Raw genomic sequence first — 72089 nt, 5'->3', positions numbered from 1 at the left:
AGTGGCCTGTATCCTCCTCCTTTCAGACTCAGCTTTCACACAGGGAGGGGGCGCGCAGTGGGAATAACTTTAAATAAACATTCAAACACAATACTACCTGTCTGTGTCCTTGTGTTTGATTCTTTATTATACAAAGTATCTGTTGGTGAAATAAATATTCATTGAGATTATCACAGCTGTTGAGGCAAACAGGGAACAGACACGGATCAGCCATTATGCCCACCTGCCTAATACGGTGTAGGCCATCCTATCAACAGGCCAGGACTGAAACAAGCCCTGACCTGATGAGAGGAAAATGACTCCACCAGACCTTTGAAGGTGTGCTGTGATATCTGGCACCAGGACTTAAGCAGCAGATCTTTTAAGCTCTGTAAACTGAGGTGAGATCAGACTTGGTTGTGCAGCACATCTAACAGAACTCTGGGGAATATGCAGACCAAGTCATTGCTCCGTGGTCCAGTTCTGGTGCTTAGTGTTCATTGGAGGGGATTTCAGTGGTGAATGGGGGTCAGTAGGTGCAGTCCCATACATAAAACTGTAACTGTGTTCTGACACTGTTAACATAACCAGCATTAACTTTTTCAAAGCTCTTTTGGTTTAACCTTGTGGTCTAGCTTTTGCTCCCAGTGGGCATCACTGAGCCTTGGCTACCCATGACTTCATCACCAGTTCACTGGTTTCCTTCTTGGACCACTTGGTAGCTTCTGACCCCTGCAAACCAGGAAACCTCCACAAGAGCTGCAGTTTTAGAAATGGACTGACCCGGTCTTCTAACCATCGCATTTTGACCTTTGTCAATGTCGTTAACATCCTTTTCCATTACTCTTGCTTCCAACGTCAAGCTTAAAGTAAAAATGTTTATTTGCTTCCTAACGTATTCTACATACTCACAGGTGCCATTGCAACAAGATAAATCAGTGTTCACTCACCTGTCAGTGGTCATAAAGTATTGGTTTACTATGTTTGTAGTGCTGAAGAAACTAAATTGCTTTGTTAATATATAAAAAGTTAATTACAAACTATTTTGATAAATCTTTTAAGTCAGATATGTTCCAAAATGTCTCTGGTTCAATTGTGAGGACATGCAGTTTGTTACTTTTTTAATCTCATCGGGGCCTCGACTAAACAAGCAGTTTGAAGAGTAAAGTGATGAGGGGAATGTTCACAATATTCATTTTTAAAAGTAACAGATTTCTCAAAAAAAAAAAAAACATTATAAATGATGTTATTTAAAGCTGTAACAGATCTAAACAGGTCCACAATATACTGACTATTAATTGATAGCTTACTAACAGACTTTCAGGGATACATGTGCTCAGAGATGTACCACATTCTCTCAACCTTTTTGTTTCCAATATGCATCTACACATAAGTTTAAAAATGTTCACACTTACACACTAATATCAAAAACATCATCTGATACCCCCTAATTTTATGATGATTGTAACATTTGTACACTTAATAGGCACATAACTTAATGAAATTAAAATTTTACCAAATGGTCATTATTAAGTGAAAGGTTAGCTGGGTGGGAGTCACAGTGGGTGCCAGTTTCAAGTGAAGATGAGGTACTTGTGCTCTAATGAAAATGATAAACACTCATTATGCTCTCATTTCAATATTTACGCTCTGACAAAAAAAATCGCACACATGGCTTTGAATTTCCTCCAACACCCAAGCATGACAAAAGATGGGGACAGATAGGCAGAGAGAGGCAGCACAGCACAGCACAGACCACACACCCTTCATCTGTGTTTGGTCAAGTTTAGGCCAATGACCCCTCAGGAAGGCTTGATAGTTAGCTCAAGTGTCCTGAAGTTACTCCTACATGCTAGCTCTCATCTCCCTGCAGACCCAAACACCAAAAGAAAAAACAGAAAGAGTGAAGAGAGAAAGAGGACAGAAAAATGCAGAGCCAGGGCGAGAAGCCTGTTTGGGCTAGAGTTCACCTCTGCTGGATTAGGCTGTTCACTCTGCTCTCCCACTTTTATGAGGGAAGATCAATTCATGTGGAGTATTCACAAGCTTTAAAGAACACATTTTCCCCCTTTGATCTCTTCTCTTCACTTTAATCCAAACAAATATCATACTGGGATGTCGCTGCTGTACTCAAACCTCCTTTTACACACACTTGCGTAGAGAACTGTTCGAGAGGCACTATCATGTCTTAGTCAGTTTTTCTGTATCTCTGTCAGTAGATCTGAAGTTATGGATTTAACAAAATACATTTTTGTGCTCATTATTTAATCTCAAAATCCTATTTTTGCTCATATGAGTTGCAGATGGAATCACAGCCGTGTTTTAGCTTCAAACTGAACTGCTGACTCATTCCCTCTCTGCTACTGGAGATTCAAATTGAAGGGAAAAGTCCTTCAGTGTAAATCTCTCTCTGCTCAGATGACTTTAATGTCTAAAACAGTCTCAGGTACTCACTGTTTAACATGCACACTGTTTCTTTTTGGTCCTAAATATAGCATGCAGGTAAAATCATGGGGTTCTCTCTATCATGCTGGAGATCTGGTCTGTCATTAAGAAGAAAGTAATGCTTAGGTTTCTTCAATACATTCATCAAGTGAGCTGTAGTGTGTAATTTCATATGTTTATGGAAAGCAAGTCAAGTGTACTTTCCTTTTCTGTGAAATACATAAACTGTTCAGTTCTGAAGCTGATTTGTTCAACCATGAGTCCTCCAAAACTTTGGATTCTAACTCATCAAAAGAAAACACTTAGTTCCTGGTTTACCCATGATTGATTGACTATTGATTAATCCCTAATAGAGCTGTGAGGGGTTGATCCACTCTGTTTATTGACCCTTGTGTTGACCCTATGTTTATGCTCTCTTCTACAGATGTTAACTGTGAGAAGAGAACAGCCTCTTTATTCACATGTTAGGAGCCAGTTTGTGAGATAAACATCCCGTTTTTTTAATATTTACAGCCTTTTAGAGAAAAAAAAGTTCCTCTCAACCACACCTACACCATGGATATACTAATAAAGGTCAGTCTCAAGGAATTTTCCCAGAACACATCAGTCATAAAGTTACACAGCGCTGAAGAACAGCAAATAACTGCACAATAGTCCACATCTGTGTCAGAGGTGTTAGCACTGAGTGCAAACAACAGCGTGTTCCTTTAAGGCTGGTCAAGTATTTAACCATATAGTATCTATGAACCTTTGATTTACTAAAGACAGGAAAAACAGTATTTGAAATTCAAGACAGACAAAATCTAAAGTATGCTAATGTTGAGTAGGGTCCTGTTACTTTAAATTCATACAGAGACATTATTAAAAAATAGACTTTCTTCTCTTTTTCATTTTTAAAACATAAACATTCAACATTGTACAGTTGTGGGATTTAACCTCCTGAGAAGAGATACATAATAATTGAGACATAACAGTATTACAGATACCTAAATAAAACTACATTTCAATAAACATAAGGGAAATCAGTGGGGGAATGACAGACCAACCAAAAACTAAAGGAGAACAGAAAATACATTTGTATATCTTTAGATGTGTGGGTGGGAGTTTTGAAGTGCTCATATCCACCAAATTATAAATAATAGAGAATTACTTTGATGAATAGAGGGAAAGATGTACACCAACCTTTTAAAAATCCCCTAATAGCACAAATCAGAAAATAGTTCTTGCTGTATCTAAAATACAATAGCAGTAAAAAAAGGTCTCTATTTATAATGTGGTTTAAATATAAAAATTCCACTGAGGAAGTTTCACTGAATATTTACCAGAAAATCCTCTTTAAACCCCAAACTGCGAGGGTCTCTTTTTTTTGGTGATCTAATATGTTCTTCTGCTTTTTACTTCTACCAAAATATCCCTCAGAAAGATGAAGACCACTCTTGATCAGATGTTTTCTGTGAGAACTGGCAAGCTGAACATAACTTTGAGCCCAAAACAGAAAATACCATCTACTCATTAAAGCTCCTATGAGGAATTTTCTGTTTGTGTTGATTTTTGCGCCCCAGTAAGACAAATAAGTGCATCTTATTTTTGTATTTAATATAGTCCTGGGCTGTTTTCAAAACCGCCTGCTACATACTACATAGGAATGCAGTATCACTTACTCTGTGAAAGTTAACTGTGGTAAAAAAAAAAAAAAAAAAAAGGTTGTTTGTTTAGCCTGCTGTTAAGTTTCTGGTCAACACACTTACCCCCTAACAGTTGTCAAAGGCATTAAAAATCCCTACATCGACACATGATTTCCCCTCACTGATCGTCTACTCTGCTTCTGTGGGTCACAACAAGTCGTCGATGTTAATATCAGTCTGTTTCATCACCAGCTAAAAGCTCCTTACAGTAGCTTTAAAGACTGATCTGATCTGATTGTTCTGTGTACTATAAGTATTTCTAGAGTTGTGACCACATAAAAGTGTTCCTCCTCTTCTCCATGCACTTTGAAATTACTGTAGGTTAAGTGTCAGATGTCCACACGCTGCTCCCATTAAAGTAACATGCCATCTGAATCTCATTTTAACCCTGAATCACATTTTAGTTTTGTCAGCATTATACTTAATCTGAGACCTTCCACATGCCTTCAGTTTGTATTAATAGAAGTAATGCTCAACATCTGGATTTGACACATGCAGTCAGTGAAGGTTTGATCAGACTACACAGGCAGTGATTTATCTAAACACAAAGCACGCAGTCTGCACAAACGGGAGTCCAAATTATGCACTTGTTTTGGCACATCACAGATTTTTCATTTTCTGGGCAAAATGCCTTCACTGAAAACATTTCCGACTTTTTTTAGTAACACGGTCAGTGTGGTCTTAACTTTCAGCTACTGCTGGTGAGCCTCTCAGACCTTTGATGTGGAGACAGCGGACTGTCACCCCATCATTTTCCCATCAGCTCACAGGGCTTATAAATAGTCATTAGAAGACAGTGCCTGAGTCTTCTTTCAAACATGAGGATACCAAGTTTAGACTTTAAAAACAAAATAAGTTTAGAAAAGTGGAAAGTTATGCAAATCAGCCTTGTAAAATATGCTACTACTTTGAGTCTGTACCTTCTCACTGTGTTGTTGTTTGAACTGTGCTATTTGAAAGTACTTTACTAAATTTAAAAACGTATTGACTTCATTGGAGCAGCAGATAAGTACAATAAGACAGAGAACATGGAAATACAATACACTACCATGAAAAGCCACAAAACAAAAACAAGAAATGTAATTTCCTGTCACTAAAGCTAGATGTGACATATTTAATATATGTTCTGTACATTTGGAGTTTTTTTTTATGGTTTATTGTGCACTGCTTACTGCGCTAATAATTATAATAATAATGCATTTTATTTAAAGGCTCAGCACTCAAGGTCACCATACAGGGCAGAGTAAAAAAAAGAACAATATATAAATTAGGCAGATAAAATGGCATGATACAGTGTAGTTAATAAATACAGATACAATTAACAGTATGGTATGTGGTGCAGTGAAGAGGTGTAATCAGAGTGAATATGACAGTTTAAAAAGGTGTATTTTGAGATGTGATTTAAAATAGAAAGAGAGTTGATGTTACGGATGTCTAACTGGATTATGGAACTATGGAAGTCATGTTTTTTTCCCAAAACAGCCATGGTACTTTTTAGTTTCTTAGTTGTTTTGTTGTATTTCCCCCTTCAGGACATAACAAATGCAGCTAAACTTTCTCAGTTAAAATATTTAAAATACTATCAACATGTGATGGGAACACTCTCCCTTCTCAATTGCCTATCCTCAATTTGGCTAACAAGAATTTAGAATAGATTTTAAGATTTTACTGACCACTTTTAAAGCTCCCCTGGGTCTCGCCCCCAGGGTACATTGCAGAAATGCTAATAAATTATGAGCCATCTCACGGCCTTAGAACTTCAGGTGGGGCATTTTTGGTCGTTCCAAAGTCGAGGCTCAAATCCAAAGGGGATCGGGCTTTCTCCGTCAGAGCTCCTCGACTTTGGAACAACCTCCCTGAGGAGATAAAGCCTGCAGAGTCAGTGACATCTTTTAAATCTCTTCTTAAAACCCATTTTTACAGACTTGCTTTTATGTAACTTTATCTTTCTAACCACTTTTACTTCTTTTTTCTTATTATTTTTATTTTTTATCCAACAAATTAACTGTCTTAAATTCTATCTGACTATTTAATTTGATTACTCATTGTTATTTTTTTTAATTATTAATATTACTATTATTATTACTTATTATTTTAATTTTCCTAATCTATCCTTTTCACTTTTTCTAATTTTCCCTATGTGATGTCGTCCTCTTATTCTGAAAACCTATTTTATTGTCCTTTTAATGCTTTTATTTACTTATCCAATTTTATTTATTTATTTATTTTTATTTATTTATCTATTTTATATATTTACCTTTGTAAAACCTCTCAACAATGATTTACTGGTCTATTGTCCCACCACTTCATTCTGTTTAATTTACGTGTACAGTTTTTAACCTTTTGCATTGCATTTTGTTTTGCATTGTTAAAATTCCTCCTCGCTGTCTAAATGCGTACTTTGTTATCTGAAACATCAAAGCACGTTGTAAACATTTGTTTTTAAAGGTGCTATATAAATAAAGTTATTATTATATTAAGTACAGCATTTTACCTGTTTCCCATAACAGCCTAATTCCTCTTTTAATATAGTCTACTAAATTTGGACCTTACTTTAAATATCTTTTCCCCCTTTCCACCCTGGTGATGGGATTTTCCAGCATCCTCAGAGGGAATAACCTTGTTTTTTAGTGCAGTAAAGCTCCCCTCAGTAGTCTTCTCTTCACTTGGACCGCCTGTCAGTCCTCGGACCTCCCTTTGGACACCAAAGCCTCAGGCGATTGCGGGTATATGGTTTCATAGCTTTAAATCCGGGCTGGAGGCAAGCGAGTGTGTGCAGTCTGTAAAACGATAGCTTGAGTGAAGAAGGAGTCTGTGCCTCGTCCCCCCCAAATCTCGCGTGATTTTTCTGCAGCGTGAGCGTAGACCACCACAGTTCTGTCGTGCCCACCCGGTCCCATCACTGGTCTCACGGACAGACAGAGGGGGACACCGAGCAGGCGACAAAGGGCTGATCGCCCGGCACCATGGAGCTCATCCGCCGGGTAAGATACAGCATGATCCTCAGGCCATTTTGTGTCATTTTCTCTCAGACAGATTCATGAGCAGACGGGTGTAATTGTCGCCGTGATGCTCCCGGTGTGAAGGGCATTAAGGGAACGGAACCGGGCTTTCCTCACAGCTTCATGATGAGGAGCTTTGAGGGGAGGAATGAAAGAGAAGACTGGAGGGAGATAAGTTTGAGCGTTTTTGTCTGCTGCTGTGGAGTAAAAATGAAGGTGTCCGTTTGCATTAGAGAGGGACAGTGTGCAGTGAAAGGACACATTGTAACCTGTGAATGTGTGTGCTGTATAAATTAAGGTTTTCCTACCGAAGATTGGGAGGAGGTGATGGTGAGACCCATCCAAAAAGAAAAAAGAAAAAAGAACATTAAATAAAAGAGTGTTTCCCTCCCTTTATAGACATACACCATATTACTCTGAAAACAGGGTTACAACTTCTTATTGTCCCTGTTATTGAGCTTTCAAAGAAACACTCAAACTTATTTTATTTTAATGTATTTTTCCATTTTGGAAGTGTTTGTGTGCACGTGTGTCTGAGCACTGCGCGTGCCAGGACACGAGCGAGTGCGTGGATGTAGATTCCTCAAAAATAGGCCAGCCTTCAGTCAACGTGGAGTTGAGATTTAAAACCTAGTGGAAAGACACACCGCAGTCAAAACAACAATTTTCTCTGTCAAAATGAAAGCCGGGGGGATTTTCTACTACAGGCTCCCTCCCCACTGTCTGTGTTTCCCCCAGGTTTTATTAGATCCCTCATTTTTTTTTCCACTATATCCTCTGACAGCAGATGTTTTATGGGGCAGGACAATACAGGGAGTAAAACCCTCCAACAGGCTCTCTGGACTGAAGCAGCTCCCACCCCCACAGACCCGTTTGTTCACATCTCCGTGACAGCTGAGTGCCCCGGGCGGAGCCTGAGGTTCCCACGGCCCCGGGACAACTCACTCTGGACAAAACCATTTATGGCACATATTTCAGAAATGATTGAGATCATATTTGTACTAAAACTTTAAGAATTATGGCTTATGTCCATACAAGCAGAGCCGGCCCTAACCGACTTGTTGCCCTAGGCAAGATTTTAACTGGTGCCCCTTGTATTATAACCAACTCCAACAATCACATCACATATACACATAAAGACAACTGACATCCAGCTTTATGTTTCACAGGTTTCCTTTGTTTTAAAATTAAAAGGACCTCTAAAAGAAAATTAATAAAATGGTAATAACACAAATAATTATACAATTTCAAAATGCATAATGTAATAGTAGTAGAATGTATGCAGTCATTATATAACACAATCATTTTCACAGTGCAGACACTTTAAATAAAGCAACAGTAATGTATTAAGTGATGACTGAAAAGGCAGAAGCAACATGTTTATATAAGCCTAGCCTACATTTTCTATCTTAATTCCAAAGTGTAAGGAAAACAACAAAAACAAAAAAAACAAGTAAATCATGAACACTTATAAACTTCAAAAACTGATTTGCATACCATTATTTTTAAAAACAAAAGTGAATCACAAGCTTTTAAATGTTTAGTGGCATCATTCTGCAATTTAATCCAAAATTAAATTAGATCAAACAATATTGTTTTTCCTATTATCTTCAATTTTCTTCCTCACTCATTTAGGGGCGCCCCCTATGGATGGGCGGTACCTCTAGCATTTGCCTATACTGCCTATGCTAGGGGCTGGCCCTGCATACAAGTGTAATTTAACGTCCTCTGATTGGCTAAATCCCAGAGAGCACATTGAGATCTGACTTGAAAAATGTACCTTATTTATGGAATTAAGGGCTAAAGTGACTCAAATGAAATATTATTCAGACTCAAAGTCTGTTACTGAACACCAGCTCACACTTGTTGTTGTTGTTGTGTTTCCTCATACTGTATTTATTTATTCACGGTGCTGGCATTTACAAACAACTCCCCTCACCACTTATTTGGCATTTCCATTAGGAATGAAAAGAGCACCTGTCACATCAACTATGGACAGAATGTAGAATGTGTAGAACACCAACACATCAATATCAGCCATATATTGTTTCTATTTATTTATTTATTTATTTATTTATTGTGTTACACACCATTAACTACATTTGATTACATGTCTTAGTGGTAACTTTGCTAAATTAACTGACCATAAATTACATTAAGAGCATCCCTAATGGAGTTAATGTCAGTATTTGTGAATTTAATTTTTTGTTTTTCAATCTTCTTTTCATTTTTTTGAATCATCCCTTTAAATGTAGGATAATCAGTGTCAGATCTCCCTGTTTCACGGTTATATAGGCAGCTCAAATATCACACCGTCGTATCATTCTCTGAGGGAAAACAAAGAACATGGAGGAGGAATAACTGTTGTGAGTACGTTTTTATGAAGAGCTCATACTGTAACTGCTCATGAATAATTTATAGATAAGTTGCATCTTTGTTTCATCAAAGAGGATGAAAATTCTTTGTGCAGGTTTTTACGCTCATTTAGCACGAGGATGGAAAAGCTTATTAATAACTAATGAACATCTGGAGCTGCAGACTTGATGGCTTTTTATAGAGTGAGTCTCCCTTTCTCTACTCTCCAAACAGAATCATTGAAGACGGTTATAACACCGGTCAAAGGGTATAAAGGTTCAAAGGATTTTTCACGCACTTTACATTTTTTGAAGAGCTTATGATAATATAAAATTCTTTAACACAATTGCTAGGACTGTTTAGTTTATTATTAAGTCTTACCTCCAATGGAAACTTGAAATACCATGATCAATCATAACACACGTTTACAAATGTTTACATTCATGTACCAAAAGCAGTCAAAAGCACCAGTCGATACCCACTAGGTAAAATATGTTTATATAATTGTATACAAATGTACACATAACTTAATAATTTTGAGTCTTGAGCAAAAGTTTCTTTGGTAGAAGTCAGAGAGTGGATGCTAGTCAGTTTATTTGGACTTTTCACATTCATTGCTGCAATAGCCTTGAAATCTCCTTTTTGTAATCCCGATAAGTGCCTCATTAGAAAGTCTTACATCCAGTGAGCACATTTAATACCCTGATCAATCAAAATCATACTCTGCCTTTACAGAACAGTCTGGGTGTGAATAAATTGAACTGCTTTTGTCAGGATTTATTGACTTTAAATAAATATATTTAACCCTATAAGATCTCTGATCTACACATTAAAAAATGCCACATTACAAGTCCTTTATTCAATGGTTTACATAAATGAGATTTCAAAAACATTAGCCATAAACTAAAAACCTCTTCAATATGTACGTGTTAGGAGACAGAAATGGTCAATTTTAGTGTCACAAAGTCATATCTAGTGCAGGAATGTCATAAACTGCAACATTCACACTTAGAGCTCCTGTGAGGAAACTTAAGGTCTGTTAATTTCTTCTTGCCCTGCAGGCAAAGCTGTACTATGTGTGTCTTTGCTGGGTTTGTCCTCTACTTGTATGAGCAGTGAAAAAAAAGCATAACAGCCAAAAGAATCAATTACGATGAATATTTGGTGGAAGATGTAAGAAAAGCTGTTTTGGCAGTGTGCACTTATTCACTTGGTCTGACACTTTCCTGGCAATAGTGGTTTCAGACGTTAAAAATAACAGGATGGAAATAATCAATCTTTTGATAACATTCTTGTTTGCTTTTTAATAACCAGATAAAAACTCTTCACAGGAGCTTTAATGTGTGCTGACATGAGCTCACATTAGGGGTTAGGGTTAGGCAGCATGGTACAGTACTCCTTCGAGAATCTGATCATCAGAGATACCATAAGGTCCTTTTTTCTAAGAGTAGATCTAACATCATATTGCCTGTGTTCTACATTTTATGACACATATCCAGATCCTGTCTTTCCATTTTTAGATTTGCCTGATCATCATACTTCCATACTTCATGTACCCCTTAAAAGAGGAACAGGGGTCTTATTCACATTTCCTGTTTCAGCTGCAGCTGGCTAACAGGAAGCGACTCCTTCCGCCATAAAGAGTCACCATGGAGCTAAGATAACCTCTTCCTCTCGTCTTCTCCAATCACGACTGGATCTAGTGTAACCATGGGAACATGGCGTGGTCTACGCGTGGCTTTCATCCTGGGGTCTTTGTTTATGATCCTGCTGATCATCGTGTACTGGGATGACGTCGGGGGCTTCAACCTCTACCCGCTTCAGGACCCCAAACATGAGTCACTGCACTCTGATTCTTACCCTCAGGCAGCTACGGGCCCACCACACTCTGTGTCCACCAGCAGAGCACGCACCAGTTCTGCCTTCACGGTCCACACTACTGCTCTCAGTACAGCGCTGGTCCCTGAGGAGGAAGGTGGAGCGGCTCAGGAACATACGGAGGTAGAGGGGAAGGAAACTCAAGACCAAAAGAATGAGGACACAAGGGAGGGTGAGGAGAAGAAAATGAGTGGTGCTGCAGTGGAGGAAAGGGAACAGGAGGTGAGGAAGCAGAGGATCATGGATGTATGCTCAGGAAAGGATGTGGTAGATTTCCCAGGAAGGACTCGGGCATTTGAGCAGATCCCCAACAGAGAGCTAGATCACCTGATTGTGGACGACACTCATCAGATTATCTACTGCTATGTTCCCAAGGTACAGCTGCCATTTATATGTGTTTGTATTTGTGTGACATAGGGTGAAGCCAATGCAGTACCTCAGACCTGCATTCTTTCTAATGGCCAGCAGGGTGTGACTCAACTGTTTACATAAAGAAGCCAATTTATATACAAGTCAATGAGAACATGTGCCTACCTCTGGTTGATTTATTTCCTAGTTAAACATTTTCCTTAAGAGTTTAAGGTCTCAGTCTGTAGTGTCAAGTCTTCTGCGGTGTAAAAGATGAACCCATTTGAAGTAAAACCTTGATAAAAGCAGATTATGCTTTGGGGCTTAGCTACCAGACTGTATATAACAGGGACGTAGTGTCATTTAAATCAGCCATTAGTTTCTGAAGAGGCGTTATGATGTCCAAAGGTAGTGGTCTCTAGTTCCTAAATATAATCTAACTTTTGGCCAATCTAGGAGCCGAAAAAGAGGTGTAGTTAAGGCTTCGTCAAACAGTTACACCAGACTTACCTGCCTACTTGCCCATATATGTTTAATGGTGCATAAATTTTAGTCGGAATATAACCTAAAAAATATTACATAAAATATGTACCCACTGTAGAACAGATTAAAAAAATGAGAGGTAGAAGCAAAAATGTTTTTTGTTCCAGACTGTAAACAAGTTTAATTCTGCTGCCAAAGTGGGCATTTTAACAAGGGACCTAATAAGGATACTTTGGCTTTTGGAACCAGCCTCTAGTGGTCACTTGAGGAACTGCAGTTTTTTGCACGTTCACACTAGCTTAAATTTCTAACACCAAAGGGTTATTGCCTGATGGCTACCTGTGATTATTAAGTCTATCTACCAGGAGTGAGACGTTAAATTGTATACCAGCTTGCTGTCCATATAAAGTCACTTCTGGTACCAAAATAAAAATTACAATGACCAAAATTAGAGATGGAGGATTCACAAACCAAAGGGTGACACCATGGTAGCTACACCCCCTTCTTGAATGAAGTCCACAGTGGTTAGTTGGATTATGTGTGGGTGTAATAGTGAGAAATACAGAATGAAAGTGGGAAGTCATCCTAAAAGCTCTTCTTTTTCTTCTATCATCTTTTAACAGATCAAAACTTTGATCCACACACATTTGTTTAAAGTCTCTCTTGTCGTCTTACTTTGTCTTTTTTTCCCCCTCTCTGTCTATTCTTGTTCTCCAATCAGGTAGCATGCACCAACTGGAAGAGAGTGATGGTGGTTCTCTCTCAGTCTCTGATCTCACCCTCCTCAGGAAAACCTTACACTGACCCAGAGGCGGTCCCTCCTGACCTCGTTCACAACTCGTCTCTACACCTCACTTTTGCCAAGTAGGACTCAAACACACACCAACACACAACGACTCAAATACTTTACGTATGTATAAATACATATTCAGAGGCAAATGATCATTTCTTTATATTATCCTTTACATCCTTTTTTAATATTAGTTTATTTGCACAGGTTAAAGATTCGTGAAAGTTGCATAGTTACTTATTTAGAGGGGTTAAGATTTTTTTTTGCTTACAGAAGTAAAATTCAAAGGAATGATCAGTTCTAAAAACAGGCTGAAATAAGAGGTAAAGGTTTCTCGATAATGCCAAGACAAGTGCATTCCACATATTCCAAACAAAAACATTTAACTGACTATGTGGTGAAACATATCTTTTAAACAAAATAAAGTTTAAAATATGTGTTTCTGTAGTGTTTCTTATGGATGTCAATGGAAAAGATGAATTTGCTGTGAGCTTGTATGAAATCTCCAAGTGCAGTCCATATTCAGTAAACCATACTGCTTTTATGACCAATAAGACAACTTCTTTTTTTGATTACTCTGTACTGCGGAGTAATTCTAAAAAGACACACTAGAAATATACATCCACATCAAGTTCATCCACAGTGTTGGAGAACAAACAATCAGGATTTTTTTTAAGAAAGCAGCCTGACTTACAAATCACAAACCAATTCCCCACACAGAGGAACTATAAAACTTTTAACAACTCACTAAAATGATCTCCCCTACATCTCAACATGGAAACCAAAGCAGCTGAAGAATGCATCTCAGCAAGGCAAAAAAAGAAAACCAACCTCATTACCTCAATCACAACAAAGATAATCAACCAATCAGGATGTCCAGGGAAAATAAGAAGACAACTGTGTGATTGTAATGAAAGCAAGAGCTCAGTCTGCTTCTAAATATTCAACAAAAGCTCCTACCTTAAACATGTGGTTGTAAGAATTATACTAACAGACCTATAATGATCTCATTTAAACTATGGCTAATGCCTGTATGACTTCTTAGCACCAATCTAGTGACTTTTTTCTCAGGCGTTTTTATTTTATTTATTTTTTAATATATATAGCACTCTAATATTCATTAGAAACTGTGCTGAAACTCTCCCTGTGCTGTGGTTAAGGAGTTATTTACTGTGTTGACTCTTGGAAAAGGAGAGTGGAAACGGCAGGCGGGGCTCGGTGCTGCAGCACAGACAGACCTTTCTCTGCCCCTCGGGAGCCGTCTGTGTTTGCATGTATGTTTTTCTATCTGCACCAACAAATCTTTTTCCCTTAGGACTGAACTGGCTTCATTTCATGTGTTTAGTATCCCATGACACAAGACAACCACAGAAGTCGGATCTTAGCAAACTCTTGACAAAACAAACATCAGCTTTCATGGTGTCCTCTGTGTGTATTTTACAGGTTTTGGCGCCATTACGGTTCTCTGTCCCGCCACCTGATGGCACTCAAGCTTCAGCACTACACCCAAGTTTCTTTCGACGAGACCCTTTTGTTCGTCTCATCTCAGCCTTCAGGAACAAGTTTGGAAGGTGTGTGTGTATCAGTGTGTGTGTGTGTGTGTGTTTGTGCATGATCCTTGAACCAAGAGCTAAGGAATGCACTTCCACTTTAGATATACAGCAGTCTTTCCATTCTGGATAATTAAAGTATGTGTTATGTGTGTGTTTTAAAGGCCCAACGAGGACTTATACAGGCAGTTTGGCTCGGTCATGCTGCGTCGGTATGGTAATGTGTCTGGTAGTTTGCCAGAGACAGCAGCTGAGGCATTTGCAGCAGGAATCAAACCAACGTTTCAGCAGTTTGTCTCATACCTGCTGGATCCTGAGACGGAGAAGGAGAGTATCTTTAACGAACACTGGCGGCAGGTATTGACACGTTAAGGATACACCTCAAACATTTTTATCTTATTTTGACCTGAGACTGTTCCTATCATTTACACTCTGCATGTGTCGCAATTTTATACATGGGCTGCAGTTATATACGAATGAGAAAATACAAGGATGGCTGCTCTTTTGAATCTTATTGAAGCCCATCAAACATTTTTTTATTCAGTCTGGTTCAGAGCAGCTGTTGTGTTACATCAGCATCAATCAATATAGCACTCAAAAATACTGAACCATTCGTGTCAGCATGCTGGATTTTTGAGCATCCAAATTTTAGCCTGCTGAGCCCCAAATTGATGTAGCATGTTGTTTCATGACACAAAAAGTAATTATACTTAGAATTTTTCATATATTTTTTATGTTTTTATTAGCTGTGTGGTTATTGATGTTTGGAGGGTGACAAAGAGCATTTGGGGAGAAACAGATCAATGAAAAAAACTGTGTGACCTTTTTTCATATTTGTATTTAGCTACGCCTCTATTATATGTATATACAACAGGAACATTGATATATTTAAAAAATCTATTAAACAGAGGCTGATGTTGCATTCAAAGTATTTAGCATAACGCTTAACTGATTCAGTAATAAAATTATACCATTACATCCTACTGTTTTTGTTTTCAGGTGTATCGTCTGTGCCATCCATGCCAGGTGAAGTACGACTTCATTGGACGACTGGAAACCCTGGAAACAGACGCAGAGCATCTGCTGAAGCTCCTGGAGGTAGATCATCTGCTACACTTCCCTTCAGGAGCCCGAAACCGCACTGCAGCAAGCTGGGAGAGAGATTGGTTTAAACAGATTCCCTCGTCAATGAGGAGAGATCTGTACAAACTGTACCAGCCAGACTTTGAGCTGTTTGGGTATCCCCAACCTGACAGCGTGCTCCACCGGTAGACCTCACAGAGCCAAAGGCCAGGGCGCTGCACTGTGTGTAGAGCCCGCCACCTCACCTACCTGTGCACAGCAGCATATGCCTTTTAAAGACTCGTCTATGATGCTGATTGTTTAATTTGTTTGGTGCATACCTCACTGACTGAAGTGCCTGCCAGTATTATTTTATTTTTTCATCATTACATATCTGAAGCACACCCGCTTACTCTAGCTACATTACCCTAGTGTTTTCCACATGTTAAAGCACTTTGAATAGCATTTTTGGCAGTCAAGGGGAAGTCCAGCCAGCAGTAGGCTGACATGTCTGAAGGGAACAATGTTGCAGAGAAATAAGGATTTTTTAAACTTGTGACTTTCTTTTTTCTTACATAAATGTGTTTAAAGGAAAGAGGTATTGGATGTTTTATTTTCAATAACTTCAATAGTATTAATTGTATTTCAATGGGCTACGCCATGGTGTCCAGTCCAGAGAGAAGTAGCCTCCTACTTGGCAAAATGAGCTAATGTCCTTTGCAGCTATGGAGGACTGTCAGATGCGTTTAACAGACGTGACTTTTAGTAATGAGGAAGAGCCTAATAATAAGATAGTTCCGAGTACTACCTAGTCGGAAATTTGAATACAGTAGCTTTGAATGAAGGGTCAGGATAGCTTGGCCTCTACTGCTTTTAGGTTTGACCATATAATGTCTAACGGTATGTTGTGTGTTCCTCAACTTCATGAAAGTGTTCAGAAGTCTACATCAAAATTTATTCAGGTATCAAAGGCAATACATATTTTAAACCCTTTCCAAGTTTTAAAATTATAATAAAAGACCCTACTGAAGACATAAGGCAGTAGTAGGTCAAACATACGGCCGGGGGGCAAAAACCGGTCCGCCAGACGGTTCCAATCCGGCCTGCGGAATGACTTCGCAAATAGAAAAATTGAAGAGATGACATTAACTGCAATTTTTTCAATAAAGTAACAGCTTATTTCAAATTTGTCCTCTCGGGGGCGCATACGGTCAAACGGCTGACGGCGCTCCGGGACTTTTTTTCTATGAGGGGAAAAAAAATCATTTGCAGTTTGCATAATCTGTTGCATTTCATAGACTTTTTTAGCGCACTTCCAGATCCAATCAAAAACTAAAGTTTACGTATATGTAGAAGCGGTGGATCCACTTTCGAAAGGAGCCCTAATACCGGCATTGTGCTGACCATACATGTAGGGCATCATAGGTGCCACTCCTTCACTACTAACACTAGCCACTACTGTGTCAGGTGACTGGGAAACCTGTTTGCTTGGTGTGTTCACAGCAGGTTTCAGGGCTTAAAGAATATCATATTCGACTATGAGGACTCATCATGCAAAAATACAACAGCAGTTTGTGTAAAAACATAGTCATTAAATGTGAACATTTTTGAGATGTACTTGAAATTTTTTTGTGCTAAAACAAAGGGGAAAATTGGCAAGGTTGGCGTATTTATATGGTATGTTTACATTTTACTGGTCCGGCCCACTTCAGATCAACTCGGGTGTATGTGGCCCCTGTACTGAATGAGTTGACAACCCCTGACATAAGGGGTTAAATAGATCAGAAGGGAAGTAAATATACATATTTTCTAAATGTATAAAACAAATATACATATTATATATTACAAACAGATAGCAAGACATTAATAACAATAAATCTCTAGGTATAAGAAGGATTAGTCATCTTGTTACCACAAACTGTCTCTTTACTCTTTATCACAGCCTAATTTATCCATATATTTCATATTGTAATATAGTTTGGGCTAGTACTTTTCCTACGACTCTCCATAAAATTTTGCTCCTTCAGAAACGTTTTGTTAGGATGGCAACTCAATCGAAGCCACACGTCTCATCTGGTCCTTTGTTTCAGAAACTCCAGCTTCTTAATATCTATAACATCAATATCTTTCAAATATGTGTTTTTCTTTGTATAAAATACAACGTGAAGGGAATAAACCTGATCACTTCAAGTGATACTTCAAATTAAATTCACAGGTCCACTCTTATTCAACTCGTCAAACTTTATTTCTTCATCTTCCTAAATGTTTTACTTGTAGAAGTCAATTTTCACGTTTCAGGGGTAGCAAATTCTGGAATATTAATTCCAATGTAGCGAAAAACTGTTTATCTTTAAAATGTTATAAACGATGCTTGAAAAAACTTTTAACCACTGTTACTTAATTATACGCATCATGCTCAACCACATACTCATAAAGTAGGTGTCCATGCACATCATATTCATGTTTTGTACTTTTGAATTCTGTTGATGTAATAACTGTATTTATATTAATTGTTAATTTTGTATATTCTTATGTTATTTTATTTTTAGTATCAACTATAGCCTTTATATGTGTCAATTTAGTATTTCTTAATTCATTTTTGATATTAGAACTATTTGGGTGGAGGCTTCAAATAAGCTCTCTGAGTTTTCTGCCTCTTCCTGCACATTATATTATTTACCTTTGCTATTTTTTTGTATGTATTTTCTTTTAATTGTGCAAATAAATAAACAATAAACAATACACATTCAATTTACAAATAAATGTAAATATTGACCTGCAATGACAGCCCCTTCAAAATAAAACGTAGTAAAACAAACAGTAAAATCCCTCTAAAAGTTGTATTTAAACACAGCAGTCAAAGTACAAGAGTCCGTGGTGTATAGGTACTTTCCACCGATGAAGTGTCTGTGTATGGGACAGTGGAGAACAAACAATGACGCCCTCCACTACATTCTGCTGCACAAAAGTCTCTCTTGTTGTCATCACATCTGCCCCGCTGTCTCTTTCCACGTGTTCCAGTCGTTTCCATCGCCCCTCCCCCTTGTGTTCCGGATCTCTCCTCCTATTGGCCTATCCGCTCATCACTCCGGCGCGAGGCTGGAGATTGCCCCGCCCACTCCTTTTGCTTTGACAGTTATGTCCTGACGTCACCGGTTCCGTCCCAACACGGAAATATGGAACAGTGACAAGAACGGTGCGTTTGTTGTTGTTATAGTGAGTTTATTACAGCCGTTTGGAGTTTGCTCAAGTTTTTCACAGTGTTTTCACCCAGGTTTTTGATGATGTTTAACGACCTGTGCTAACTTTCTGACAATAGGAACACCAATGCGCATGGAAGTGGAGAGAGAGTTCGACCTCTAGTGTTGTCAGTTCAATAGCTTTAGTCCTCGCGTTTGTTCAGAGGAAGAGTCTCGGGGGGTAATGGGGGCTCCGAGACGCTGCTGCTGTTCTTCTCCTGCTGTCTGGAAGACAAGCTATTTCAGGTAAAGAACGTCATTCTGTGGCTGTGTTTGTTTTCTTGTTTTTTCTTGTTATTTATGCTGCAGTGGAGCCAACAAATGTATCCCACTGCGCCTCTGTGTCTATTTCAGGCTCAACTGAAGTGACCTGATATGATGGGCGTTTAAGTCTAAATTACCGAAGAAGTAATACTATCTGCTGTAAGGTCTTGGGTTGACGCAGCGTTTGGCCATGTTGTGCTGGCACCATAGTTTAAGTTGTGTGCTGCCATTTGCCCCCGTTAGTGGGTAAATATGGGAGCGGTGGACACTCAAATAAACACAGATAGTATACCGTGAAGTCTTGGTAGGAGGTGGGGTGTTTGAAAGGATATCCTGCTGTATGAGGAACACTATAATAATCATCAGAAACTACTGGTAGACCTGACACACCCACTCAGATACACACACCCTTAAACCACACTCATGCTGTCTGTCAGGCCATGCTAAATACCGGATACACGACACATGTGACTGAATCCCTGTCAGACAGCTGCTCTAACAGTCCTCTCTTTTTCTTTCTGGCGACCTGACAGGTTGGAGGGGTCAGGTCAGTCACCCCTACCAGAATCCCTCCTGTTTTGTCTCGACACTGGATGGTAGTCTGCCTGCAGTCTCCAAACAGTCAGGGACATCAAGTGGACCCTAAGAGAAGGTTCATATACCTTGATGTCAACACATGTGTCCTAATCCTATGTGTACTTTTTTCTCATGAAGTTGCTCTTTTGATTTCTTTCAGACCCCCTTATACAATTACCGGTTACCTCACAGAGTAAGTAACACACATGAAGAAACACTGCACATGCACACTTTGAAGAGGACTGAGTGTTTTTGGTGTTAAGTACACCTTTTCAGGTGTGGCAAGGCAAGTTTATTTATAAAGCACCATACATACAAAGAGCAATTCAAAGTGCTTCACAGAGTTAAAAACAAAAACCAGAACAGTAACAATCAACAGAAACATACAGCAAACACTGTCCGGACACGGACATTCAAATTTTATATGCTGCCAGTTATGTTTGATCTACTCTCTCTCTCTCTGTGACCTTATGTAACTTAACGTACATAGTAAATAGTGTTGGGTCTTATTATTTATTTAAATTAGGAGGGATTATTATAAATAATCAGTCCCCTTCACTGCTCTGAAGTCCGTAACTTGCAGAGGTCTAACTGTCCCGCCAGACACAGAATCACAACTGGTCTTGTCTTAACCGAATCCAATATCCAATTTAAAATATGACATTAAACAAACATGAGCTTGAAAATGTAACATATTTTAAAATCTAAGATCAAGAAAGAAAGAAAGTAAAATTAGATATGAAACTTCATTAAAACTCAGTTTGTTGAAAGAAATTAAAAGTTAGTAGTTACAGAAATAAAAACTAAGGTTTAAAAATGGGTTTGCATTCATTATTGAGCAGTGTAAGCAGCTAAAAAGAGGAATGTTTTTTAGTATGTTGGGTCTGTTTTTTAATTGGGAAGGATTATTTTAAATACCCTTCAATTATCAATTCATCTCAGAACTTCTTCCCAAGGATTAAGATTCGCACATTGAATCTTTTCTGTGTCGAGTTGCAGCTCGAAGCTGGCTCAGACCTTGGACACCCCCATAGGATTGTAAAATCTGACATTAAATTGAATATCTAACGCAGTGTACATAATTTTACCATTTTGCAGGCCAGGTTTTCCCTGCCGGACCCCAATGATGGCAGTTTGTATGTCCTGGGCGGCAAGCACAAGGAAGGCCTAATGGTAATAATAAATGCTTGTCTTTGTGTTTGTCTAGTTTTGTTTGTCAGTTTTCAAATTTCAACCCACTGTGTCAATATTTTGCAGAAACTGCCTTTTACAATCCCAGAGCTGGTTCAGTCAGCACCCTGCAGGAGCTCTGATGGTATCCTCTACACAGGTGAGGGCTTTGTTCCTGCTCCAATGTTTAATGTTGTACTTTGTGCAGCTAGTTCCACATTGTGCACTTGAATACACCAAGACTGTGCATACAACTCCATCACAACATTGCACCTTGAACTCTCACGGTCAGTCACAAAGTACAACACATTGTTACCTGCATGCTAGCCATCATCCTGCAAAGTGAGACTGGATTTAGTGTAACATACTTATCTGGTGATCTTGGTGTGCTGCAGCTGATATATTTGGATATACTAAATCATTTCTAACATACTAAAATTGCATTGTAGATGAGATTTGGAACACTCCCTGATTTAGACTTGGCATGATATAAGAAAATCTGCAATGTGCCAATCATTGTTAAGTATTGCATCATTGCAAGGACTTGGGGTAAATCAATGTATGATGTATTGAACATATTAGCTAAAGTTAGCAGTTCCTTGTTGTGTTTGCCCCTTCTGCATGTTTAAAAAAATTCCTCGGTGGGGCACCGTTGGCCTAGCGGTCCAAGCGTGCACCCCATGTACAGAGGCCCTAGCCCTTTTCACAGACGCTGTAGGTTCGATTCCAGCCTCGACATTTACTGTATGTCTTCCCCCCACTCTGCTCCCCACATTTCCTCTCTCTTCAGCTGTCCTGTGTTTGTTAGATATAGACTGAAATTGACAGACAAGACATATTAATGTTTGTTATACCTCTGTTGTGTGCACAAAAGGTAAAAAGCAGGATGTGTGGTTCGTGGTGGATCCTGAGACGGCGAGAAGCAAAACCAGTTTAACCACATCTGCCTCTGAATCCATCTGCCCAACACCCCTCTGCTCTACATTGGACGCACAGGTATGTCTCTCACACACACTCACACACACACAAACACACGCACTTGTATTTAAGCTTACATTTCAGAAACTTTGCACCTGCTTGTTTTCCAGAATACATGGTCACCATGTATGACACAAAAACACAGGAGCTGAGATGGAACGCCACGTACAACGATTACTCTGCTCCACCTTATGACGAGAAACTAGATTACAGTACGTCTGTCACACACACACACATCCCTGCACACAGTCAAATACACAAGACAGGTTATTAAGTAGCTACACCTACCACCTACATTTGTATAACTAAACGAATGACAGCCTAGCAGAACCTGTTTTTGATGCTGAAAAAATTCAAAAACTTAGAAATAACATGCTTTAACTGTGTGTGTAAACTGGTGCTTCCAGATGAATATGTTCTATAATAATAATAATGATAATAATGATAAGAATAATAAGAATAACTTTATTTGTATAGCACCCTTAAAATCAAATGTTTACATAGTACTTTGACAACCAAAGCATGGCAGGATTCAGAAGACAAAATAAACATTTGACACACAGAGTGGAGTGTAGGAATTGTGATAATGCAAAGACAAAATACAACGCAAAAGATTAACAAGAATAAACACAAATCAACAGAATAAAGTGGTGAGACAGTAGACCAATAAATCATTGTTGAAGAGGTGTTTCTTTTTTTGTTGTGACAAAAGTTTTTTTTATTATTTTTCACATTTCTACAACATCATAACGCAATAACTGACAGAACACATTATCCCCAAAGGACAATCAACAATGACAACAAAGAAATGGATCTGACAAAAACAAATCATTAAAATGAATAAAAATTACAAATAGACAAGTGTCTATATATGTACATGAATAAAAATAATAACAACAATAATAGAATAAATAAATAAAAATAATAACAATACATAACTTAAAAATGTACATTAAAGAGGTATTTCAAAAATGTATTAATTAATGAAATAGATAATAATAGAAGCATTAAAGGACAATGAAAAAGGTTTAAAGAATAAGGGACGACATCATATTGGAGAAAATAGAAAATGGAAAAGAATAATTAGTAACATTAAAATTATGAATGAAAAAGAAATAAAAAACAATAAGTAATTTGATAAAATTATCAAATAAAATTAAAACAATTAATTTGTTGGATAAAAACTAAAAATAATAATAAAGATAAAAGATGAAGTCACATAAAAGCAAGTCTGTAAAAATGGGTCTTAAGAAGATATTTAAAAGATGTCACTGACTCTGCGAGCCTTAGCTCCTCAGGGAGGATGTTCCAAAGTCGAGGGGCTCTGATGGTGAAAGCTCTATCTCCTTGGATTTGAGCCTCGACTTTGGAACGACCAGAGGTGCTCCACCTGAGGATCTAAGGCCGCGAGATGTTCTGTATATAAAATTAGAAAAGATATCTACTTATTTTTACAACAAACATACAACATTTAGTCATGCTATTTCATTCAAAGGTCCAGAATAGGTTTTCACCTTGTTTACTTTCATTAAAAATGAAATATCCCATTCAAGTGAAGTAAAATTAAAACTAGGGTTTGAAATATATACACATTATAAACATCAAAAGCAAACCTTGGTGTGCGCAACATCATGTTGAGTCGTGTGGAGTTTGATTTGTTTAGTATTAAAGATAAAGATGGATCAAGACAGAGTAGTGATATGAACTGAACTTCACCTCTAGAGTGAGAAATATGTGAAAGATTTTGTTAAATCTCTTGCAACAAATCAGAAAATGACCCCCCTGACGAGTCTGACCTGTTGCATTTTCAGAGATGGCCCATCTTGTGTCGAGTGGCGATGGTCTGGTTGTGACAGTGGACAGAAACTCAGGTAGGGAGAGGTGTGTGGTTTTTATTACCTGGATACCTTTTTTAACGTGTTAGGACGTGTTGTGTTTATTCATGTGACTCTGAATATTCTCTCTGAATCTCTACTGTGTAAAGGTGATGTCTTGTGGAGTCAGAAACTACGGCTCACCTGTCGTCGGGGTCTACCTGTACTCCGGCGGACTCACTGAGACACGCCCTCACCTGTCCCTCGCCATGGAACTCTCCGCTTCCTGACTTTCTCCCTCTGCAGCAACCAGGCAGACCTCCACTCTACACTAAAGTGGAGCTATCAGTTGTGAAGGAGCAGGCCACTGCCACAGTCAAAACTTGTGTAAGAGAAATAGTACACTTACACAAACTTACACACATAATTTATTACAGTGGTGACTAGATACCAGATTACTGAACAAGTCAGAGCAGGAGCCGCTGTGTCTGTCATATCGACTTACAGTTATTAGTTCAGTTTGCTTCCCTGTTGGCTGGAACTCAGGTTGAAGATAATTTTGGGGCCAAGCTGCCAGCCACTCAGAGACTTTCTGTGATAAATAGTGCAATAAAAGCAACAACTTTGATTGAAAGTGTCTTCTTCTGCTATCACTGAAAGCACTTGTACACTACCAGGAAACACCTTCTCATTCAAGGGTTTGTATTTATTTTAATTATTTGAAACACTGTAGATTAATACCAAAGACATCAAAACTAAGAAAGAAAATATTTGGAATTATCTAATTAACAAAAAAAAGTGTTAAACGAACCAGAATATGTTTTATATTTTAGATTCTGTAAAGTAGCCCCCCTTTTCCCTCCATGACAGCCTTGCACACTCTTGGTATTCTCTCAGTCTCCTTCATGAAGTGGTCTCCTGGAATGGTTTCTAATTAACATGAGCCTTGTCAAGAGTTCATTTGTAGAATGACTTGCCTTCTTAATGTGTATGAGACCATCACTTGTGTTGTTCAGAGGTAAGGTAACCATATTATTTCATAGTTTTGATGTCTTCAGTATTAATCTACAATGTCAAAAATAATTAAAATACATATAAACCATTGAGTGAGAAGGTGTGTCCAAACTTTTGACTGGTAGTGTATTTCTGAATGGCATGCATGTAAAGACATCTGGCTGCAAGTATTTTAAAAGACATGGCATTTTTGTAATGTTAATTGATATGTTGTGGTTTTTTTTGTTAAGTTTATTTTTGGGCTTTAATGGTTTTATAAGAGAATAGGACAGTGGATAGAGCAGGATCTGGGAAAGAGAGTGAGGAATAAGATGCAGATAAGGGTCATGGGCTGGAATTGAACGCAGGCCGCCTGCTTTAAGGACAATAGCCTCTTGACCACTAGACCAACCCCATACCCTAATATGTTGTGTTTTATGTCAGAATCTGTGTAATGGTGCTGCTGCCTGTCCAGACCAGAACACTGACACCGAAAAATAAATATGTAATTCCAATGAGACTCACAACTGTGCAAATCAAAGTGAATAGAAGCTTAATTACTACTTTATTGCCGTGGTAGTCCTGAAATGTGACAGTCATTTCTTGTTTTGTCTTATCCTGTCATGTTTTTTTTTTTCATCAGTACAAAATTATTTAAGGACTAATCTTATTTTTATTATCCTTTAGACACACTCTCTATGTGGGTAAACTGGACTCCCACCTCTATGCCTCCACTGCACTCGTCCATCAAGCGGTGTCATTAGTGGTAAGTTTAAACATACTTCTATTTATTATCACAGCACTGTTTAAACATGCAGTGTACTTAAACATCCAGGTGTCATGCTTTTGTGATCTCACCTTTTTCTTGTTGAGTACCCTTACAATGGTTACAGTGAATCAGTGTTAACAACACTGTAGATGTTTTTTGACCTGTGACATGGTTGTTGGTTTTTTTTGCCACGGTAGCCTCGAGGTCTGACCCTAGCTCGGATTGAGGGTCCATCGACGGCCGGAGTGACGGTCAGAGAACGAGGGGAGTGTGAAATCACGCCGTCCACTGATGTGCGCTACCCAGAAGGGACCACAAGCAGCCTGAAGAACCACTGGCTGTTAATAGGTAAACATGTAGACACTCAGCTCACACAGAAACCTTACTCGTGATATCGTAAGTCAATTAAAAGCTATCAAAAAAGCTGTGGGGGTTTGTCGAAGGCAAGGCAAGGCAAGGCCAGGCAAGGCTAGGCAACTTTATTTGTATAGCGCAGTTCATACACAAGGGCAACTCCTTGTGCTTTACATTAAACATTAAAAGCTTTGGAAACATTTGGACAAGCATAAAAGAGCACAATTAAATAAAAAATATATAAAAGAGGAAAGAAAATGAAAATTAGAAACTATATTAAAATAAAATTAAAATTTGCATTTAAAAAGAGTTAAAATAAGCTAAGATAGGAAGGCAGTGGCAAATAAAAAAGTCTTAACCTCAGCTAGTTCTGTAAAATGTCTTATTAACTGAATGTATTTTCCTATAAACCTGTTTCCTGCCAGGGCAAGCTGATATTGATCTGTGTATTTAAAAAAATATTGATGAAGAAGTGTTACTTTGAGCTGGTTGCATGAATAAGTTTTTTGTTAAAACAATCAAATATTGCAGAAATGTTCTGTTCTGCTCTGCATCTTTTAATGAAAGGCATATGTGAGTTAAAGATTACCCTCAAGGTTAAATTCTCTTAATAGTGTGGTCTACACTCATAAAACATTTTAGAATAGTTCAGTTTTTAAAAGGTTTGCACAAGTGAAAAAGGACAAAAACTTCTCAGAAAACTGAAATATCTCTTTTATTAATTGACCCGACAAGAAGGTAACCCCATCCTGTTTCCAGTCACTAACACAACGCAACTCATTTTTATTTATAAAGCACCTTTCTTACAATAACAGCAATAGGTCAAATAATTTGGGGCTAAAACAAGATAGAGGAAAGTAATATGGAATACTTACAAATTAAAATAAAATAAAATCATTACAATAAAATCAATAAAATAAAACCAGAGAAATACCAGACAAAAAAATAATAAAACCAATTAAAGTTGAATTAAATTAAAATGAAATAAAATAGATAAAATAAAAATGATGCTAAAACAATGGTGATAATAGTAATAATGCTGTCCGGTGCTTAAAAGAAATGACTCAGATTTAAAAAGCTAAGTCTTAAGTTTACTTTTAAAAACACCCACAAACACTCATTTAGCTCTTTGTGTCTTTACGTGGCTCAGGTCATCACGAGCTCCCTCCAGTGGCTCACACCACCATTCTGAGGGATTTCCCAGCCAGCCTTCATCCCTCCGGCAAGACAGTCATCCCCACTCAAAAAACCACCCCCCCATGTCCCTACTACTACGACGAGCGCTATGTGAGTCAAAGCTATGTCTATGTGTGGTCAGTGTATCACAGGAATCATATCAGACAATAATCCTCTTCTGTCCATCATAGTCTACTTCAACTGTAAAAAGTGAAACCCCATCATACGTCCATCGTTTCTCATCATTGTTATTGTTTTTGTGTCCTTCAGCTCAGGACTGGCACTGATGGCCATGGTGACAGTGATGATACAGGAAAAGAGGGTGATGGGAAGAATACAGAGCAGACCCCGAAACCGATTACTGTGCTGCCTGTCTTTATAACTCAAGACCGTCTCACTCTGGCTGTTCTGACGCTGCTACTGGGAGGATGGCTGGCATTCGCGCTTACATACCCAGTTGTGAGTGTGTCTCATGTCTGTCTCATCCAAAGAGATATTTTAATGTAGATTTGCTCATATCTGGGAGCACCTGCTTTGTGTACATGCTGAAAAAAAATTTGTGAGTATTTTATCCTCAGTTATTTTTGGACACATACATGACCACCAAAAAGTTTGGACACACCTTCTCATTTAATGGTTTTTATTTATTATAATTATTTTCGACATTGTAGATTAATACTGAAGACATCAAAACTATGAACAATCTGGTTTTGCCATAATATGGATTACAACAGTCGTCAAATAGGGCTATCCATTGTGTACTAACCCTACCTCTGAACAACACAACTGATGGTCTCAAACACATTAAGAAGGCAAGTCATTCTACAAATGAACTCTTGACAAGGCTCATGTTAATTAGAAACCATTCCAGGAGACCACTTCATGAAGGAGACTGAGAGAATACCAAGAGTGTGCAAAGCTGTCATGAAGGGAAAAGGGGGCTACTTTACAGAATCTAAAATATAAAACATATTCTGGTTTGTTTCAAACTTTTTTTGTTAATTAGATAATTCCAAATATTTTCTTTCTTAGTTTTGATGTCTTTGGTATTAATCTACAGTGTTTCAAATAATTAAAATGAATATAAACCCTTGAATGAGAAGGTGTTTCCAAACTTTTGACAGGTAGTGTAGCTGGAGAGGTTGATGATATTCTGTGAGTTTTTGATATCTTAAAAGTCAACATATAGGGCATTTGCCAGCAAACACAGGAAAGATGAAGACTTCAAGAGATGTCCTGAACATGGATGGGATACATTTTTTTTTATCAGATGCTTTCAACCACTGTTTTTAGGCAGCAAGAGTCACATAATTTACTTTGGAGAGGACATTGAAGGTGTGCTTAACTGTCATTTATATGGATATGTTGGTCCACAAAGTGCTGCACAGTGATGGTTAGCTCTGTTACCTCACAGCAGGAAGGCTCCTGGTTTGAATCCCGGCTGGTATGGGGCTGCAAGTTTGAATGTTCTCCCTGTGCATGCATGGGTTCCCTCTCCACACTCCTGCTTCCTCACACAGCCAAAAAACATGTCCATTAAGTTAACTGGCCACTCTTAATTGCCAGCAGGTTTGACTGTGAGAGTGTTGTGCATTAATAAATGTTGCAGTCCCAATGTTGTTGTTAAGTCCATACCAAATCAACAAGCCAAACTGTTAGAATTAAACCTTTTCTGAGGCTTTATGTGATTTTGATCTGTTTAGGCTCTCAGTGATTTTTTTAAAAGGATGTGACATGTTGACATTTTTCAGTTCTCAAACTCAGTTGTTCTAAAATCAGTCATTGTGACCTGTTTGCGTGTTTGTTTCTCCAGCGAGCAGCTCAGCAGCTTAAAGCTCAAAGGCAACTTGAGGAGGCTTTGGAGTCTCGTCTCCAGAGGATGCAGACATACACGCAGACAAACACACAAGCAGTTTCATCAGACACCAACATCTCTACGGCCGTAAACCTCTCCAGTAGTAAGTCACTCAACCTTTCTGTTGCTCTGTGTTTTTTCTGTTGACAATGATTAAATATTAAATCATGGAACCCTTCTATTGCATGTTTCTTGAAGTGAATTTCCATCTTTCTTTCCAGACTCTCAGGCTGCTCCTGCTGATCCTCCACCCAGTCCTCATTCTCCTCACAGCAGCAGCTCCTCAGACGGTAATAAAAATGGCACAGCCGGGCCAACACCTACAGCAGGTAACAGACCAAACAGTTCTGTGAATGTTATCCTCTTCTGCTGCTCATTATTAACACGTGATTAACATCTCGCTGCCTCATTCTCTAGCTCTCGCAGAAGGAAACAGTGAGGAGGTGCATGTGGGTAAAATCTCCTTCAGTCCAGCAGAGGTGCTTGGACACGGCACAGCGGGAACGTTTGTCTTCAGGTACAGTATGTCATGAGGTGCATAATGGTTTTACTCATACATTGATGTCTTACCATTCAGTTTTCTGTTTGTGTATCACCTTAGGTTTTTAATTTCTTGTGTTGAAGGTTTCTGTCAGCTAAAATAATGCAAAATGTTCCAGTCTCCACACATACACAACTTTGAGTTTAAAGGTTATAGTATAAAATCTGTGGATTAGAAAAAAATACCCAAACTGTTGCTCTACTTGTGTGTTTCCCTCTTGTTTTATTTGTGTTGTCATGTTTGTGACTTCAGGGGTAACTTTGATGGACGTCATGTTGCGGTAAAGAGAATACTTCCAGAGTGTTTTGAGGTAGCAGAGCGGGAGGTGCAGCTCCTGAGAGAGTCCGACACACACCCCAACGTCATCCGATATTTCTGCACAGAGCGAGACCGCCTCTTCACGTACATCGCCATTGAGCTGTGTGCTGCAACCCTGCAGCAGGTTGGTTGGTTGTCTGCGTCTATTGTTTATTTCTGAAGTTTTTTTAAATGACGTAACTGAGAGATGCTTTTTACGTTTTTTTATTCCTGTGCAGTATGTGGAGGAACCATCTCGCTTTCCAGAGCTGAGTCCCATAATTCTGCTGGAACAAACCATGTGTGGCCTCTCACATCTCCACTCACTCAACATAGGTCAGAGAAACAGACACTCACAGACACGTTCCCCCCAGAGAGCTAAAAAAAAACAGCTGCCCTTGACAAATAAAAGGTTTTTTCTCCCTCTCCTCATTTCCATTTTTCTTGATTCTTCCTTTAGTCCATCGTGACCTGAAGCCCAGAAACATCCTCCTCTCTGGTCCCAGTGCACTAGGCCGGGTCCGAGCTCTCATCTCTGACTTTGGACTCTGTAAGAAGATCCCAGACGGTCGCTGCAGCTTCTCTATGCGCTCAGGAATACCTGGAACAGAAGGGTGGATTGCTCCTGAAGTACTGCGGGACACTCCTGGCAATAAACCTGTAGGATTCAGACACCAGTTTTACATCACATAGTACAGTTACAGTTTTTATTTTTTTAATCCTTGATCAATGTTTACCTCTCTTCTCTCAACAGACAGCAGCAGTGGATGTTTTCTCTGCAGGCTGTGTGTTCTACTACGTGGTCAGCAGGGGGCAGCATCCTTTTGGTGATTCACTGAGACGACAGGTCAACATCCTGTCAGGAGAATATTTACTCTCGCATTTTATGGAGGATATACATGGTGAGACTCAAACATCACCTTTTCTGGTATTGAATGACCTGCTCTTAAACTCTTCTTAGCCAACAATCTACCTTCTTTTCAAATACACTCAATGCTCAGAGTATTTATTTCTGTCTCTTAAACCTGTGAGATAGGACTTCACTTCCATCATCACTCTCTTTTATGATTATAAAGACGTTTAGACTTTGAGATCATACAGACGAATGTTGGACAGGTTTGGTAAGACAAATTTTAAGATCAAATAATGAAAACCTAAAAACTTGTGTCCCTCTGAAATCAGATGACGTCATAGCCCAGGATCTGATTGAACAAATGATCCACACTGAGCCAAAGTCCCGCCCCTCCACCGCCTGTGTCCTCAAACATCCTTTCTTCTGGAGCCCCGAGAAACAGCTTCTCTTCTTCCAGGTGTGATATACCATTTAATCCAGATCACACAAAGCAACATCTGTCCCTCTTGGGTTATTTTTTACGCTTGCGTGGAAAAAGTTATTTATTCCTGGTTTAAAAATGCAGATTTTTAATTTCCTGATGACTAGCACTCATTTGTAACATCTTATTTGTGTCTCTGTGTTTGTGTGTGTGTGCAGGATGTGAGTGACCGGATAGAGAAGGAACCAGCAGACAGTCAGATTGTGCTCAGACTGGAGACTGCAGGAAGAGCAGTGGTTCGAACCAACTGGAGAATGCATATTTCTGTGCCGCTACAGACAGGTACTCACATCAAGAGCTGCGTTTCTACTGCAGAAACTTCTAACTTCTAAGAACGTCAATGCATTTACATTTTTAACGCATCTAAGGTACCTGCTCTGGAGTAGCAGTTGCATAGGGATTGTTTTTCGATTAACATGCAACAAGTGCTTTTAGTAGAAAACATAAGTGCTGGTACCCCCCTATTTACCTGTAAATTATTAGTTTTACAGTCTAAATTTGTCCAGGTTGTTTAGACCTGAGTGGTAACAATTGATAACTAGTGGCACTAAAGGTCCTGGGTTTTTCAGTGGAAATGCAACTTAAGTACCACAAAACTGCCCTGATTGCACCTGTGCAGGTCTTCAAAGCCACAAATGGTCTTTTCTTTTAAGAAAGTATGTAAAGTGAATTTGGTATGCACAAATTATTAATGTAAAACTAAAAATACTAATAATTATATGAAGAATAAACCAAAATAATAATAATAAGTTCAATTATTTTGAGAAGACAGTCGATAGAAGAGGAAACTGGGGAGAGAGAGTTAGCAAGGGCCTCAGGTTGGAATGGAAGAAGGGCCATACACTGTGAGGACTATGGCCTCTATACATGCAAAGTGCATTTTAACCTTCAGGACAAACAGGCACCCCCTCTAATGTCATTTTGGCAATATTTCTTCATCTTTACATTTCAGACCTGAGGCGGTTCAGGACCTATAAGGGAAACTCAGTCAGAGATCTGCTGCGAGCCATGAGGAATAAGGTCAGACTTACACACTAATGTTTCACATTTCAACAGAGACACTTTTAAATATCAATATGTGTTTGACCTCACATACATATAAACTTCATGTTACAGAAGCACCACTACCACGAGTTACCCCCAGAGGTGCAGGAGACTCTCGGCGAGCTGCCCGAAGGCTTCATCAGCTACTTCACCTTACGGTTTCCACGATTACTGATGCACACCCACGCTGCACTGCACATCTGTGCCCAAGAGAGACTGTTTCACCCCTACTATCTGCCCCCTAATGCTAAGTAGCATTAGCATGACCCTGCACTCCTACTCATTCACTGTACATTGGCGTACTGTTTTTCTAAGCTCAGCGCCCCGTTACTGCTTTTGTAAAGCCCAAACTGTTTTTAGAGGAAAATACTGTGCTGTGCTAAAGTTTTATATGCTTTGGGTGTTTTATAGATTAATTTTATTTTTACTGCAATTATGGATCATGAAATGATTTTAAAGACAGACTCAGAAGCACGCTGAGTGCAAAGGTCCAGAAAGGAATATATATTTGATACACTAATAATACGTCTAGTATCGTCACTCCTTCAAAATAAAAGATGTGATTGTGCCAGTTCAATAAGTCATAGACATGTAATCTCCTCTAAACAGATACAGGAATCTGTGTATTTTGAAAACTATATTTAACTACTCAACACATCAGAGTATTCTGTCTTCTACTGGATAGTGGTGGACATATCTTATTTAGATCGTAGTCCACTTGTCATTGTTGGTTTTGCCTAACAAGTGAAGAAACTAACCCAAAAGTGCACTTAATGCAATAGTTTATGAGAATAACAAAAATATTTGCATATCTGATAGATAAAACACTAATTCTTTGGCCAAATCCACCAGAAAAAAAAATGTGTTTACAGTTTTGATATTTAACCATTTGAAAAATGTAAAGTTTTTACTTGATAAATGATATCAAAGAGGAAGGATGTAACTGAGCAGAGAGAGGTATGTAGTGCAATAGAGTGACTGTGATTTAAAAATGGATGAGACAGTTTAAACTTTATGTTACAGGAAAATAAAAGACAGTTATTTTATAATGATATATATGTGGAATCAATTACAAACAGTGTGCTTAAATTAAATTAAATTACAGCGCTGTTACTACACACACTGGACAACAGGTATCAGAAAAAAGCTTGTGTTGCTGTTTCATGTACGGTGTTAGGAGGCTACATGTCGTAAAAGAAGACTGCTATCTGTTTCATTAGTTAGAGAGAATTTACTTCCCTTGTCCTCAACTCTGATGTGCTTCTTTCAGCTCTTCTGTAGAAAGTGCCAAAGACTCCTCAGATTGACTCTGCTGTCTGTTTGATGTGTTTAATGTGATTGTTTTGTGTTGTCTAATGTAGCTACATTGACTGAAGAATGTAACAAGACTTCTTTTCACAAACGTAACAATGGGAGGGGCCTTGCTTTGTAGGTTTTAACAGAAAGAGAATTTGTACACTCCTGAATGTTGACATGGCTTGATCATATCCAGCCTCCCACTGCCACTCCGAGTCATGTGAAAACACTGACTGTAACCACTGGATGAAGGGATGTTTATTGGTCTGTAGTAGAGTGAATGATGAAGAATCTAACTTTTGTACTTTTTTTGAATGAACTCATTAAATTGATGCTTTGGGTGTGCCAAAGAATAAAGGAAAATCACGTTTGTACAGAGAAAAGGGAAACATTTTTTTCTGCTTACACACAAAACAGTTGATGTCAATGAGATCCAAACAGAATGTCCAATCTTTGTGCGTCAGACCACAGTTTTCCACTTTGTAAATGCGCTCAGGTCCAGAAAACTTGCCTGTGTTTCTGGATCATGTTTATTTTTGGTTTCCTCTTTGCTTGGTGCAGTTTGAACTGCACTTGTGGATGCAGCAACAAACTGTATTCAAAGACAATGGTTCTTGAGCCCATGCAGTGATTTCCACTGCAGAGTCATGTTTGTTCTAAAAGCAGTGCCGCCTAAAGGCCTGAAGATCACGGCCATGTAGTATTTGTTTTTGGCCTTGTCCCTCTAGTACAGAGATTTCTCCAGATTGTACACTGAGGAACATTATTCTGAAACTATTGTGCTCTGTGCTCTCCCAGTCTCTTCCCATCTTTACTTCAAAGAGACTCAGCCTCTCTAGAATGCTCTCTTCATACCCAGTCATGTTGCTGACTTGTTGCAAATCAACCTAAGTACATTGTAGTTGGGAGATGTTTCTCTTGGTGTATTTGGTATGCTTCACTTTCAGAGAAATGTAGAGAATAGAGAGTGTGGGAAAGACAAATCTTACTTTAAAATGTTTTTTGTAATGCCTTGAAAACACGTTTCTCAATACATTGCTTCTAACGAGCTACTGAGTCCCCTTATGTTTGAAGGAACATTTTATTTTTTATAAGTTTTTGTTAATTTAACATACTCTATATCTTATCCACTTTCCATACTTCAAAGTGACATGAAAACTTGGAGATTTAATCCTGATGGGCTTTCTTCCACAGTTGAGATGCTAAAGCAGGGTGTCAAACATATGGCCAGGGGGCCAAAACCGGCCCGCCAGAGGTTTCAATCCGGCCCGGGGATGACTCTGCAAAGTGAAAAAATTTCAAAGAGTAGGCTTTTAAGAGTAAGCTTAAAACTTTCCTTTTTGATAAAGCTTATAGTTAGAGCTGGCTCTGGCTTAGACCAGCTTTTGTTATGCTGCTATAGGCCTAGACAGCCAGGGGAACTGGCGCACTGACACACTGGGATCCTAGCTCACCCCCTTCCCCCCAACCCCCTCATCACTTACTTAAACTCTGCCTGTCCCATTGAAAGTTACTAACCATAGACCTTTATGGTATATTCTGGAGTCCCTGAGCTCCATTGTCTCGTAGGTCCCTCTGAGCTGCGGTAGGCATCCTCCTGCTGCGGACGTTCTGGACTCCAGCGGCAACAGCTTCTACTACTCGTCTCATCACTATCACCTCTCTCTCTTACTCCCCTCTATCCCTCTTTAAAGAACCAACTTGGTCGAGGCATGATGGCTGTCTAACATGAGTCTGGTTCTGCCTGAGGTTTCTGCCTGTTAAAAGGAAGTTTTTCCTAGCCACTGTAACAAGCTAAATACTGCGAAGTGCAATGCTCATGATGGATTAAGGTGGGGTCAGACTGAGTCTTACCCTGTCTTGAAGTTGGGTCTCTGTTCATAATTTGACATAGAGTGGTCTAGACCTCCTATGTTTCTAAAAGCGTCTTGAGATAACGTTTGTTGTGATTTGGCGCTATACAAATAAAGATTGATTGATTGATTGATTGACAAAGACTTTAACTGCAATTCTTCAATCAAAGTAACTTCTATTTCAAATTGATCCTCTGGGGTCACATAAAATCAAAGTGCTGACGGAGCACTATATGTGAACTTGTCACAGCAGGGTCCACAATCTTAGCCACGTGTTGTGCGTGTGCTTTCCATACATGTGCATGCGTCACAGGTGCGCTCCGTCACTACTAGCACTACACCTCTGCATACAACACTGTCCAGCATGCAAACTGTTCAGGCTGGAGCTTAGGGGTCCACAATAGTCAAGTTTACCTTCATTATTATAATCTATCTGTTTTTCATTTCACTCTGTCAGGTGAATGTGTGCTGTGTGTTTGATGTGTTCGCAGCAGGTTTCATTGCTTAAAGAGTAAAATATTCGGCCCACTATGAGACTCATCATGACGAAAAATACAACAGCTGTTTTTGTAAAAATATAGTTCATCAAATGTGAACATTTACAGAATGTATTTGTACTTTTTTGCACCAAAACAAAGGGAAACATTTGAAGTTTTCATTATTTATAGGTTATTATGTTATGATTTTACTGGTCCGGCCCACTTCAGATCAACTTTGGCTGTATGTGGCCCCTGAACTGAAATGAGTTTGGCAACCCTGGTGCTAAAGGCTTGAAAACTTTTCAGCGATTAATAATAACCCTGACTGATAAAAGCATGTTTTAAAAGTCTGGAGATTTGAGTCATGTAGTCTGGTGGTTATTTTACTTTTTAGTAGAAGTAGTGGAGAAACCTCCCTCTGGTAGTGTTGATCAATAACTGAAAGAATAATTGTGTTCTTGCCTTCATCCACAGAGTAAATTATGCTTTCTGAGACATTTATCACTCTGCATTATATCCAACGATAAAATCTATATTTCCCCCACTCCATAAAACATCCTTTATTTCCCAGTTTTAAGATGCTGTCAATGTAAATAGACAAACTTTTATTTATATCCTGTTGTGGTTTCTCCTTTATGTAGAAACGTGTGAGCTATGAGCCATACACTTCTTTTATTTCTTTATCAGGATCTCCATTAGCACCATCAGAAGCTTTTCTTTCAGGGATCTCAACACTCAAGTGAAGTCTAAAGCAGGAAGTGTCATGCTTCTATTAATTATATGTTGCACAATAGTGATCTTGCAGGCTGAGCTCATGCTGTTCAGTTTAATCACAACAAGAGCTTCACTTACTCATGATGAGGAGTCACATTTACTGATGGGAACAGAAAGGAAAATATCTTTAACATGACCGAATGTTGCAAACAAAGTCAGGAAAAAGTGCAATCAATAAAATAATATTACTTCAGAAAACATCAGATGTAACTGATATTTCTCTGAGAAGGTGAAAAATAGTACAAAAACTACAGAAATAATTTCTGTAATGTTTACTCTAGCTCAGGTTCTGTTTGATCAAAAATGTGGTTTTGAAGTTGAGAGCGAGGGCATGAACTGTCGAACAGCCTCCACATTAAAGTGTTGCATTACTCTTTTGTGACAGCAGAGGGAGACATCCATCAAGTTCATCTCTCTTTCCATTTTCCAAACCACCTTTCTCTTGAGGAACAAGCAAGCAAGACTTGCTTGTATTACTTATTAATGAACTGATTCCATATGTTTGGATTTCTTGGTATAAAATGCATGAAGTGAGAGTTATTTTGTATGCATCTGTTTTTAGTTTTTTGTCTATCTTACATCCATGTGCAAGTGTTTATCTGTTGGGTTCATCTCCCTGGATTAACAATCGGCCCACAAGGCTCTGCTACGAAAGAGAGAAAAAACACGTCCTGCAGAACAGATAAGATGCCAGGAATCACAAAGTCAAATCCACTGTCAGTGTGAACCAAAACAGAAGTGGTTTAATGATGCAAAGGCCCGGGGTCCAGCGATGTGTCATGGCCAAATCATCAGCTAATGAACCCCTAGTTGTTTATATTTCACTGCATGATTCAAGCCTTTGGTGTGTGTGTGTTTGTGTGAGTGGAGAGTCAGAAACCGAGGGAGTACTTGTCTCATTATTAAAAATCAGAGTTCAGCTGTAGGTCCAATCAAAACAGCCTCAGAGAAACATCAGTATAACCAGAATCATGAGACCAATTTGCTTACACACATGCAGCCGTATACACACTCCCACTGAAACCCACACACACTCATTAATAAACAACTTAGGTCAATGTATACCACAGCAGCTGTCCACAGACCTCTCTCATTCCTCCAATATTTCTTAAATCTACTTCTGTTATCAAGAAATAAATAACCAATCAAACTATATGGGTTAAAAATGAAGGAAGGCTGCATTTAAGTTGATGTTTGTGATCTGGCTGGTTGAGCAGCTCATTTAGGCCAGGGGTTCCCAAACTTTTCAACCCACAAACCCCCAAAATATCGGTGTGAAAGACTTGTGACCCCCCACTGTCCCTCAAAGTGATTTAATGTGACTTCATTTAGCTGGTCTGCAGAAAATTAGCCTACCTATATGAGCATGTGGCTGTGTTTCCTGTGCCGTCATGAAATAACCTACTGCAAGTGATGCTTTTGATATTAACTGTTAACTAACCCTAAACTTAGGAGTCATCTGGCAAAACTAGAGGCAGAAAACTCATTACATTTTCTATTTTCAAGGTTTTATTTCAAGTTAAGTTACTATTGTTGTCAATATATTTTACTGTAATGGGTTAAATATACTTTTTTTTAGATAACTTTAATAAAAAACATTCTGGAAGACATCTCCCGACCCACACTTTGGGAACCCCTGATTTAGGCTAGCATCAACGGTCGGTAGATGATTGCTAGGTCCTTGTTTAAGTATTGCAACTTCTTCATGGCTGCAAAAGTGTTGTTCGATTATTCTATTATGGTTCGAAAGCTTTTGCAGCCAGCCTCAAGTGGACACTCAAGGAACTGCAGTTTATTGCACTTAACCTTCCTATTATCCTTCGGGTCAACATAATTTTTTGGCTTCATATTTCATGAATTTTCCTAATTTAATGGGGACAACTGGGAAAACAAAATTAAAATGTTGTTATGTTCCAATTTCCTTTACACACATTTGTTTTAGCTGTTTTGGATGATATTGAGGTCACTATAACCAAGGACACTTCAGCATGTGACTGCAGGAGCTGGGATCGAACCGCCAACCTTTAAATTGAGACCTAATATTTCCAGCCACCATGTCTCTAAAGATATTCAATGATTTGTCCTGTGTCATATGTTTTGATAACACAGAAACAAGGCAGGGCCGACGAGAGCATGACAAACTCGCAGCAGTTTGATGTTCTCTTTTACAAATAAAGTCCTTCTGAATGCTTTAAATTGTGTTTATGCTTCAAATATGTTTTATTTAAAGGGCTATTTAGGTAGTCAGCAAAGAAACATAAAGTACCTGACACATAAACCTGGGTAATAATCAGTTTCTGGAGGTTTAAATTTATGGGTTCAAACTGACCCCCAGGATAAAAGATATTAGTAAATTTGAGGGTAACAGGAGGGTTAAGCATTGGCTTCATTTTTCAACACTGGAGGTTGCTGTTTGCCGGGTATAACAGAGACATATACTACGGCTCCAACTTATCTCTGCTGAGCTGAGCTGACCCTCCATAACATCACCAACACAAAATTTCAGCACCTGTCATGGGGGTTAATTTGGCTTCACTATTTTGGAGGTGGAGATGCACCATCCATCTTTATATACAGTCACCGTGTTGTTTCTTTTGGGTTTGTGGTGGTTGAGTTGTTACAGCAGGTTGCTGGGGGATTTTTGTGGTCTTTGCTGTTGAGTTAAAGGACCTTCTCTTTGTTTTTCTCCAGATAGTGACTCTATTCAAAACCGCCTGCTATTCTAGTAGTATCTACTGATTTGTCCAAAATTCAACATGTAGTACATGAACAATAGCAAATTTGCTGTATGCCAAAAGTGTCCGGATGACGTGCGGATTCCTCAGTATGCATCAGATGACGAACACCGCGATAACGAACCGCTTTTTATTTTTTCTTCTTTTTTGACGATGGTCGCTCTGTTTTTAGGTGTTGTGAATATTATTAAATTCCATATAAACCACTTCTTAACTTTTTGAATCATAGGTGGATGCTAACGAAGCAGTTTCACGATCATCTTGGCCATTGTTTACTTCCGCTTTCTGAACCCGGAAATCCAGTGACGTCTGACTCAGCATACTGCAGAGAAGTCATACTACATACTACTTTTAAACCCAGTATGTATACATAAGTAGTGTGTAGCAGGCAGTTTCAAAAACAGCCAATGTCTTTTTTTCTTTGTTTTTATGCTAGCTGCTATGTTGATATTTAAGGTTTATTAGGTGCTCATGTGTCCTGATTGGGGCCCAGGTGTCACTGTGATTTCTTTAGGCTTTATGAGATTGGTTAGACGGTTGCTGTGTTGTTGCTCTGGTGTCAATCTCATAGCTTTACTGGCTCAAAGTTGGTCAACTTGTTTCTTACATTTTTACATTTTGAGTGAAAGCAGGGTTAGCTTTTTGGTGTTACATTTACAGTTGAAGTAAATAACTGTTTGTTTGTTTATCCAGACAGCCTGCACAGCCAGTGTAAGGCGACCATGTACCTCAGAATGACTCTAACATATTACATGTTAATTAAAGCTAATTAGATGTTAATTTAAAAATGTAAACATACAAAAAAAATAATTAATGCAGGCACTTGAAGTCCAAATCAGCCATTGAGCTCTGTAGTTTTGGTAATGAACATAAAATAAAGTTAAGTTCCATTTAACGAGCACACACTCACACACATGTTCAGGCCAAACACTACACACACAAATAGCGCGGTGCAACTTGAGGACAAAATGTCCTGCACCCTCTCTGCCTCTTTAAACCGAGGCTTCCTTATGTTTCAGAGACCACTGGGGATATGTTTTTCTGCTCCCTGCTTTTCCCTCTCATCTCCTTTGTAGGATACCACGGGAGGCGGGTTTGGGTTTCTCTGATGTGTATGTGTATGTGTGTGTGTGTGTGTGTGTGTGTGTGTGTGTGTGTGTGTGTGTGTGTAGGAGAGGGGGATTGAAACAGGCGGAGGGATGTCGTTCTTACAGTCTCTCCATTTTGGGATCAGGACAGGAAGTGGGCTCAACAGAGGAAACATGACCTCCTCCCCCTCCTCCCTCCCTCTATCCTCTTACTTTTTCTTGTATTCCCTCTTCCTCCCTTTGTCTGTCCCTCCCCCAGTCTGTGCCTACACATTCACAGGGTCATTTTTGTCTTTTTCGGGCCGTCACATGCATGTGTGCGGTATGTGTGTGTCTTTAAATTACATTCTGCTCACATCCTGTATAAATAAATCCATGTAAACCAGTGAGTCCTAAAACAACGTTAAAGCTCTGCTCTGCTTGTTTCTGGGCTCCCTCCCTCTCTCCTGAGACTTGCAGTCTGTTATGTATCAGAGCTGCTCTGATTAAAAGCCAAAGCAAAGGTCAGACTCTGCTGGGTAACTGAGATATCGCCTGGCTTCAGCTTTGCTCTCATACCCAGTGGTCTGATGAGCCTCATATTACATGATGTAGAAGAAGAGCCCTCAGTCTGCCTTCAGGCACCGCATCAGTCTGATAGAAGTTATCAGAAGTCTCAATCCTCTGCTTGCCCGCCTTGTGGGAAGAGCGACCCGCATTCATAAAACCACCCCCGGACGTAAGAAAAGAAAAACATGTTAGGCTTTATTTTTCCCCACATCTCCAACTTCAGTTTCAAATTCTCCTCCATCCCCCTCTACTTCCCTCTCTCGGCTAATCTCTCAAGCTCAGGAGGTCTCGACCCCTTTGCTTTGCAGTACACACACTCAAACACACACAGACGCCCACTCTGAGAAAATAAAGAAACAGCATGTCAGCAAACGGCAGTGTATTTCACCACAGAGCACAGAGCCAAGGCACTGGGAAACAAAATTAAAAAAAACAACAGCAGAAGAAGACCTCCCTCTTTTCATCCAAGGCCTCCATCCTGTTCAACTTTAAAACCCTGACACCTCTCTGTTTTTTCTTTGCTTTTTCCCCCAGATATTTTTCCTTTCTTCTTTTTCTGGCTGTTTTCTCTCCAGTGCAATGACAAAACGTACAAAAAAATGTGTGAGTGGAAAAGGTAGGTTAGCTAATGACAAATGTTACAGCTACAGTGGTACTGTTAGACAGAGTGGTGTTTGTATTGTAAGGTTACCACTTACACACAGCGTCGGTCCAATACTTACAGTATTCTATGTACAACATGTATAAACATAAACAACAGGGTCATAAGTCACTATGCAAATACACAACTACATACAAATGACAGTTTATACAGTATGATACTGAGGCGTGTGGAAGTGCTCATGATGAACTCGGACCCCCTCCTCAAGGGGATCTTTATGTTCAGGGTGGGGAGGACACAGCAGTGCTGCTGAGTCCTGCTGCTGCTGCGTACCAGAATGCACATTATGCAAATGTTGGTAATGAAATCAACATTTTGTCTCCTTGAACAGGAGGTGATTTGGAGAGAGGAGGAAGGATATGGGCTCAAATTTTAACATCATTTGTAGGGAAATGTTTCTGGCTGGCTGACGGGTATTCATTAAAATCTCATAACAGGTCACCTCAGACATGTTTCCAGTCAACTGTTTAACCACCATCATAAATCAGTGCGTATGAGGATATCAAACTGAGGGTAACAAAAGCAACAGTGCTTATTTCTTTCTTAACATCCGCTAACTCATACTTATAAAACATGGCAGCAATTAGTGATTATTTTAAAGAGCGATCATGTGCTATTACTGATCTATGAGTCAAATTTAAACCTTGATTAAGTGATTTTGGTTCTGCAGAGCCATAACAACAAGCTGTAAACACAACACAGACAGTCTTTACTTTACTTAGAACAACTCAAGTTTTCACCACAGCTGCATACTTTCATGCACTGAGCTGCTGTCAAAGATACGTGCATTACTGAGCAGCTCTCTTGGAGTTGTGTTTATGTTCACCTCATGATGTAATAATATTCACCTCCCTTTAAAGCTCCTGTGAGGACTTCTTAACTTGTAATGAAACAAACTGGAATTAATATTGATGTCTCTTTATGACCAGAAAAAAGCAAACAACATCATTAACAAGAAAAGTGACCATGTCTATATAGTTCTTTTTAATGTCTGAAACCAGCAGCCGGGGGGTACGTGTCAGACCAAGTGATTATACCTGTATGCTGCTGATAAAGCTTTTACTCACATGTTCCACAACAAAGATTCTAGGTGAGTGAAACTTGAGTTAAAGGAGAGTCAGAAACCCTTATAGACATATCTACAGGACAAAATATACAACTGGATAAGAGATCAGAGGAGGTGTGTTGTCCACAGGAGCTTTAAGTTAAAGGTTGTATGAAGTTCGGGCCATGACTACTAAAAAAAACAGATTATCTGCCATTTAAAGAAGAGGATCAGGGCCACTGAAAATAATATTTACTGAAAAAAATATTTTTTTGGAGGTTAGGTCAGTAAAAAGATAAAAATAAAATAAATTGACTTAAAAAAAAAATCTAAATCTGAAGTATAAATTCTGAGAACAAAAAAAAGAAAATTTTTCTTTTTTTTCTGGCCTAACCTCCAATTCTATTTTTTCATAACCCCAATCCTCTTCTTTAAATTACAAATAAAAAAAAAAGATATTTGAAGGGGTGATGCTACCTTAGAATTTCAGGTATTGAAGGGGTAATTGAGAAAAAAAAAAACAGTCTTTTGTGTAACTCATAACAGTTTTTAAACAACATCCAAATCATCGTCCAGCGCCTTATATAATTATCTGGCTCCTTAGCTGTTGGACAGAGAAGTGTAAACTGACTCTGTCAAAGTGTTTTCTCTGTAAAAAGCAGAGTTTGAACACACTCTCAGGCTGTAAGACCAAAACAACAAGCTGAAAGGTCCTAAAATGATCTATGCTGCTGAGTTGTGTTATAATTCCCTGTTTGTTTACTTCCACAGATGATGCATTACATAGTAAACACTTGTATTGATTAACATATAATGTCTAGTGAAGCCTGCAAATGCAATGAAATCAATGCTGATTATTTTTCTGTCAGGGGCCACATGGATTCATGAGTTATTTTTGTAGCACAAACTCTTACAAGGGGTTTACCACACAAACAAATTATAAAACCATGAATCTTAAAAAGTTCAAGTCAATTTAAGTATCATTGAGTTAATACCAGAAGATGAATAGAGAATCATCTGCGTATAGTTTTGCTCAGTCCAGCTTGTTTTGGCCGGTTGCTACATATTTTTGTTTCCAGGTAGAACTCCGCTCTGATCTACAGAAGTCAGAAGTGTTTGCTGGTATGATCAGAAAAAGGCAATTTACAGTCCAGCCCTTTCATTCTCACAAAAAGTAGAGTTAGTGTTTTAACCGAAAGCCCTGATGTATATGAAGCTATTTATGATCTGTTTAAAGTCCAAGCTTCTGTTGTACTCTCCCTGGTGGGAAAAAGTTAAGAGACATATGGATAGAACCATAATTCAAGCCACAACAGGAGCTGTGTGTGTCTTTGTGTGTGTTTAAAGTAGAAAAGTCTCTAATTTAAGAGTCTACAGTTTCTGCTTGAGAGGGAGGAAATGAACAGTATGTCTATTGTGCTGGAGTGGAAAGGAGAAGAGAAGGAGGAGGAGGAGGAGGAGGGAGGAGGAAGATTTGTTATCTGCAGCTGTTCATCTCTTGTACGACGGCAGAGCAGGAGAGGTAAAGATAGAGAGAAGGAGTAAAAAGAAAGATTCATCTCTTCCTCTTTTAAAGTTCACTGACAGGAACACTTGTGCAACCTTATCACATAACCTAGCATATGACCAGCCTGAGCCCAAACCCCCAGCCCTCTCTCCTATCACGTGTGTATCAGGACAAGGCATTCTTCTTCTGCTCACTCTAAACTTGCCTTTTTTTTCCTTCTCTGTCCTCCCTTCTTCTCTTTCCAGAGCTTGAACTTGAACCGGTAGCAGTCTGGCTTAGTTTAGTGACAGGGTTGTCATTTTTCATCTATATACAGAACATCAGAGAAAAACACACTTTCAGTGCTCAGGTTGAGTGGTGGTGGTCTTTTGTTAAGAACATTTTTCAACCTGTGTATGACGGTAAACGTACTCCAGAGCTATAGGAAGACGATAGTGACGGTCTTTCCAGCATACACACATTTATACAGGTTAGATGCAGGGTCTAGTCCATAGAGACCCTCACAGTTTCCACAGGTATTCCTACAGTCTCTTCACGGCTCCACAGGTTTAGAGTTCAGTTATATCCACACGCTGTGTCGACTCCACAGGTCAGGGTTAATGTGCACTCCTGCGCTGTAGTGTCAGATTAAAGCAGGCCAGCATCTGAGGCGTCTCTTCACAGTTAAAACGATGTCTGCAGGGTGAACGTCACTGCAGCATGATGTCTTTGAGGTTTTCCTGCAGGATGGTGTCCTTGACGGCGTGGAAGACAAAGCGAATATTTTCTGTGTCTATGGCGGTGGTGAAGTGGTGGAACAGAGGCTTCCCCCGGTTTCTCCTCTTCCGGCTGAACGACTGCACCAAGAATGCCTGGAAGGAGAAGAGCAGGGACACGTTTAGTTACAGCTGTATTTCAAGAGTGATCTGATTTCTCACACAAATCATCTTTTATACAACGAATCCTGTGTTCACTGATCGAGGAAGGAAATTCAACTGAACCCTGGGTTTCCTAGCCTGACTTGACCTGGCCAGGAAATTAAGTTTACAATCTGCTGTCAGACTTGAGACAAAGTAATTATCAATATAAGGCTGAAAGAATGTGTATTACTGACATTCACATCGCAATGAATGAAAACAGTACAGTTTCTGCAAAAATATCAAGACTATCGAGCTGAAAGGAAAGCCTTTACTACAGAATCTCTGTCCTCCCTTTAATTATGGCAGCAATTCACAATAAAACAGTTTTTAGTCAGGGAGCCTTGTATTGAATACTATCATGTAAAGTCTTCATATGTGTGTAGGTTCTCAGTCATCCGGGTAATGCTAAATCAAAGTTTAATCCAAACGTAAGGCCTGTCAAGTTCCTGAATATGTTTACTTTTCACCCAAAAGACTCCTTCAGTTTCATTAGAAAGATGAAAGGGAAACGTCTTTGAGGACCTCAAAAAATCCAGTTCAGGCTCAGACTGCTGTAGGCCCAGATTGCTATAGGTTTAGACTGCTATAGGCTTAGAGTACAATAGGCTCAGACTGCTGTAGGCCCAGACTGATATAGGCTCAGACTGCTAAATGCTCAGTCTGCTGTAGGCCCAGACTGCTATAGGTTTAGACTACTATAGGCTCAGACTGCTGTAGGCCCAAACTGCTATAGGTTTAGACTGCCATAGGCTCAGACTACTATAGGCTTAGACTGCTGTAGGCCCAGACTGCTATAGGTTTAGACTGCTGTAAGATTCAGGCTGCTATAGGCTCAGACTGTTGTAGGTTCAGACTGATATAGGCTCAGACTGCTATAGGTTCACACTGCTATAGGCTCAGACTGCTGTAGGTTCAGACTGATATAGGCTCAGACTGCTGTAGGTTCACACTGCTAGAGGCTCAGACTGCTGTAAGCTCAGACTGATATAGGCTCAGACTGCTATTGGTTCAGACTGCTATAGGTTCAGACTGCTGTAGGCCCAGACTGCTAGAGGCTCAGACTGCCGTAGGCTCAGACTGCCGTAGGCTCAGACTGCTAAGGGCTCAGACTACTATAGGTTTAGTCTGCTTTAGGCTTAGACTACTATAGACTTAGACTGCTTTAGGCTCAGACTGCTATTGTCTTCATGCATATTAAGTCTAAATAACGTGAGTTGTCTGACTGAACTCACGTCACTTCTTTAAACAGTGGCGTGAGTTCAGGTCATTGATGGTTTCAACAGCAAGTCGCTTATTAAACAGATCATTAAGGCGCCGGTTTAGTTCAGCACGGGTCTGAAGGTGACAAAAAAATAGGGAGTAAACTCACAGACAGAGACGGGAAGGAAAGAGACAGGCTTCAGCTAAATAAACATTCATAAAAATAAATATTACCCCTGCCTTCTTTCAAATCCCCCTGAAAAGCAGACTTTTGAAACCTTCCAGCTGTTTCAGCAAGACAGCTCCTGGCTGTTGTTTTAGTGCTTTTAGTACTTTCAATGTGACGCAGACACCTACATCTGCTCCCCTTATCACCCATGACATGTTCTTCACACCGCTTTGACGTCACAGTTTCTGGAGGAAACATCAACCTTGACTTCCAGTTGTTTATTCAACATGGAGAAAGATAAACAGGCATCGCTGACCTTGGTGTCTGTTTGCTGCTGCTGTACTCTTAAAATCAGCGTTTGATAAAGTGACTGCTAGTCCCTCTGCAGGAGGCAAGCTTCAAAATGTGTAACATTTGTGTGTGTGTGTTTGTGTGTATACCTGTACGTCCTCTAGCCTGTGTGGGTCTCCTCTAAACTCAGGGAAGTTTTTGCGTATGTCCACCGTGCGGATCTTTTCCACCAGCAAGTCTGTTTTGTTGAGGAAGAGGATGATGGAGACGTTGAGGAAGAGCTTGTTGTTGACTATCGTCTCAAAGATGTTCATACTCTCCACCAAACGGTTCGTCCTCCGATCCTCCATCAAGACCTGGGACACACACACGCACACACAGACACACACAGCAGTTGTCTATAGTTTTATTCAGGTTTTATCAGTGCAGCAATTAAAGATTCAGTCGTCATCATATGACTGTTGATTTGAACCGCAGCCAGGACTGAGGGAACAATCAAGTGTCTAGAACATACCACAAAGAGAGCTTTGTGTAAACCTCAAATGTTGTTTCTCTCTGATCTATTTTGTGCATTTTGTATCTCTGAAAGTCAAGTGATTAATGATCCGACTACGTGACTAACCTTTTAAAATCTCAGGGTACACAATGGGAAACGTTTGTGTGCTTGAGTGTTACCTGATCGTACTCTGACGATGACACCATGAAGAGTATTGATGTGATCCCGTCAAAACACTGGAACCACTTTTGTCTTTGGGACCTCTGACCTCCAACGTCCACCATCTTGAAGGGAATCTTCTTGATGATGAAGTCGTGCTCCACGATGCCTTTAGTGGCTTTCCTGGCAAACAGAATGTCCTGCTTGCTGGGAAGAAAGCTCTGAAAAAAGCGAAGGCATAAACATTTTTATTTTTATTAGGAAAAGTTTAGAGGATAAGATTGAACTCGTCACTGTGACTCACCAGTTGACCAATACGATCCAAGTTATCCAGGAAGTATTTCACCGATTCACTCTGCACACAGAAAGAAAAGAAAAGTCATTGCAGAATCAAACTGAGTCATCTTACTTTACACAACTCCAACTTGAAAGTCTCACATAATCTAATTTGAGCAGTTCATTTGATTATCAGAAGAACTTCATTTCTTGCATTTCATCTACTTTATTACATTTTTATGGTCGCTGTCATGCTGTGGTTATTGATTTAATGAAACATCAATCGTTGGTTTTTCCCTGATCAGCATCAGCTGCTGCCAACCAGGGAGTGTCAAGACGTTGGATCATTATATCGCCTAAACACACACACCTTTAAGTCTTTACATGTATTATTTTGCTTTTCTGGTGATCATAAACAAGGAGGGAAACATTTGGAATCACTTGGCAGCTAAAGAGCCAGATATTTCCCCGAGAAGGGCAAGGAGAACCACAAATAGAGTAAAACAGAGCAAATATTAACACATTCTCATTGAGTTTAGTTATCACTTTTGGCTGTAATCAATTTAAAGAGTGATAATATGTTGTCCATTGTCCTGCTGCTCCAGTTAAGAAGCCAGTAGAACCTAACATTGTGCAGCTTAAAAATTAATGACAGCTTCATGGGACAAGACATTTAACCCAGAACAACTCCCTCCACCCACACATAGACAAATTATTTTAGTCTTAAGGGACAAAACAAGCACACATCAAACAACTTATGACTATTGTTTAAAGTTATTTGCAAGGAAACTTTAGAAATCCCCTCAGTATATAAATATTGTGATTTCAATTAAAAAGGGCAGATGATAATTTGTTGCGTCAGTTTGTGGACGAAAAGCTCACATGTAAAATGATTAAAATACACTTAAAATGAGAGACACTGTGGTCTAAAAAGGACTGTTAGCAGTGCAAGTGAGGGTACATCAGGTCGCTTGATTTGCAAAATAATTTACATTTTTCTCAGAATATGAAATAAGGCATTTCCTGATTCCAATCAGATTTTTACAATAATCTTAACAGTGAGACAAGCAGCACCTTCACCAGGAAGACATTTCAAATTAAAATCAGAAAATTCCCCACATATCATAATTTCATCTCCTGACCGTCTGGGCATACCAACCCAGACTGGACCAGACTGGACCAGAAAGAACCAGACTAAACCAGACAGAACCAGACTAAATCAGACTGGGCCAGATTCAACCAGACTCAACCGGACTGAACTAGATTCAACTAGACCGAACCAAACTAAACCAGATTCAGACTGGACCAGACCGAACCAGACAGAACCAGACTGGACCAGATTCAACCAGACTGAACTGGAATCAACTAGACTTAACCAGACTAAACCATACTGGACCAGATTCAACCAGACTCAACCAGACTGAATTGGATTCAACTAGACTGAACCAAACTGTTCCAGATTCAACCAGACTGAACCAGATTCAACCAGACTGAAATGGATTCAACTAGGCTGAACAAGACTAAACCAGACTAAATCAGAATGAACCAAACTGAACCAGACTAAACCAGACTGAACTGCATCTAATGTAACTGAAACAATGAAACCCGAGCTAGCTAGCTCAATTTTATAGCTAGTTAGCTAAATTTTATAGCTAGCCAGCTGCCCAAGTTATTCCTTGTTCCCAGTTGTTAAAGAACACAAAGCTGGTATTAGAAATTGAATGTAGCTAACTTACATTAGCTAAATAACACAAAGTTAGCTGCTTTGTAGGGATACAAACATAAACATTACAACTTAGGTTCAGGTAGATATGCTTGATATGTTTGTTACAGAAGTTTCAAAAATAAACACGGGGTAAAAAAGTAGTGGAAATGTTGCTTTCTGTTGAATAAGTCAGTCGATGCATGTTTGGAATGATGTCAACATATCAATCACTCTGATGCCTCCTTTGGTATTAAAGAGACATAAAGTTTAAAGGCACAGATGTGCTTGTGTAAAACAGCGGGGTTACAGCAGGGACTTTCCAGCCCTGTGTTTTTCATTTCAGACATCTTTCTAGTTCTTTACGGTATGAAAACCAATGAGCAGACTTTCTGAGGCTGTAATCCATCACAGTGAACAGCAAGTCTGCTTTCATTCTTATCAATGCTAAGCTATAGTGTGAGAGGTAATGTGGTTGTAACTGCAGGTTGATCCTCACTGTAATGAATCCCACAGCTCAGAGAATTTTGTGGAGGCTCCTAATTGATTTTCGTACTGTTCAGAAATGATTACAAACCAGTGGGAGCCTCCAGCAGAGGTACAATCTTCAGTCACAGCAGCAAGATTAACTCAACTGTTCGCTGTGGTTAAAGGCACATGTATATACAGCTAAAACTGGCTTGAAGCTTCAGTTAACTTCTTTATTTCATGATTACCACTGATTTATATTTAAACTATAAAAGTAAATGTCTCTCTTCCTCCCTCTCTCTCTCTCTTAAATGCACACACCCAACAGGAAACAGCTGTGTGTGTGAAAACAGAGGGGAAGACATGGGGGAGGGAGGCAGGGATTAGTGGGTCGAACAGAACCTAGATACAGAGTCATTTTAGCACTCCCATCACACACATCTAAACCTGACAACAATACAACATCATCCTTCTCTCACACCACAAAGAACTGCTTTTTCTAAATGTGGCTGTCTCTCAGTTTCAAACAGATCAAACAGAATCAGTGAAATTTTAATTTCTCATGGTTTCATGTTAGAATTCATTTCTGGCGGCCCTGACATGTCGCACAACAACCAGGAAACGAGACCCCTGTGCTGGCGAGATGTGACCCCCTGACACCACCGCTGACCCACAGTGTCACCGCAATAGGAAACACAAAGCCGAGGACTCTGATTGGTCGAGCTGGACGTGAACAGGAGGAGGGGCTGGATGGAAGGAAAAGCAGGGAGAGGGGAATTCCCAGAGATGAAGGGAAATGCAAACACAGATAGAGACAGACACATGTTAGCACGCAATTACACACATATACACACACACACACACACACACACACACACACACACACACACACACACACACACACACACACACACACACACACACACACACACATTGATCATTTCCAAAGACGCTTCAACTGCCATCAGCAGAAATATAACAGCCGGATCATTGAAGCAGCGGAGCCATCAAACTACTTTTATTTTATTACTTTGACGTTACTTGAAGTCCTTTATTATGCAGATTAACATCCAAACTAAAGCTGTGTGTCTGTGTGTATGTGTGTATTTGTGTGTGTAGGTGTGTGTATGTGTGTACTGTTGAGTAAGGCAGGAGGAATGTCTCCATTCATGGCGTGTATGGGCAGATTACGGGCTTTATCACAGCAAAGACCTGAATAAGCTCACATTCTGCACTCTGTGTGTCTCTCTCTCTGTCTCTCTCTCGCTCTCTCTCTCAGTCACTTGTGTGTGTGACCACAGGTATATGTGTGCCTCGTGTGTTCCTGGCCGTGCCTCAGTTGTTTGACCTTTGCAATTCTAAATAACAAGTCTATAAAATATAAGAATATGTTGAAAAAGGGGATATAGTTGATTGTTTTGTGTGTGATTTTATGTCAAATTGGATGACCCAGAGTGGCCAACACAAGCAGAGCAAGCACCACCAGCCTCCATTCTTCCTTGCAGTTAGACATCCACATGTTGATGTTAATCATTGAACAGGTCGAGTGGTTATATTCCAGTTTAACCAGACACATACAACTTAATCTCCATCTAGATCAAAATACCAAAACACTGGGCAACACACTACAAGATGCCATATGCCTACTGCGTTTGTTTACATCCGGGTAGTAGTAGAGCATTTTAGTATTATGGTAGTAGGCATTAACTGAAGCAACAGCCCCAACTACTTAATTGCGCTACAGTTTAGAAACAACAAATGACTAGAATTTCAGGCCTACCGCAATAAAATGATAAGAATTTGTTTAACTGGCTATTAATCCTGACGCCGACTAGTGAGGGTGGTGAAGTTTAATCCTTTAGTTGACTAAACAGGCACATTTTTAATCTTTTATTTTTTTAAGTGATATTTTGGGGCGTTTTTGCCTTTATTGATAGGACAGCTGTAGATATCAGGAAATGTGGGGAGTATAGAGTGTGGGAAGACATGCGGCAAATGGTTGCGGTCTGGAATCGACAAGGACTATAGGCTCTGTATGTGGGGCGCTTAGACCGTTAGGCCACCAGTGCCCCTACATCTATAATCTTGAGAACTTTAAACCTCATCTAAGTTGTAAATCCTCTTGGTATTTTCCCTTTTTCATGTCTCTGAATCTGTCTGTTTTTTAAAAGGGTTCAGTTGATGCATTTATAGGTAGGACCCTTCATAGAGGTGAAGTCAAGCAATGCCACGCCACGCCACGCCACGCCACGCCACGCCACGCCACGCCACGCCACGCCACGCCACGCCACGCCACGCAAGTGTAATTGTGAATTTGCTTGTGAAGACCATCATAGGACAAGGAAATCTTCTACCAAAGTAAGGTATTGGACAGTCTTCCTTTTACAAGAACCAAGGAAGCAATACAACGGTGAGCACGTCAGTTACTAAATAGGCCGTTATATGAAGCCCCTCAGTGGCTTTAAGTTTTAGTCACTACAACTATTATAATCATAAAAGTGAACTGGTGTAACTAGTTACTTCCCCCTGCTGTACAAAGTCTGAATTTGAAGTGTAACTTCAGAGCCTCTAAAAATAATTTGACAAACAAGTTTAACTCACAAATCATGCACCCTATGTAAAGTCCTCAAAGCAAGGTTTGATTCTGACTCACATCCTTTTACTAATGTCACCGTCCTCTATCTCTACTCAGTGTCTCTCTCTATCAACTGTCCTGTCTCTAAAATAAAGGTTTAAAAGCCCAAAAATGAATAAATAATTTGATCTAAATTCAAACAGTATTAATGCATTTTAAAGAAACCCTTAGATGAAATAAAAGAGCTGCTGCTGAGTTTGCCTCCTTTACACTGTTTCTGTAATAAAAGACCAAAGTATGATAAAAGGAAACTAGTGTAAAAAGTGATTAAAAAAATTACTGATAAAAAAATATTTGAACAACTACAGAACTAGGCCAAAGATGATCTAGAAGAAAAACAAAGTTGATTTCTGTTGTTGTTAATGTTATCTTTGGTTTCTATGGAGAGGATGTTTGGTCCATCTGCACAGAAAGTACCACAAACATGAGGAAGCAAGAGGAGACAAACCGTGAAAAAGGAACACGACACCAAAAGCAGACACGAAAATACACAGAGAAAAGATTTTCCACTCACTCAACACTGAAAGATAAGTTACACACTGTATGAGGAGTACAGCCAGAACAGCAGGCTGAGATCTCATTTAGTCAACCACATGGGGAGTGTGTGCATGTGTGTTTTTCGTGCGTGCGTGTGTTCGTGTGTGTGTGTATGTGTCTGAGTGTGTGTGTGTGTGTATTTCAGCATTTAAAGCCTCTTTACATCTTTGCAGGGCTTCAAAGTTCCCCTCATAGTAAACTTGTGCGTCCGTCTCTCAGGATGTGTGTACGGCTGAAGACAACAGCAACAGTTTACCGTCACAGCATGACACACAGGCCTGTTTTTGTACAGCAGAGGAGGTTTTTATATCGTGTGTGTGTGTATCATATGTTAAACTGCGTGTTATCAGGGTGTGGTAGGAAAACAGAGAAACCTGCGAGTAAACAAAATTCTTGCATGCGTTTTCTCTCAGTTTGTTTTTCTCCCCACTATCTCCTTCTCTTCGTCTCTCTCATCCCCTGCTCTTCTATATTTTCCACTCTCTCTCTCTCTCTGTTTCTATTTCTCCCTCTCTTTCCTGGCTCTCCCTGTCAACCCGTGGCCCTGCTCCAGCCGTGCCTGGGAAAAGCTGACTGTGGTATCCCCGGAAAACCTCTCAAAGAGCGAAGAGAAGGGGGGAGGTGGAGATATCTAACTCAGCACATTCACACCACAGCAGACATTTTGTTGTTTTTTCCTTCAATGGGATAAGGCTGATGTTACGGTTTATTTTTCTGATTTTTGACAAATCCAAAGATGAAACAAAAGCCCATTCATGATATACAAAGAGCCTCCAAGGGTTGAGTAACTTCCTTAAAGGGACGGTTTGAAGAAAAGATGAGCAACACTGAGCGAAAAGTGATGATTTGGGGCATTTGCCAACTCCAGAGTAACAAGTAAATTCTTATACTTTTCTCATCTCTTTTTTAAGATTGTAAAGAAAATTTTGAATTTGTTTCATAATAGAAGTAAAGTTAACATAAATCCAATAAGATGCACTCACACAAAGCACCCCAGGGTTTTCTATTACGTAGTTTATTTCTATTTACACAGTTTTCTGTTCTGTTAGCTGTTATCTTTGGTCTCCTCCACCAACATGTCAAGGAAATGTCTGGTTCTTTAGCTGTCAAGTCAGCTAGTGACTGAAAAAACTAAAAAACTAATCAAACAACGAACTGAAGGCAACTTTATTTGTATAGCACATTTCATACACGAGGGCAACTCAATGTGCTTTACATTAAAACATTAAAAGCATTGGAAGCATTCAGACAAGCATAAAAGCGCACAATTAAAATGACAAATATAATGAAACATAGAAAAGAAAAGGATAATTAGAAATATATTAAAAGTACATTTAAATTTTGCTTTTAAAGTGAGTTTAAATAAAGTAAGATAGGAAGGCAGTGGCAAATAAAAAAATCTTTGATTTAAAAGAGGTGAGAGTTGGAGCGGACCTGCAGCTTTCAGGGAGTGTGTTCCAGATATGTGGTGCATAATGACTAAACTCTGCTTCACCATGTTTCGTTCTGACTCTAGGGACTGAAAGCAGACCAGTACCTGATGACCTCAGAGGTCGAGATGGTTCATAAAGTAGCAGCATATCAGCAATGTATTTCAGGCTTTAACCATTCAGGGCTTTATAAACCATCAGCAGGATTTTAAAGTCTATTCTTTGACAGACAGGAAGCCAGTGTAGAGATCTAAGAACTGGAGTTATGTGATCTACTTTTTTGGTCCTTGTTAGGACTCGAGCAGCAGCATTCTGTATGAGCTGCAGTTGTCTGATGGACTTTTAGGGAGTCCTGTAAAGACACCGTTACAGTAGTCTAGTCTTAAGTTTGACATCAATCTTCTAAATTCAAAACATAGCATTAAAAATCTGAATACAGGCCTCATTTCACTTGAAACATTACTTGTTAATGTAAGATGCATCATTCTCATGTCACCGTTCATGTTTAAAAGACATGAAATGCTTGTGCATTATCGATCCTTGAAGCTTTGCAGGCAGTCCTTCTTTGCAGTGTTGAGGGTGAAATGCTACCAGACTTTATAAGATACAGGACGCACTGCCACTGTTCTGTATGCAGATTAGAACTCTCATCAGAGTTAGTAAAGATGTGAGATGGCTCACTCATCAGTGAATTAGCAGGGGAAACAATGTTAGGTTTGCTCATAGCATGAAAAAACACACAACCGGCTAATAATTGACAATTAAAGCTATTGGTGAGTACGTTTTCAAAGTTATTTTTGGTGTATTGTTGCTTTCATTGATAGGACGGCTGAAGAGAGACAGGAAATGTGGGGAGTAGAGAGTGGGGGATGACATGCAGCAAAGAGTCAAGGAAGGGAGTCAATCCAGTGACCGCCGCAACAAGGACTGTAGCCTCTGTAATTAAGTGTGCGCTTCAACCACTAGGCCAACTGGCGCCCCTTGTCAATGATTCTTGTCAACTAACTGTTGCACCCCTGCTTCACTGTGCTCTTACTTTCTGTGTCATTCTGTGTTCAGATGGGATGATGCTACAAAGCTTCCTTGAGCTAAAGGGAACTGCTGAATATGCTGCAGGATTTAATGTACATAATAGACCAGATATCTTGACAAATGTAAAAGCTGAAAGTATTCCCTGGGTTAGTTATTATGCATCATGCAAATAGCAAAACAATGCAATTCTGCAGCAACTGTTACTGTCGAGATATTGGGCATCAGTCCATCTTCACATGCTGTTTGAACAATTTCAGGACTGCAAATTGTTTTTAAGTGAGCATGTGCACTAAGAGAAAAAAGATAACAGGTTTGTTGACATTATTTACTCTGAGGATACTCAATAAATAAGAAGCAACAGGTGCAGCAGCTTGTCCAGAGTGGGCGTTAACGCTGCCTATTATAATAGACAACTTCATTCTTTCTGAGTCACTTTTCCCAAATCCCTTCAAACAAAAGCAAAATAAGCACGATCATTAAAGAGTCATCCTTATGTGAGGGCTCTTAATGGCGAAAGAGTCGATAAGATGAAAGATGTTGTCTGAATTGTAAAAGTGGGTTTGGTTGTCTGAAGTCCAAAAACTCCCCAGAGCTTTAGGGCTAGGGTTTCATGGAGTGTAACATCAGCTGGCTATAAGTGGTGGATGATGTCAAAGTATTGATCCAGTGAAACATACATTAAACATCCGACCTAGACAACTTTGTAAAATCAATTCTCAGAACCTTCAGGGGACAATAAAGTTGAAGCTTCAAATCTTTCCGTGATGTGTTGTATTGTAACTAGGAAGATGAAACCCTTGCACTTAGCACCACTCTTCTTTGTTACATTTATGAAAAAAGACGTGTTTTGAAAATATCAATATTTTCCTTCAATACTGCATTCTCCAAGTACTGTATCTCATAAAACATATACTGTGTTCACACATGCACAGGACCTCTGAAAACATCCTCAAATTGTCAGGGTTGGCTGCATGTGTGAACATAGACAGCCGAAATTTCCTCCGACACAGAGCAGGAGGAAGAAAAACATCTACGGTTGAAGAGGTAGAATCATTTTAGAGACACATCCCTCCCTATACACGTAGAATTGAAGTGCAAAAGCTGTTCATTGTCATCATATTGTAAACATTTCGCAACATGCTTTTGATGACATGTCCTGCCCCCCTAGACTCACACCCCCACCCAACCACTACCCTCGTCATCCAACAGGGAAGAAATCACGCTGCATGAGTGAACAAGCAACTTTGGAAACTTTCCAGCGCAGAGCTCTGCATATGTTAAGAGGCTACTGAGGCATGCTGATGCACCTTAACAGTTTCTAGAAAACCCTGGAGCTCTGAGGCTGAGACAGAGAAATGTTATGAGGCTCTGAACACAAACACAATGCTTTAACTTAATGTGGGTTTTGGCTTTGAACTGATTTTTGAGAGAAAGACAAAAGAGAATATCCCCAGGCTTATCCGTTTTGAACCAGAGTGATGTCTGTAAGCTTGTGCAGCTGTGCCACACTGAGTTATCAAACAGCGACTCCAGATAAGACCAGGCAGTCTGACCTGGAGCTGTGTGCTGACATCTCACACACACTTACAGTATGTTAAGTGAGACGGAGACCAACGTGGCTTCTGTCTGACTCCAGATTGTTTTGACACTGATAAATGTGTACCAAGGAGGTCAAAGGTCAAACCTTCAAGCTCTGAACAGAAAGCCAATCTGCGCTCACATCCGTAACACAACAAACAAACTGCTACAGCCGATACAAAGCGCTCTGACGACGACAGCAGCTGCTGTGAGACGTTCACATTATGTTCACATTAAGTTACTGATCACTCACGACATCCTGCTGAAGCATTACGAGTTATTAACGGTCTGTCCGGCCCTTCACAGCAGATTTGTGGACTCTTGTAGAATAACTTGTGACACCAAATGGTTCTCCAGCTGCTCTGTTGTTCATAAATGGTTTTTTAAACCACACTAAGTGACTGCGTTAAACAAATCACTACTTGTTTGGCTCTCTTCAGGGAATAGAGAGAAAGATTTACTTGAAGGTCTGAGGAAACAGAGAAAAGGAGATGTGTTTGTGTGCCTGTCTAAACAGTTACAGCTGCTTCTCCTACTTGCTTTTGTGTCTGAAAGTATCCTGACAGTCCCTGTCCTTGCTTTCTGTTTATCAGACCAGAGACCAGCACAGCCCAAAAATGACAGGTCTTAATAAGAATGCTCTCTGATAACATCAGAGACAGCTCACAGCAGAGAGAGAGAGAGAGAGAGAGAGAGAGAGAGAGAGAGAGAGAGAGAGAGAGAGAGAGAGAGAGAGAGAGAGAGAGAGAGAGAGAGAGATGATAAAGAGGGATGATGGCTAAAAAATAGTGTAAGCCTGCTTTGCGGCTTTGACTTTGAGAAAAAGAGTTGATTCATTTTTCTAAGCAAAAAAAAGACAACAGAACATTTTCCCACTGATAAATACTTAAAGTATGTACGGGTCACTCATTGGAAGGCTTTTGTCTGCATAGACACATGAACTCTGAAGCATCAGGGCAATCCGTGAGTAATCTGTGACTGGTGATGACTCCTGCTCAATAAGCAAACAGCAGCCTGATTTCTAACGTGGACAGTCATTGGATGTTGCAGAAGAGGTTGACTGGAAATATTGATTTTATAAAGAGTTTGGTTTACACAGTGAAGAGTGACTGGACACATTAGACCAGGGGTTCCCAAAGTGTGGGTCGGGACCCCCTTGAGGGAGGCAAAAATGAGGAGTCGTGAGAAGTCTCCCAGAATGGGCTTTTTTTTTTAAAGTTATCTAAAAATAGTACATTTTACCCTTTATAGTAAAAAAGGAAACACAGCCACAGGCTCATTTAGGTAGGCTAATTTTCTGCAGACCAGCTAAATGAAGCCACATTAAATCACTTTGAGGGACAGTGGGGGTCGAGGGCTTAAAAGTTTTGGGTTTTATATTGTCTGCTGAAAGCTCCTGTGAGGAACTTTCTGTTTGTGTAAATTATGGCGCTCTCTGTGGACAAAACTGCACCTCTGATGTCTTTGCCATAGACTGTATAAAATATGGACGTAGTATCCGTGACGTCACCCATCTGTTTTTGAAGCGCTGTTTTGAGGCAAATTGGCGGCTGCGGCAGCCATATTGCTGCTGTCGAGCGATTGTGACATAAAGAGGCGGGCTTTGAGCCTCCTAGCCAACAGCTACAGTGATCCTGCCTGCCAATCAAGTCCGCTGTGCCTCTCATTGGAAGACTTGTAATCTAAATATCTTCGAAATTGCTGCGTCAGAAGAAAATTCCCCTCCTGTGCAGTTTGAGCTGATCCAGAAATTGGCTATCCAGACTACACTCGTCTTTGGTACCAGGCTGTAAACCTGTCTATTTCTGCTGTAAAGATTGTCTTTTATGAATTGGTGTGTATGTGGTTTCCAGTACTTCCAGAGCCGGCCTCAAGCAGATCCTCGATGAACTGCAGTTTTTAGCACTTCCGCATTGGACTCATATTTTTAGACTGGAGGTTGCCACTTGGTCTTTGCTGATCTTCTGCACGTGTTAGTAAAAAAAAATATCTTTCTACTTTCTTTTAACAACCAAATGTTTCACTCTTTATGAATATTTGCAGTAGAGACAGCAATAATGTGGCTTTTCCTTCACTGTGCTTTAAATTAACTCGACACCTACCCCCTCACAGCGATTAGAAGCTTAAAAAATGTAAAGTGTCCGATCAAACCCACAATCTTCAACCAGAGTTTCTGTGACTGCTATAAACATTCATCTCTGCCCATCACCACAAAGATTCTGAAGAACAGGTCATGTAGGATGTGACAAGGAGTCGATATGTTGCTATTGCGAGAAGGTTTACGTATTGTGTAACTGTTACATTGCATTGTTGATGTGTTTTTATTGAGTGCTTTGAGTGTATACAACTTGTATTCTGTTTGTTCCTACAGGACAGAGTGTGCACACAAACTTCCCTAAGGGGATATTAAACTCAATCTTATCTTATCTTTAAGTGGGACACCAGAAAACATATATAATACATCCATCCAGAGAATTATTCTACCACACATAACTACTGTAAGTTCTTGAAACATGTCAGGGTGATTCATGGGGAATTCAGGGAAAAATGATGCTCAAGACGCCTCCATAATCTACATTTCAGGAAACTTCAGGAACATCCTACATACTCAGGAGAGACGTATGACAAAGAGATACTGCATAAATGTGTTGATGAAGATGAAATAATGACATTTTATTTCCACCTTGAAGCTACTTTGAGGTCTTCCAACACCAGTGTAAAACTGTCTTAAATACACAGCCCAAATATGAGGTATCAGTTATGGGAGAGTACACGCAACAAATCCATCTTAGATTTACTTTAAAGCTGCAGTAAGGAACTTTTGGTTTGAGTTGATTTTCCTCATCAGTGCTTTTATGTTTGTCCAAACTGTTGCATTATTTCTGCTTCTTTAAAAAAGTTGCTTGTGCATCAAAAATATGTTTTCACTGCCACAAGCTACTAATATTTCACAGCAGAGAAGAAGAAGTGGAAGGAGAAAATGAAGGGGAAGAGATAAAAGGGGGAAGCTGTGTGTTTAGGGCCACTTCTACTCACCAGTTGGAACTCAGATCGTCGCGCGTAAGCCTCCTGTATGCCGGTGTCCGCCCACAGAGCGCTCAGTGCCATCACGTACAGCTGAAACTCACTGGGCTCGACCCCCGTGCCGCCCACTCGTCCCTCCCACGACATCACCAGCATGCCCTGCTTCTCGTTCTCACAGCTCTGCCAGCTGATGCCCAGCTTGTCCCGCGCGTCCACCAACACACGCATGCCCTGCAAAAAAGTAACACATACACACACACAACCAGAGAACATGAGCAAGAGTGTGGTGCAGCAGGGAAACGGCTGCTTTTCTGACTTCAGCAATATTCACTGACCACACAGAGGAAGAAGAAAAACTTACACTGCATGTGCTGCTTCCTGGGAAAAATGTCAACACGGAGGCTAGCGTTACCGATAAACATGGAGTTACACAGACACACGTCACATTCTAACACTCTGACAGGCACGTGTGTTTGCTGGTGGTTTTGTGAGGGGGAACATGGAGTGATCTGTATGGGAGGTCTCGTCCTGAGTGATCAAACTAACCCACACAGAGTGAGAGATATGAAACGGTACAAATCTGGCTCCCCTTTTCATTCTCTTTGTTTAATTAAACTTGTGTAAAACTCATGTGAGGAGCTTTTAGATGGTTACGAAACAGACTGAAATTAACACTGATGACTCTTTATGAGCAACAAAAGCTAACTAAGACCATCTGCAACTGTGTTGATCATTTCTACAGTCATTTTTAATGTTTGTACCTGCTGCTTCAGGGTAAGTGTCAGATAAAGCTGCTGTTTGGAAACAAGACTTTGTTCGTGAAATGTCTCTCTTCTCTGTTACTCCATTCCCCATCCTATACTCTTTATAAAAGGCATTATAGGCCCCAAAAAACATCTTTAAAAATAGAATTATTAATGGATTTTGTTGAAGAATAACTTTTCCTCTTTCTCCTTGGGATTATTTTAGACTGAAAGGACCTCTAAGATTTTAAAAGACATCTTTAAGAGCAGGTCACATTACATTTTACCTTACTCATGATGACCCTGTCTGTCTTATGTTGTCTGGAGTGTTTGTGTTTGTCATAAAGCAATAAAAAAGTATGAAAAGAATCCTCTTTGTGTTATCATATTACTTCATGACTTACCACCTCCCCTGTTTAAAGGTCATTGTATGTAGATTTTTGTTTCTTGTTGATCTTTCTTTTTTTTCTGATAGTTTAATAATTAACTCCACAGTGAATTAAGTTTAACAGCATCTTAAGTTCAAAATTCAATCTATCACCAGAGCCTGTTTGCTTCTTTTATTGATCCAAACAAGAAGCCTCAGCAGCAAACAATCACAGTGAAGCGCAGTGTTTCAAAGGTCACTGTGGTTTAAGGGTTAAGTGTCTGTGTCTGTGCCTGTGTGTGTGTATGTGTGTATGTGTGTGTGTGTGTGTGTGTCAGTGAGACACAGTCGTGTCTGCTCAAGTTTATTTGTACAGCTTAATATCACATACAGAGGGATTTTACAGACCCACAAAAGGAACAGCTGCAACCCCAGCTCGGCCCTGCGTCTACAAAGACGAGGGATAAATCTGAGAGATACCTCAGACAGAAAATTCAAAGAGAGATTCCCCAACAGAAGACGGCTTCAACAGGCAGTGTGGGTGTGAAGTCAATTACAAAAACATAAAAGCAAGGAGTGACCAAACTATTTCTTACTAATGCAGCTACAATGTGTGTGTCTAAGTGTGTGTCTAAGTGTGTGTGTGTGTGTGTTGAGTCTGATATTGATGTGACTAAGTGTGTCTGATCCCTCTTTTCAGACGTTTTGGCAGAAAAGATTGAGCTTTGTTTTTACAGTTAAAATGAGTAAGACTGACAAATCCAAACGAGAGCCCAACACAAAGACACACATGTAACCGTAATGTGACACACATGCAGAGAGAACAGCAGCATGTGTGCAGTAAAAAAGCTCAGTGTGAGCGCGCTCTGAGTCACACGAATTCACGTAATCATCTACAGCTCCTCCGTCTGGGAGGAAACCTTAACTTCATCTATTTACTAATCAGTGTATTTGTTGCATAATCCTCTACTGGCTCGTCTGTCTCTCTTCCTGGGTGCCTCAGTGTTTGACTATTTCTGCTAATTACAGCTGAAGGGATTCAATAATTTATTGATAAGTTGATATAAAGAAAAATAATTACTTTCAGATGACAGTTAAATGCTTTTAGTCATGTTTTCAAGCTAAACTGTTAAATGTTTGCTGGTGTCTAACATTTCAAAATGTTTGGCTTTTCATTGTCCTTTATCACATAAATACAGTGTATAGAAGATTTGACAGTTGAGTGGACACGCATTTTTTTTTTTTTTCAATAATCAAAAAGTTTTAAATGTTATTATAATCACTAAATTAATAGGATTGCATGTAAAATCCTGTTCACTGCTTTCAAAAAAAGCAATGCAAAGGAAACTGTATCAACCTGAGGTCATAAAAATAACCAAATGGATGATATCTTGAAGAAGTCTTTCCTATAGATCGGACAACTTTGTCTTTAAGACTTAAAGCAATGAGAGAAATCGCTGACTTGATTGAAATATGGATGACATGCCTCCATGTCCGCCCACTGTTGAAAGTGAAGCCAAAATGTCAATGTAATGGGCGTTGCCATATTGAGCTTGTGATGTATTTCTGGAACCAAGACATGCACAGGAGCCACATCAGGCCAACCAAAACACACATTTTACTTAACGATAAAATGTCAAAGATCCTTCAGGTCAGTACCGTCTAAAATAGAACAGATTCATGTGTTGATCCGAACACTCACTGCTTTAGAAAGTTCAATGACTCTTGTGTTACTGTTCACTACATTCTCTCACTGTTCTTTCTCTACTCTGCTGACCACGTACAGAACGCTGCAGGAGCCTCCTTTGTCAACAGAGCTGTCTATCTTGATGTTGCAACTCCTGATATTAGCATCAAATAATTAGCTAAAGATTAACTACTCTCTGAATACTTGCACTAAACCAGATTGAATAAAACTAACTACTATGACAGAAAATATGTTTAAGAAAAAATGTATTTTACATATGTTTTGATTTTATAGTTTGACCCATGTTCCATCTGTTATAATGGAGGATTGCAGGCTTTATGACGTATAATCCAGTCGGTCAACAGGGAAGCTCTAAAAGGTTTTGGTTTCACTTTGGGTAGTGGTTGTGTCATTCATTGTTTTACACAGTCTTTGGAGGAATTGGACAGACTCTGACGTATGACTTCTGACATGACGTGTGAACAAACTACGGTTCCCCACAGGGCGGGCTTCCTCATTGTCTTTGTTTATCTGTGCTATTTTGAGTCGGTATATAATTAGAAAGTTTAAACAGAAAAAGGATTGATAGTTCATAGAATAATCATTTGTTGCAGCCTTACTCCTGGTCACGCAGGCTGGCAGTCCAACTTGTCAATCTCAACAAGGTCAGTAAGCATCTCAATTCAGCATGTCTGTCTTTCTACAAGAAAACATCAACACAACAAGGTCCGCTCATTTCAAAGCTCATCCTTAGTTAAAACCAGCAGAAAATTCAGCCCATCATTAGCAAACCGTCCCAGAGTAACCTTCCTTCACTCATTCAGCTGAAAATTGTATTTCATAACTGCATCAAGGAGCTCCTTGTCCACTTATTTATTAAAACACATCACAAGTCTGTGTTGTATTTGGTAGGTATGTGCATTGGGGTTTGTCAATAGTTATTTGTAAAGAGTGCTGCTGCCTGTCTTCGCTGGAACAGTCCAGAAAATAGATTCTTAATCTCAGTGGGTTTGATTGCCTGGTTAAATAAAAAATATCAGTATGTTAAATTAAACTAGGAAAGAAAACTGTCCTTTGACTTATACGTTTCTCTTAAGCTGATTGGACATTGGGAAGACACTTTTACCTCTGTTACTTTGGAGTACTATCCAGTAATCATTTATGTGTTTACATCATTGAATCAGTCTGTTAGGGACCAGTTACACTAAAAACAGCTGGTCAGTATGTTTTCTTGGAACTGTTAGTGTTATCATTCATATATGGGAGTACTGGTGAACATTTTTGGACACTAACTTCTGGAGATGCCCAGCGTTGCACTCCAGCTCTGTTACTCTACCATAATTGGGAAAGCAGTCTCTTTTCTGCCTTTCTCTCTATCCCTCTGATAGCTTGGACAGCTATAAAGTGAAGGGAGCTAGGGAGTGAAATGAATACTCAGACCAAACAGTGTGAACTGGGTTTGAATTATTTTCGTCAGTTTGATTTTTTTATATAATCCAAAGAGGTGTGGACAGAAGAGGTTTCCTGAAGCTGTCTGGCAGGCACGTCTGATGGAGACACTCCTCCAGTGGGAAACGGACTTTAACAAAAGACAAGCTCTTGGTATGTTGTTTTCTGTGTCACTGACCCGCTGTAGTATCAGACCATATGGGGCTAAAAACAACATGAAAATCTGACGTCTAAACTCAGGACTAATTGCCCTTAATGACTTGACATGGTACAGTGGCAGCTGGCAGAGGACTCGAGACACCTCTGTTTCATTTAACATTACATTCAATAATAAAGTAGCTCCTTTCCTACGTTTATGTTGTCAATCATGGCACTGTAATCCCCTCTTTCACTAACACAGTGCCTGCTTCAAGCTGAGGAACATGTAGAGGCAGAAAACATCCCCTGCTTTACAGCGGACATTAAAAAATATCAAAATACAGCAAACAGAGGAGTGACGAGTGGCCCCTTCCCTCACCCTGTCATAACAAGAATCTGGGTTCTCGTGTACTGTTTAATCCGTGTTGAAATCAGAACTTTATGGCTAATTCCAGTTATAATCTAAAGATGAAAACATGCAGAATATCCTGGATTTTGGAGCTCTAAAGCTAGTTAAGAAGCCTGAATAAATACAGAATGTAGACTTCTGAATATGAATCTTAGTGTAGAATAAGAGGACTTTCTGAATCTTAACGTTATAATAAAAGGAGAGAGGATGACTGCAAACTGCTCTGAATTAGACTAACAAGCTGTTCAGACTGCGGTTAAACCCCCGGATAGAGAGCTGTTTGGAGAAAGACTTGCTCAAGACAAACAGGGACAACCAGAGATTTAAGAAAATGTTTCCATCAAATCTCTACATGATGTTAAAATCAAGCCAGTCTCTCTTTATTTCACTTTGTCTGTGAGAAATTAATAATCTCACTTTGACTAAGATTACAACAGACATTGGTTTGCAACCAGTGGTTTAATTACTGGGATTGAAAGTTCAGGACCACACCTAAACTCAACCTGTGTTATTTACTTTCATAATCCTTATTATAATACATGTCTCTGTGCTTTCTTTCAGTTTAATCCCTCCTTCCTTTCTACTTTGTTCCCATACTCTATCATTAGGATCCCATGACGGAGGTGGTGGAGGGATTTTCCTACACCTGGCAGGTCAGACTCAACCTCCACCAACATCTAGAGGCAAGGATAAAGCTGTTCTGGTGACACCAACAGTTTACAGCATCATCATTGATCTGCATTAGAGATATGATAGTCTTTCCTTACGACTGGTTCTGTAGTTCGTCTTTATAAATGATATTTCCCTTCTATTTCATCATAATTTAATCTTATATAACAGTTGCATGAGTACTGCAAAAGTAGGTGGTCACTACAAACTCTTTGCCATGCAGTAAAACGTTGTAAAAAACCCACAAAATACTCATGGAGAACAGGATGGTAAACATGGTGAGCATCATGAGACAGCGCCAGTGTTTTTATTTGATGGAATAGCTGCTGCAGCCATAAAGACACTGACTCTTGTGGTTCAGTATTTCCCTCAGTGTAAACATATTACAGTGTACAGAGCACGCAGATGCAGACTTCGAATTAACTGACCAAAAATGTTTGGCAGCTATTAAGGAATGAAGATCAATAATTAATTATGTCATTTTCCAAACAAAACCACCAATAAATCAATTCTTACTCATGTGATTGTAAACTGAATATTTAGGGGTTTGAGTACAATTAAATGTTTAAAGGTCCTCTGAGGAACTTCTCATTTCTGTAGATTTTGGTGCCCCCTGTGGACAATGTGGTACCTCTTTAGATATTGTATCGTCAAACAAAGTGTAATGTCCAGAAAAAACATCTATCTACGAATCATTGTTGGAATTAGATGCAAAGATCCCTGGTTGATGCGCCTTAATTCAAGTGTAGATTAAATAATTTGGGATTGTGTACGTTTGATGGGATAAAACAAGCAATGCAAAGACATCACGTCACATTTTTCACTATTTGCGGACTGAATGATTGTGCAAGTCTGGTCGCTTAAGCTTCAATCACAACCCATACAGTAAAAAGTCTTCACTTGTTCCATAAAAGAGAGTGTTGGTGGAGGACTTAAAGGCATGTAGTATCATATTATTATTTCTATAAACAGATAAAAAGCCTCGTACTACTTTTATCTCTGACTGTGGGCAGGTCATGGGATTTCTTGCACTTTCTGTGTCTCGTACTTCCTCCCTCACATGATGCATTGTGTATGCTATTTCTCAGGAGGTAAAGATGTGGTGAAATGTGTGTATAGTGGAGGGGAGGGGGGGGCTCCTGTTCATGATGTGGCCCCCACAACAGCGCTGCCACTGTATGCTGGTATTCGGGGGGGGGGGTATTGTACACTGATGCCTTGTCTGTGCTGAAGTGCAGCTCTTATCATCCTGGTCTGGGCTGTGTGGCACTCAGGGCGGATGTGCTCATCCCTCAGGAATAGTCTGGTATTGTTAGCTGGTGAAGGAGGCTCAGCCGTGACAGCAAACAAAGGGGCTGTGCGCGCACATAGACACACACTGACACACACACACACACACACACACAAACACACACACACCAGACTTCAGGATAAAAATATGCACTATGTCAACAAACCTCATTGTGTGCTTGAGTGAGTATGTGCGTGACTTAGCCTCAACTATGTGATAAAATGTCAATAATAAACTGTAAATAATTCTTATTCCTACTTTAGATTGATCTGCTGGGTGATTTCTTAATTAATCAAACAGTGTTCAGTCAATTAATTTTCAGAGAGGATGCCTAATTGCTTATACCCATTTTAATTAATCTTTGTTGATACATTTTTGGCTTGAAAAAAAACACATCTCATATTTATTCAGTTTCCCTTCATTAAAGACAAAAAATGCATTAAAAACTTTGTTAGAGCAGCTGAATCAAGGTTTAACTTTAATATAGAAATACTTTAATGAATAATTGGTCATGATGTTTGTTACTGATTACCTTTCTAATTAGTTTATTCAGTTATCTGTCTGCTCTGGTAAATACACCTCTTGACTCTAATTGGTTAATCGACTAAATTCTCTCCTTAGGTAAACATGTCACTAAATTTCAGTTTCTCAAACATCTTTTAGTTTGAGTTCAGCTACTTCACTTTTTTCAAACACTTTTAAACTTTCAAAACACATCTCAACAAATAAAATATCATCCAGAATGGTTGCTTTTTTTAAACGCAGGGAGCTGACAGCACAGATTAGGAATCTGGGAATTCAAACTTTGTCCCCTGCAAAGTCCAGAGGCCTTGTGCCATTTCATTCTCGTCATACCTCGGTCTTACCTTCAGTATATTCTCATAGATGGTGTCCCTGAAATCCAGAAGTGCTTTCTTATCAAACTCGTGCCCCGTAATGATGCGCATCTGTTTGAGAAATGTGGACTTTCCGCTCTCTCCGGCCCCCAGCAGCAGAATCTTCACCAGCCGGCGGATGGCTCTCCTCTCCCGGGCGATCATCGCGTCTATCTCCCGGCTCCTGCGCTTCGCTTCCCGCTCCTGCGCCACGTCCTTCTCCCGGCTCCTCTCCTTGCTGCTGCCCGAGTCTCGGCTGGCCTCGGCCGGGAGCAGGCAGCGGCTCAGGGTGCGGACCACTCCCGACATGTCGTGGGAAAAGTTCACCGAAACTTCAGTGAGAAAATGTTCATTATAGGGATGTGACCTCTGGGGTGGAAAAGACCCAGTCCGGTTACATCCAGTTAACAAATAACAAGTTTACAGCGGGTAATTTGATAAAGTCTACATCTAGATCTAATGGGAGAAGCTGTTATCTAGTCTCCAACCGGCAGACAACCCGAGTCCATCTTGGTTAGACCGCGCCATCAACATGTATCAGTCTGGATGAAGAGGAAACAAAGACGCCAAATGTTCAAAAAGTTGAAAAAGTGTCAAAGTTATTCTCTCCACAAAGGCCTGACAAACTATACCAACTTTATCAGACGTCTATCTATCCAAAGTGAGTCAAAAGTATAGATATTGTTCAGACTCAAACACTCAGCCAAACTAAACTCTCCACACTCTCAGCGGGTCTGTGAACTTGGACAGCGGAGAGAGGGGAGCTTCTCCGTGCGCGGAGGAGGGACGGGCTGACGGGGGGGGGGGGGGGGGGGGGGGGGGCGCCGCTGCGGTTCTGTGGATCACCGTCAGGGGGCGCCCTTTGACCCCACAGAGATAAAGTGAGAATGTGAGGTTAAAAACAGACTGAGATTTAGAACAAACGCCCCCCTTTTTCCCACTAAGTGACACAAGTATTTTTCCTTTCTTTGTTTGTATTTGCCTCTGAATAGCAAACACATAAATAAATATGTGGATATATGTATATATGTATAAACTATTAATTTAAATTAGACTTCTCTAAGATTTCTGAACTGCTGCTTGAGATTGAAATGTTTTTGTTTTTTTTTGTTGTAAATTTGTTTCTGAATGAAACTTTTGAAGATTGCTTTGTTATAAAATAACATAATTACTTGCACAATGTTGCCTATATGATATAAGTTATGTTAAAGCGTAGGCAGGATAAGCCTTGGCTTCAGCTGACCCCTTTTTTGGTCAGTATGTGATTGACTAAAATATATGTGGATGTGTATGCATGTTTATATGTATGCATGAATGTACTTGTGTATGTATGCATGTGTATGTGTACGTATGCATGTACATATTGATATGTGTGTGTATGTATATGCTAGATATATATTTTCTTGATGAGTCCCTCAGTGATTGTTTTTTTTTTTGGCTTTTATTTGTAATTTTCTCATGGCTCTTATGATGTGGAGGGAAGTGTTGGTTGTTGATGCAGACCAAAATAAACCTAATCAATCATCACCGTTAGCTTATGTCATAGCAGCAGCTAAGTTTGGGCCCATTCCTAATAAGTCCTGATACAACATTAATACAAAAAGGAAACCAATATCCTTTAAAACCCTCAAGGGGACCTGCATTCATACATTTACTATAAATTAAACAACGCCAGCTCATTTAATTTTGCCACATTTTTTTTTTCTTTAATTAAATTTTGCATTAAACATTTTCATGGTATATACATCAATCAATCAATCAGACTTTATTTATAGAGCGCTTTTAATACAATATATAAAATATAAAAACAGCTTAAAATAGAAAAAATTAAGGAAAAAATCCCACCCCAAGCCCGACCCAAACCCACCCCACAATCCTAAGGTTAAGAACAACAATATGCAACAATAGTAATAAAAACTGTTGAACGAACTGAGGAAACTCTCTCATGATATCTCAATGAGGAAACACTGGAGGTAAAATAAGATGTTAAAACTCAACCCAGGAAATTCAAATCACCAAAATAAATACATTTCTAAGATAATAAGACACTAAAATATTAAACCATCAAAATAATATGCTATACTTAAAATAAATAAATAAAGTAGAGGAAAAGTGACTTAAATTTGAACTAGATAATAAATAAATAAATAAATAAAACTGTTTAGAATAAAACTCAGTTAAAAGCGAGACCAAAAAGGTATTATCATCTCTACATTCTCCACATAAGCTTTAAAATCATAATTTCAAAATCACATATATACTGACGGAATTACATAACATAACAGAAACTAAAAGGAAACTATGTACAACAAAGGAGTAGTCTTTTCTTTACTTAAAATATACTATAAAACTAATAAGCAGTGAAAATAAAATCTGGTCTATGGAGGGTTACAAAATTAACCCTGACCTGTGATTAACAAGTGCTGTAGTCTTTTCCATGCTGTAAATGTCCATTGTAATGTCGATCCATCCATTTAGAGTTGGGCTCTCCTGTGTCAACTATTTCCTGGTTAATGCCTTTTTAGCCGCAACCAGCAGAGTGTTCATTAGATACTTGTCTTTTTTCGACCAATCTTGAGGTGTGATCCAAAATACAACATCTTGATCTCAAGAGGCAGCACATCTTCAAAAATATCTCGTAGGGCATTGTGTACATCTCTCCAATATATTACAGACTTTCTTAAGCCAGATATTCTGTAAAGGAGAGAAACATGATAATGATTGAACCATTATCTTCAGTACTTCTACAGCTACATCAGAAACTCAAACATTTAAAGTTAAATTATTTAACTTCTCAACTTCTCAACTTTATTTATATAGCACCTTTCATACATGAAAACAGGCAGCCCAAAGTGCTTCACAGAATAACAGAGACAGAAAACAATAGCAATGGTAAAATTATAAAAGGCATGATTATAAATAAAATACTTAAAAATAAAAGAAAATCAACACAGTACAATTGATAAAATAAGTAAGAGTGGGAAGAAAGGTTAAAAAATAAGGTAGAGTTAACAAGATCAGATGAACACAAGAAATAAATAAATAATTACATTTTATAAATAAATAAATATTTTTTATAAATAAGATGTTAAAGCAATGATTAAAATATTAATAAAAAATAAAAAAAATAAAAATAATAATGCAGTCCAGGGCTAAAAATAAACTACTCCAAATTAAAAGCTATATTAAAAGGTAAGTCTTAAGTTTAAACATGAGTTTATAACAACTGAAACCCTGTTCTGTGTTGAAGTCACTACAGTAGTAGCCAACCATTATGTGTGTTCCAGCGGAGAGACAGCAAACAATGTAAACGCAAAACAAATATTCACACAAACAGATAGGAATATATGCAACTGAAAAGACATGAACATAATTACAGTCAGTACGTATATTTATGATTCAATATTTATTCCAACACTATTGTTTTTTTGCTTACAATCTACAGAAACAACCCGCTGCATATCATCATGGTATGTTGTTGTACATTGTTTCTTTTTATTTATATTTATACAGTGTGATATTTTGGTTTAAACTGTTCTCTGAATTCTATGTTTGTACATTGTGGACATCAAAAACACAAAGTCAAGTTTCTGTATATATGTATTGTGTGCACCATAGACAGATGGTCAATCATATGCACACACATGCTTGGCCAATAAAGCTGAATCCAAAAAAGTCAACCATCCATATCATCAAAATTTCAAATCAGAATCATTGTCAGAGTCAGGGTGTTTTTGGTTATTCCAGTTTTCAGTTCCAGATAATGAAGTATTTTTTGCCTGTTGTGCCATCTCTTGTTTTCCTTCTCGTCTCGGTGTGAGTTTTCCTGGTGTTGTTTTTCACTCATCTCTTCCTGAGTGTTTTATTTAACATTATTCTGGTGTTCATGTTCCCCTCGTGTGAGTATTTAAATACATTTTTAATAATAAAAAATAAACATAATAAATTGTGTTTCCTGCTTTGATTGTCTACACCTGTGCCTTGTTGTCTCACCTGTGTCTCGTTACTTGTTACTCAGTGTGTATAAAGCCTCTGTGTTTCCTCCCATCTGTGTCAGATCTCGTCCTTGCAGGGTCCTTGTAGTTTGCCATGTGATGTTTGTGATTTGTTTTATGGTTTATAAGTAAGTTTTCTTTGTTTTGCCTTTTGTTGATTAAATCTTCATCATGTCTTGAGGGTCCTTGTTTTTTCCAACACATGGAGGCTAAATAAGTTTCCCTGTTTGGTTTGTGAGGAAGTTCAAATGTGCCCAAACAGCCAATTTGGAGAATCTTTACTAAAATCTTTTCAACTTTCCTCTGCTTCATTTTATTTGCACCAATTTTGGCACCAGTAAAGTTAAGATGTTCTTCTTCTATAGTTAGCATTATTTCACAGGGAACATACACCAATCAGTCGGGCTCAAAGGCTCAAACTATGTCTCTTGTAGATGGCTTCTACACCAGTCTCTCTCTTTTTTTTAATCATCTTAACACATTTTCCTCTTCTCTGTCAAACAGCCAGACAAGCCAGACCTTCCATGCCTGCACAAACTGCTCAGTGTCCCTGGGAAACTGAAACTTCTCCCCTTGCAGAGGCACCAGGAGACCTTCAGCCT

The 72089-nt window shown here is 39.3% G+C and overlaps 4 protein-coding genes across 4 annotated transcripts in view; 3 read left to right on the top strand and 1 right to left on the bottom strand.

Moving 5' to 3' along the window:
- eif3ba (eukaryotic translation initiation factor 3, subunit Ba) overlaps positions 1-96 on the top strand; it is a 9831-nt gene extending 9735 nt beyond the window's left edge. The window contains exon 19 of the mRNA XM_034686967.1: positions 1-96. This exon is cut by the window's left edge and continues 461 nt beyond it. The gene's annotated coding sequence lies outside the window, so the exon portion shown is untranslated.
- Positions 97-6869: 6773 nt separating this feature from the next.
- Positions 6870-16133, top strand: LOC117815314 (carbohydrate sulfotransferase 12-like). Its single transcript, XM_034686954.1, is given in 7 exon segments — positions 6870-7093; positions 11068-11719; positions 12897-13039; positions 14409-14473; positions 14476-14536; positions 14680-14872; positions 15515-16133. Coding segments are annotated over 6 exon segments (1278 nt in total). The 5' UTR covers positions 6870-7093; positions 11068-11176; the 3' UTR covers positions 15788-16133.
- A 1856-nt stretch (positions 16134-17989) lies between these two features.
- ern2 (endoplasmic reticulum to nucleus signaling 2) lies at positions 17990-33660 on the top strand. Its single transcript, XM_034687373.1, is given in 31 exon segments — positions 17990-18012; positions 18981-19062; positions 19614-19637; positions 19639-19656; positions 19658-19703; positions 19706-19732; positions 19817-19853; positions 20760-20829; positions 20914-20986; positions 21701-21790; positions 21793-21822; positions 21915-22016; positions 23616-23675; positions 23789-23808; positions 23810-23888; positions 23891-24005; positions 25299-25377; positions 25578-25728; positions 26885-27021; positions 27181-27369; positions 28724-28868; positions 28987-29094; positions 29183-29282; positions 29559-29748; positions 29843-29939; positions 30064-30263; positions 30358-30505; positions 30786-30913; positions 31096-31219; positions 31890-31957; positions 32054-33660. Coding segments are annotated over 31 exon segments (2943 nt in total). The 3' UTR covers positions 32237-33660.
- A 7459-nt stretch (positions 33661-41119) lies between these two features.
- gna12a (guanine nucleotide binding protein (G protein) alpha 12a) lies at positions 41120-68300 on the bottom strand. The gene is made up of 6 exons (XM_034688406.1): positions 67484-68300; positions 59877-60095; positions 47487-47537; positions 47203-47403; positions 46677-46883; positions 41120-44819 (listed from the first exon to the last, which is right to left on the bottom strand). Exons 1-6 carry the CDS (start codon positions 67799-67801, stop codon positions 44658-44660), a joined length of 1158 nt encoding a protein of 385 aa, XP_034544297.1. The 5' UTR covers positions 67802-68300; the 3' UTR covers positions 41120-44657.
- Between the last annotated feature and the right edge of the window lie 3789 nt (positions 68301-72089).

The sequence above is a fragment of the Notolabrus celidotus genome, chromosome 7, assembly GCF_009762535.1.
Source record: "Notolabrus celidotus isolate fNotCel1 chromosome 7, fNotCel1.pri, whole genome shotgun sequence".
NCBI classification, from domain to species: Eukaryota; Metazoa; Chordata; class Actinopteri; order Labriformes; family Labridae; genus Notolabrus; species Notolabrus celidotus.
The sequence above is the reverse complement of the archived record's forward strand: the minus strand, read 5'-3'. Positions and strand labels throughout refer to the sequence as shown.

Coding starts and splice junctions, on each gene's coding strand:
- gna12a (XM_034688406.1), bottom strand. CDS start 67,801: ATGTCGGGAGTGGTCCGCACCCTGAGCCGCTGCCTGCTCCCGGCCGAG. Junction 46,884..47,202: donor CATCGTCAGAGTACGATCAG/GTAACACTCAAG, acceptor TGTGTGTCCCAG/GTCTTGATGGAGGATCGGAG. Junction 44,820..46,676: donor ACAGGCTAGAGGACGTACAG/GTATACACACAA, acceptor TTCTCCTTCCAG/GCATTCTTGGTGCAGTCGTT.